This window comes from Podarcis filfolensis (assembly GCF_964270895.1).
Source record: "Podarcis filfolensis genome assembly, chromosome: 6".
Taxonomy (NCBI): domain Eukaryota; kingdom Metazoa; phylum Chordata; class Lepidosauria; order Squamata; family Lacertidae; genus Podarcis; species Podarcis filfolensis.
The window spans coordinates 97,436,923-97,495,318 of record NC_139609.1 but is presented as its reverse complement, the minus strand read 5'-3'; the positions used below and the strand labels follow the sequence as shown (position 1 = coordinate 97,495,318).

General features: G+C 47.3%; 2 protein-coding genes across 3 annotated transcripts; both read right to left on the bottom strand.

Annotated features, from left to right (window-relative positions):
• Positions 1-4,192: 4,192 nt before the first annotated feature.
• On the bottom strand, positions 4,193-27,245 carry LOC310764643 (uncharacterized protein). The gene is made up of 12 exons (XM_083618991.1): positions 27,110-27,245; positions 25,274-25,593; positions 21,318-21,452; positions 18,253-18,763; positions 17,371-17,475; positions 14,729-14,875; positions 12,985-13,048; positions 12,604-12,664; positions 12,369-12,460; positions 11,177-11,219; positions 9,819-9,873; positions 4,193-8,199 (listed from the first exon to the last, which is right to left on the bottom strand). The coding sequence occupies exons 3-11, from the start codon at positions 21,439-21,441 to the stop codon at positions 9,839-9,841; spliced, it is 1,182 nt and encodes a 393-aa protein (XP_083475117.1). The 5' UTR covers positions 21,442-21,452; positions 25,274-25,593; positions 27,110-27,245; the 3' UTR covers positions 4,193-8,199; positions 9,819-9,838.
• A 5,370-nt stretch (positions 27,246-32,615) lies between these two features.
• Positions 32,616-56,842, bottom strand: LOC310764524 (BPI fold-containing family B member 4-like). 2 transcript variants are annotated; one of them, XM_083618690.1, is made up of 16 exons: positions 56,719-56,842; positions 55,092-55,226; positions 52,784-53,324; positions 52,012-52,116; positions 50,120-50,263; positions 48,979-49,039; positions 48,557-48,617; positions 46,877-46,968; positions 43,138-43,350; positions 40,346-40,399; positions 39,461-39,631; positions 37,641-37,708; positions 37,254-37,296; positions 35,851-35,914; positions 33,924-34,000; positions 32,616-32,966 (listed from the first exon to the last, which is right to left on the bottom strand). In XM_083618690.1, exons 2-16 carry the CDS (start codon positions 55,201-55,203, stop codon positions 32,943-32,945), a joined length of 1,830 nt encoding a protein of 609 aa, XP_083474816.1. In that variant the 5' UTR covers positions 55,204-55,226; positions 56,719-56,842; the 3' UTR covers positions 32,616-32,942. The 2 variants fall into 2 exon arrangements, with proteins under 2 accessions (XP_083474816.1, XP_083474815.1); XM_083618689.1 differs by having other exon boundaries at positions 55,092-55,223.
• Between the last annotated feature and the right edge of the window lie 1,554 nt (positions 56,843-58,396).

Below are 58,396 nucleotides of genomic sequence, written 5' to 3'. Positions count from 1 at the left end.
TAATATTTTGTTGAAAGCTGCCCAGAGTGGCTGGGGAAACCTGGTAGGTGGGGTGGGGGTGCACCAGGCCCCTTTTGACAGCAAGCCAGCCGCCTCATGCAAAGAAATGGCACCTGCCAGGAAGGCCAACCAGTGCAAAAAGCTCCAATATCAAACAAGGCCATGACAAATTCATAGCAGAGTTTCCACACAGAACACAGGATGAAATCCACCACGTAAGCGGAAGAAGACACCAGAGGTGCCAACAGGCTCACACCCAGCTTCAAGGATCAAAATGTGTGGCACCTCATCAGGACAGTTGGGTAGGGGGGGCACCATGGTCCCAAGCCAGAATAGGACCATTGCAGAAGGGTCCATTCATGCAAACCATTTTAAAAGGGCGGAGCCTGGCATTGGATGATGATGATGATGATGATGATGATGATGATGATTACTATTACTACTACTACCACCACCACAAGGTCCTTCCATGGCCAGAAGCTTAGATGGTTGATGTGTTGGTGAACCATGAATGGGACTGTTATGTATCCAGTGGTTTGTGTTTGCCTGAGCTTGAGTCTGGGCTAAGGATTCTGAGCTCCTGTGTTCTGATTTGAGACATGATGTGCAGTCACAGAACATTTCAGGATTTGGGCCTCTGCCATTGGCCCTTAATCTCTGAGTCATGATTCGCAGCTTGGAAGTTTAGACAGCCAATCACGTTGGCAGTGGGAGTGGCCCAGACTTTCAGGAATGCATATAAGCAGTTGCTTTGCCCCTGTTTCCCAGTTATGATCCACTGTGATCCATGTGGTGGTCACCTCCAGACTGGATTATTGTAACTCGCTCTATGTGGGGCTGCCCTTGAGACTGACCCAGAAACTCCACCGGGTGCAGAATGCCGCGGCGGGACTCCTTACGGGGTCCTTGCCACAGGATCACATTCATCCAGTGCTTTACCAACTGCACTGCCTCCCGGTGAAGTACAGGTCAGGTTTAAGGTGCTGGTTTTGACCTTTAAAGCCCTATACAGCCTAGGACCCTTATACCCACGGGACCGCCTCTCCTGTTATGCCCCACAGAGGAACTTACAGTCTTCAAACAAAAACATCTTGGAGGTCCCAGGCCACAGGGAGGTTAGGCTGGCCTCAACCAGAGCCAGGGCTTTTTTGGCTGTGGCCCCGATCTGGTGGAACGCTCTGTCACCAGAGACCAGGGCCCTGTGGGACATGACATCTTTCCGCAGGGCCTGCAAGACAGAGCTGTTCCACCAGGCCTTTGGCCAGGGCACAGCCTGACTCCCTCCTTAGCCCAATGGTTGCCATTAATTTGATTTGAATTAATTTTATAATGAAATGATTTTAGAATGTATTATTTTATTGTTGTTAGCCACCCTGAGCCCGGCTTTGGCTGGGGAGGACAGGATATAAATAAAAAATTATTATTATTATTATTATTATTATTATTATTATTATTATTATTTAGTTCAGTAAAGGTTCTGGCTGTGATCGCTGTGTCTTGCCTTGTGAGAAGCCACATACACTTCAGGGACCTCCATGTTCAGGGGCAGAAAATCTGTGAATTCCCCCCCTGCAGACCCTGGGAACTGTTTGCAGCCTCCCTAGATGCATGTGGGGTGAGAGTGTTGGGCTAGACTAAGTTTGGTGTGCGGTCCAGTAGAACCATTCTTCTACTGACCAAGGAGCCCTTATTTCCGCAACGGACAGTTCCATTAACTGATCCTGATAGAAATGTTAGCGTTAAAAGGACCTTTTTGGCACCCCAGCAAAAATTATCTCCTGCTGTCAGACACATCACTGACACTTCCTTCCAAGGACGCAATTGGCTCAGTATCTCTCGGTTCGTCAAATAACCTTCATTGGTTTGTGGTTTTCTTTTCCCCTTTCCCCTCTTTTGTTAATATCTGGCAAGCAGAAGAACATTTTTAAAGTGGCGTGATGGTTGCGCACACTGGCCGCGACCTCCCTTGAACGCTCTTCCCATTGCATAGCCTTTTGTCCTCAATCGTTGACTGAAACTAATCGCAGAGACCAGGAAGAATCTGATATGCCAACAGGGCAAAGGCTGCCCAGGGTGTTTTGCTAAACCAAGGCTGATGCAAACTCTAAGAGTCTCTCTTGGCATGTGGCCCAAAAGGACCCCTGAGCTGTCAGAGAGAGTTGTGGGTCTTGGATCATGTGTCCAAAATGTGATGATGATGATGATGATGATAATTTATTTATACCCCACCCATCTGGCTGAGTTTCCCCAGCCACTCTGGGCGGCTCCCAATCGAGTGTTAAAAACAATACAGCATTAAATATTAAAAGCTTCCCTAAACAGGGCTGCCTTCAGATGTCTTCTAAAAGTCTGGTAGTTGTTGTTCTCTTTGACATCTGCTGGGAGGGCGTTCCACAGGGCGGGTGCCACCACCGAGAAGGCCCTCTGCCTGGTTCCCTGTAACTTGGCTTCTCGCAATGAGGGAGCCGCCAGAAGGCCCTCGGAGCTGGACCTCAGCGTCCGGACTGGACGATGGTGGTGGAGACACTCCTTCATGCTTGGATCATGCTAAGAACATAAGAAGTGCCTCCTGCATCAGGCCCACAGCCTACCTAGACCAGTATCCTCTTCCCCCAGTGGCCACCCAGATGCTCGTGGAAAACTCTCCTGCTAGCAGGACAGCACTCTCCAATCCCACAGTTTTCTGCAATGGTTCTTTAGAAGCACTGCTGCCTCTGACCCTGGAGACAGACAGGGGCAGTCTTTGGTCTTTCACATTTCAGCAGCATCCTGTGTGAGGCCAAAATCTGATGCCCCTCGCTTTCCATTCTGCTCAATTCACCGTGTCATCATTATGACGTCCTGTGGAGCCCCCCTAAAGCCCAGCGCCAACTCTACAATGCTGAGATTCAACTGCAGAAGTTGGGGACTGATTGAACTTCCAGTGTTATGCACTGAGTTGAATAGGATCCAAAATGCAGCAGTCTGATTGGTCCTAGAACAATAGGATTCAGAATGCAGCAGTCTGACGGGTCCTAGAACAATAGGATTCAGAATGCAGCAGTCTGATTGGTCCTAGAACAATAGGATTCAGAATGCAGCAGTCTGATTGGTCCTAGAACAATAGGGTCCAGAATGCAGCAGTCTGATTGGTCCACAAGAGCCACCCAATCCAGCTCCAGGTGGAAGTGAATCCGCAACCTGATTGGCCTACAGGAGAATCCCGGAATTAGCCAATCACGTGGGGCCCATTATGTAAATAATGTATATAAAGCAGATATTCTGGGGGAACATCCATTCCTCATCACCACTATGAGCTGAATAAAGAGCATGAAATCCACTCTCGACTCTGAGTATATTTCATCCAGCATAGCTGTCGACGTTTCCCTTTTTTAAAGGGAAATTCCCTTATTCTGAATAGGATTCCTCGCAAGAAAAGGGAAAAGTTGACAGCTATGACTTCCAGACTCAAAAACACCACTCCATCATTGAGCCACAACAACCACCCCACTAAATGTTTCCGTGTCCCTTCCAGCTCAACAATGTTATGATTCTGTGCAGTGATATGTATCAGTGTCAAGAGCACTGGGGTCTCCATCATGAATGTCTGAAGCTGGCCTCTCTTCAACTCAGAACCTTTCTTCCTTTCTTCTCCACTGAAATGAAATCTGTTTGCTTTTGGTTTTTCTTTATCCTGCGGCCGCCCTAGAGATACTCATCTTTCCCCATAATAGAAGGCTGCGGAGGGTTTTCTCAGAACAACAAATATTTAAAGGCACTAAACCATGACCTTGGCTTTTCTCCTTCAAGCTATGCAAACACAGCGTGGCCCCAAAGACAAAACCATCTCCTTCTGGGAGCGCCGTTTCCCTGCCTTGCGGTCATTAGATAGTGGTCAGGCTCCCAAGACGGTAATGTTTTTGCCCTTTGGAGGTGCCAGGTCCTTCTCACGCCCTTTGCAGATTATCGCCAGCAGTTATTGTCTAGCCACAAAAACGGGTGACTCAATCGGCCCCTTGGCTCGCGTCTCGGTTTACACTGTGACGAGGATACAGTCGTGGCACATCAAGCTGCTGAGAGAGAAGACTCACAAAGGACGCCTCTGGTGGGACACATGCAATTGCATAACTTCATTCAAATTGTAGAAGGAACAAGAAACTGCCTTCTTGAATTGGGGAGACAATTAAGAACATAGGAAACTGCTTATGCCAACTCAGGTCCAGCTTATTTATTTATTTATTATATACATTTAAGACAGTATTTCCCACACTTTTTTGACGACTCTGACCCCTTGTGCCCTCTACCCTACGAAAGGCATTATTCAGAACAGTGGTTTGCATGACCCACTAAGGGGGATAATCGCATGATGACATTCAAAACAGTAGGAATTAATTGTGCATTTATTCCAAATTCCATTTCAAACTATTTAATTAATGCAACAAAAATGATGGATCTAGGGAAATTTTTTTTATATACATTCTTACTAATGAACACATAGTAGGAAATTAATAGCATAAAGTATTTATATATAGCTTCTTACAAAACAAACCTACACCTGTTACAGTTGTACTGCAACTAATTTAAAGGAAAATCAAGACCTATTATGAATAATTGGCTCTCTTGTGACTCATGGCAACACAGAATCGTAAGTAGAAACACGACCAAAGGAAATAGCTTTGAAAGTGATAAGAGCACTAAAACTTTAAACATGAAGCGAGGAAAGTGTTTTGCTCTAGGTTCTAGCCTGATCAATCATATCCTCGAGGCAGTTCACGGAAGATGAAAATAACAAAGAATATAAGAACAAAATAAAACAGCAGAAGCAAAAGGCCACAAAATGACAAAAGGCAGCATAAAACAAGCAGCAAGAACCAACTGCAAACCATAAAGCTTGGGAACATAAAAAAAGAAAACGCCTTAATTTGGCAAGAAAAGGACGATGAAGACGTGTTCTCAGGGGCTGACGGGAGTTGTGATGCAAAACATCTGGAGGGAACCACCTTGGCAAGGGAACCACCAGAAAGGGGTCTTTCGTCTCCCTAACTAGTTATGCCAAAGATCAGATCTGGGAAGTTCTTTGTCCAAAGCAAGTCTTCCGCTGTTCACTCCTTAATGTTGGTTAAGGCTGCAATCCTCTACATATTTCCCCAAGAGCAAGGGCTCATCCAGATTCCTTTTGTGCCACACTTTCCAGACACAGGTCTATGCTTTCCGGGTCTGTAAGGTAAAGGGACCCCTGACCATTAGGTCCAGTCGTGGCCGACTCTGGGGTTGCGGCGCTCATCTCGCTTTATTGGCCGAGGGAGCCGGTGTACAGCTTCCGGGTCATATGGCCAGCAGGACTAAGCCGCTTCTGGCGAACCAGAGCAGCGCACGGAAACGCCGTTTACCTTCCCGCTGGAGCGGTACCTATTTGTCTACTTGCACTTTGATGTGCTTTCGAACTGCTAGGTTGACAGGAGCAGGGACCGAGCAACAGGAGCTCACCCCGTCGCAGGGATTCGAACCACCAACCTTCTGATCAGCAAGTCCTAGGCTCTGTGGTTTAACCCACAGCACCACCCATGTCCCTCAGTTCCAGGTCTGTATCCAAGCATTTTTTTTGTCTTCCAGCTTTCATCCTGGAAAACCTGCTGAATCAGAACAAACGGCAACCCACAGAAAATCCGATTGATGTTCGTTCTGTTTCAGCAGTAAGCAGCCAGTTTTCCTGGGGAAAGTGGTGGTGGAAGATACAGACCTGGAAAACACAGATCTGTGCCTGGGAAGTGCGGTGCAGAAGGAAGTCCGGATCAGCCCCAAGTCTATTGGACATTTAAGTTGTTCAAACTTCCAAGTAGGCATGTGTGTGGGTGTAAGCCACAGTCATGTAGGTCCATGGAAATCAATGGGTGCGACTGATTTCAGTGGTTCTACTCTGAGCATGAGGAACACTGAATAGCACCCATAGTCCAAAGGCACATGATGTAGTGACCATGTTGAAGCTAAGCAGATCAGTGTCTGGGCTCCTTGGAACCCCATGGACAGGACTTGAGCCCCCCAGAGAGAAAGAGAGATATGCAGGCAATGCAGAAAGGGGTAAAGCCTATAGGATTCTGCCTTCTTAGTATTCATCCCCAAAACCCAATATTCAGCTAACTGGAGGACTTCTTAAATTGGATTTTTAAAGTTAGATATTGATGAGTTCAGTGCTTTATATTTTACAAAATTTTTATGCACGGCTGAATTTTAATGATTGCACATTTTTAATTCTTAAATTAGAAAATGCCTGAATACTTGCATGATCAAACGGACAACTGAGCAAGCATTTCTACAGGTCTAGGTTTTTCTGTTCCTCATTCAGGCTACAAATTGATTACCTGTCAACCCTTCCAATCAATTAATTGTTCCGGGTCCCTAAAGCAACGGTTTTCTCTCTCTCTAGGGAGTTCTGGTTTTCGTCTAAGTAGGAGATGTTGTCTCCTCACACCGGCAATTTTTACGCGAGTAATTTGTGTCCCTTGCAGAACTGAATTAATGTTATAATTGTAAGATACCTTATTCACATCCTTGCTCTTATCTGATCTGTTTGTGCTGATAGACCTCAAGGAAATGAAAACAAGTATATGTTTTTATATTGTAAACTGCCCCGTGATTCTCAGATGAAGGGCAGTATAGAAATTCTATTAATAAGAATAATTAGCTGCTGTAGATATTCTTTAAAGTCTGTTTGCCCCCAGCAACTAAGACACCCACCTGATAAGTGGGGCAGAAGTAAAGCTTCACTGGTCCACATCTAGGGAGCTGTCCCATGAGAAAGTTGAAACCCACATCTGAAGAGAGAGTGGCCTTGGGATCATGGCCATCTTGTCCACCTCCCAGGGAAGGCATCCTGGCAGCCCACTGAGATACACGAGGGATGGACTAGAATTCCCTGCAGCGGGAATTCTAGTACATGCTTTGATAGAGCCTACATGTGAAGAGATGTAGAACAAAGAGTTTGTGAAAGGATGCTGTTGGGAGAATCTGCTTGCTGAGACCGTATTATGGAAGTTTGTGCAGGGAAAACTTGGCCTTGAGCTAGCCTCATGTCGCTGAATTGGGCATCAGGCTCTGAGAAGGCAGGCATGCTTTGTCTCAGAGAACATGACTCAATTTTGATGCATGTGTGGAGCTAATGCAAGGCTGTGTAATTGATAGGGTCACAGACTCCATTTTTGTGGGTTCCCCAGCAGCCACTGTTGCTCTGACCAAGTAAAGATCACCATGGTACTGTATGTTTATTTAAGAAACCCACTGGACCCCCTTGGGTCTGATTCAGCAGCCAGGATATTCTGCAACTTTCCAGAATAAGCAACGACGCTTTGCTGGATGTTTGTGACCCCATATCCAAGGGCACGAGCTACTAGTTCACATTTCTTTTGCCTCTGTGTCCGGTTGCCATTCAGGGCAGCCAGCAACACCAGCTGGTCTCCTTCATCCTCACACCAGCCTTGTAGGCTTCAATTCTCCCCATGCTGCAGACTGAATAACTGAGGCCGAGAGCAAGGACTTGCTCAAGACCACACAGAGGGTTTGTGGACAAAGTGGGACCTGTAGCCAAATCTTAGGGCTTTGGATTGGACCTGTACCTCTCACTCTGGGTGTTTGACCAAATCGCTCTGCTCTAGCCAAGTCTTTCTCCACCTGGTGCCCTCAGTATGTTTTGGACTACATAGGAACGTAGGAAACTGCCTTATGCAGACTCAGACCACCAGCCAAGTAGCTCAGTAGCTTTCCAGGATTTCAGGAAGAAGTCTCTTCCAAGCCTGCCTAGAGCTGCTGTCTGGGGTAGACCCTGGAACCTACTGCTTGCAAGGCAGTTGCTGAGCTAAGGACCTCCCTGACTACAATTCCCAGCACACCTGCAAAGGCTGGGACTGAAAGTTGTAAATATCCTAAATATCTTGAGAGCACCAGGTTGGGGAAGGCTGGCCAAGGTATATGCAAGTTCAAGGGAGAATATGGTCTCCTGGCATTTTGGGAGCTGCTCTAGAGAAGTTGAGGAACATCATCCATCAGCAGCATGGAGAAGATGAGGAGAGATGAGTTAAGGATTCACCCCTCAGTTCAGCTCCATCTGCCAAGAAGGGTGCTGTTCACAAACTGGATTTTGTCCAGAGGCACCTTGCGAAGACAATGAAAGGTCTGTGAGGCAGGTCGTGAGCCGAGAAGCCGAAGGAGCTGCTGGCAAGCTTCATCCTAAAGAAAACACAAGATCAAAGGTGCGGCCGAGCATCTGCATGCTTTAAAAGGTAATTAGAAGAGGGAACATTAGCACACCTTTCAGTGAAGTGGCACACCAGGTGAAGTGGCGGGTTTGAATTACAGGGAGGGGACTGAAACCTGAGGAACGTTAATTCATCAGGAATGCGTCCAGCTTTAGGAACTAACAAGAGACTCCTCCACGAAGACCGGGGTTTATTTATTGCTTATTTATGGCACTGAGATCCCACCTTTTTTCTCTCCAAGGGGGCCTATGTGGTTCTCCTCCCCCTCCACATTCAATGCCCACAACAACCCAGTCAGGCAGGTTAGGCTGAGAGGCAGCGACTGATTTCCAAGGTCAGCCAATGCACTTCATGATGAGTGGGGATTTGAACCCTGGTCTCTGTTTTGGGGGGACAGGAGGTGGGCAGGTGTGGAGGACTCCCTGGTCCTGAATGGGGTAACTGTGCCTCTGAAGGACCAGGTGCGCAGCCTGGGAGTCATTTTGGACTCACAGCTGACCATGGAGGCGCAGGTCCATTCTGTGTCCATCTGGTACCGGCTCCATCTGGTACGCAGGGTGAGACCCTACCAGCCCGCAGACTGTCTCATCACAGTGGTGCATGCTCTAGTTATCTCTCGCTTGGACTACTGCAATGTGCTTTATGTGGGGCTACCTTTGAAGATGACCCGGAAACTACAACTAATCCAGAATGCGGCAGGTAGACTGGTGGCTGGGAGCGGTCGCTGAGACCACATAACACCGGTCTTGAAAGACCTACATTGGCTCCCAGTATGTTTCCGAGCACAATTCAAAGTGTTGGTGCTGACCTTTAAAGCCCTAAACGGCCTCGGTCCTGTATCCCTGAAGGAGCGTCTCCACCCCCATCGTTCTGCCTGGACACTGAGGTCCAGCGCCGAGGGCCTTCTGGCAGTTCCCTCATTGTGAGAAGCCAAGTTACAGGGATCCAGGCAGAGGGCCTTCTCGGTAGTGGCACCCGCCCTGTGGAACGCCCTCCCATCAGATGTCAAAGAGATAAACAACTACCAGACTTTTAGAAGACATCTGAAGGTAGCCCTGTTCAGGAAAGTTTTTAATGTGTGACTTTTTGATGTATTTTTAATCTTTGTTGGAAGCCGCCCAGAGTGGCTGGGGAAACCCAGCCAGATGGGCAGGGTACAAATAATAAATTATTATTAGCCCAACCCTCTCACCCCCACTGGCCCGCACTGAATGAACAGCTTTTTCTGCAGAATGGAGATCCATGTTAGGGGTGGGGCCTCCTGTCGCAGGTTCAGCAAGTGCAGGGCCAATTGCATCGTGGGACAGGCTGATGGGACCCCGTTCTGTCCCACCAGCTGTTTTCAGGGGCTGTTGACCCACACTGCCACTTTTGTGGGGGGCTTAAAGGCTGGGAGTGGGTTGCTGGCAGCCCCTGCAGCAAAGGGAAGTCCTTCATTGAGGTTGCGCAGAAATTCCATGCACGGGTGCATGGATGGAAGTGACCATCTATGGTTCCTTGTGAAACCACCATGCAGCCATGAAGCCACAGCAGGGGATGGAAGCTGTGAGAGTTTCAGGAGAGCAGAAGGTCTTGGGGATCTTTACTCACCGGGTGCTTGCAGAAGCCCGTCAGCGAGTCTTGTGTCCACCAAAAGAACGGGCAACTGCAGAGAAGAAAACTGGTTATTGATTCCCAACCGGGCAGCCCAACCATCGCCTTACACTCCCACCCATTTGATCTGGCATGGCTGGGGTGGCCAGATTCCTGGGTCATCAAAGGGTGTGTTGTGTCCATAGGGGATCACCCTTGCAGCCTCAACAGCATCCTTAATATTGGGCGCTCCCTTTATAAAATTAAGGGCAGCACCTACACTTTGGAACTCCCTGCCTGTTGTCATCAGGCGCCTTCGCTTTTGGGGCATGCTAAAAACATTTTTTGTTTGGACGAACCACCCGGATCTTTAGAAAGCCAATGCAAGTTTTAATCTGTTTGCAGTCCGTTGCTATTTTAACTTAAGTCATTCTTGTTTATTCATCCCACTGATGATTTTGTGGTTTTATCTCTTTTGTAAAACGCTTGGAGGTTTTATTTTATAATCAAAGGGTGAACACATTTTTATGAAATAACTAAATAAATGCAGTCAAACTAGCTGCAATGTGGAGCAGCCATGTTTCCTTCCCCTGCAGACGTCCAAAGCCTTTTTTTCTTTTTTAACCTACAAACAGATGCAAAAGTCTTAATGGGTGAGTGGAGAATTACCGTATTTTTCGCCCTATAGGACGCACATTTTCCCCTCCAAAAATGAAGGGGAAATGTGTGTGCGTCCTATGGGGTGAATGCAGGCTTTCGCTGAAGCCTGGAGAGCGAGAGGGGTCGGGGCGCACCGACCCCTCTCGCTCTCCAGGCTTCGCGCACCTCTCCACAAGCCTTGGGAGCCCGGTGCGACTTCCCGCCGGGCTCCCTAGGCTTGCGGATAGCAGCCTGTTCTGGGGGCTGGGGTCGGGGGAAGCTCGGGCTTCCCCCGCCCCAGCCCCGCGCCTGGGGGGGAAATAAATTTTTTTTCTTTATTCCCCCCCAAAAAACTAGGTGCGCCCTATGGGCCGGTGTGCCCTATAGGGTGAAAAATAGGGTACCCTCCTCTCTTCCCTAATGCAGACCCTTTTCTCCCAGCTCAGCTCTGAAACAGGAAGTGCCTGAAGCAGGTATTGGGCACGGCCAGGTAAGGTGGTCCCAAGCAGTGGGTTCAGCCCACCACACCTGTGTGTACACCTTTTGCTGCAAAAATAAGCCTGGACCTCATACCTCGCATGTGAATAAGGCAGACAGGTCCATGAATAAATGGGGTTGCCCCCATCCTGTCTGGGTTGGCCCTTGGTCCAGACAGGCGCCAGAACCCAACAAAAGGAAACATCATGATTCTTAAGAATCACAAACTGTAGGAATGGTGGGAAGGAGGGGAAACTTACAGTCGAGTAGCCACTTGAGGAAGGCTCCCGGAAAAGGCTTGTCCTACAAGAGTGGAAGAAAGAGAGTCAGATAAAACATGACACACTTCTCCAGGGACTGGGAGAGATTGTTCCATGAAGAAAGTTCTGCTTTCTTCATAAGGATGCAAAAATAGCCTGCTGGATCATGGAAGGACCATGTTTGCATGTGTCCCCTGTGCTGCGTGCTTCTCTTTTACAAAATATTTCTGCTTCTGGTCTCAATCTTGTTTTGCCCTCTCCAGCCCCCTTGTACACACTAATTTCAGGAAAGGGGGGGCATCAGCTTAGCCCTGCAAAGCAGTGGCATTGCTTGGGTTCCTGTCAAGACATGTGCTCCCACTTAAAGGTAAAGGGTAAAGGGACCCCTGACCATTAGGTCCAGTCATGGCCGACTCTGGGGTTGCGACGCTCATCTCGCTTTACTGGCCAAGGGAGCCGGCGTACAGCTTCCGGATCATGTGGCCAGCATGACTAAGCCGCTTCTGGCGAACCAGAGCAGCGCATGGAAACACCGTTTACCTTCCCGCCGGAGTGGTACCTATTTATCTACTTGCACTTTGACGTGCTTTCGAACTGCTAGGTTGGCAGGAGCAGGGACTAAGCAATGGGAGCTCACCCCACTGTGGGGATTCAAAGTGCTGACCTTCCGATCGGCAAGTCCTAGGCTCTGTGGTTTAACCCACAGCGCCACCCACGTCCCGTGCTCCCACTTACATGTATGCAAAAAGTGGCGCCAAAAGGGTCTTGGAGGAAGTGGGGAATCTCCACCTACTGTAAGGGATCAAGGCAGCCGTGGACTCAAAAAGGTTGGAAACCACTGGTGTCGACAATATAACTGAGCTAGCTGGGCCAAGTGTGTGACTCACTCTGTTCTTGGGCTGAATCTCATGCATCTCCACACCCCACATGAGGTCACTTTTATAAAAGAGGAGGCAGAGGTGGGAAGACAGGCAAAGACCCCAAGATTGTGGGAAATGCACCCCTGGGTGTCTACGGAAGTGGAATCTGTGATCCATATTTCTCTCCATTTAAGGTTAATCGTAAAAGCTTGAGGTCCCTGGGGAGGGGAGCTTTGTCCAAGAGAAGCTTGGGCGGAAGAAGTCCTTAGAACATGGAAGTACCCCAGGAGGAGCAGGAGGAGCAAGAAAGCCAATGCATGTGGAGAACACACCTTCAGGTCCATTTCAGAAAACTGTCCCGTTGAAATCGGCACGCTGGAGAGAGCTGTCTGGAGTTTCCCAAGGAGCCCGAAGGAGGCGTATTCTGAATAGGGAGGGGAGAGAGGCAGGAGTGAGGGCAGGCGGACCACGAGAGAGTCCATTGGAAGCCGGGATGGGGCAGGATTACGCCATCAGCAGCTCCCCAAAAGCTTGCAAACGAGAGGAAGGTTTAGAAAGGAAACTTACTGTTGAGAGCTTGGAGTTGCATGTTGACAACATTGAACCAGAGTTGGAACACTGGGCACATCTGCAAGGAAGAACAGTGCCAACTTCTGAGATATCACAAGATCAGAGTTCTTCAACCTTGGGTTCCCAGTCATCTTTGCCAATAGGGATGATGGGACGTAGTCCAAGAACATCTGGAGACCCAAGTTTGAAGAACACTGGACTAGATGACCCTTTGGGTCCCTATCATCATCATCATCATCATCATCATTATTAACATGGAAATAATGTCAGGTGCTCTGCCACTGAGCCATGGATCTTCCCCAACTACTTGCTCTCCAGTTTCCATTCTTCCATTTGTCAGCATTTTGCCCCTATACATGTAGACAATTGGCTACTCACCACTGAAGGCAGGAGGGTACGGAGGCCAGAATTGATGACGCCACTCAACAGGTTTGCAAGCAAGCTAAGGAGGAAATAATAATATTAATAATAATAATAAATTTTATTTATATCCCGCCCTCCCCAACACAACATTCTAAAATCAATTCATTTTATAATCAATTCAGAATCAAATTCATGGCAACCACAGGGCTAGAGCTTTGTGAGGATTACCAAAGGAGGGGGTGAGACTGTGCCTTGGCCAAAGGCCTGGTGGAACAGCTCCATCTTGCAGGCCCTGCGGAAAGATGTCAAGTCCCGCAGGGCCCTGGTCTCTGGTGACAAAGCGTTCCACCAAGTCGGGGCCACAGCCGAAAAAGCCCTGGCTCTGGTTGAGGCCAGCCTAACCTCCCTGTGGTCCGGGACCTCCAAGATGTTTTTGTTTGAAGACCGTAAGGTCCTCCGTGGGACATACCAGGAGAGGTGGTCCCGTAGGTACGAGGGTCCTAGGCCATAAGAGACAAGAGAAAGAGACAAAACAACCCCAGTCAGATTTCAGGACTGGATTCCCCAATGCTGTGCTGTGTCTCCTGCTCTTATCACCAAGGAAGGTGACCTTATAGGGATTTGACTTTTGATTATGATGGTTGCTTAGGGCTACTTTGGCCTTGATCCAGGAGTAGGTTGTGCAGTGGACATTATAAAGATGCAGGTGTCTGGTAGCCAATAAGAACCGTAGAATTGTAGAGTTGGAAGGGACCCTGAGGGACATCTAGTCCAACCCCCTGCAATGCAGGAATCTCAACACGTGGTCCCCCATCCAATTTGAACCCCTACTGGACCCTGCCTAGCTTTGCAAATGTACTAGCAGTTTTATTGCTGCACCACTAGGACCGTGCACCACTTTTCCTAACAGTGAGAGGATTTCTCTGCCCTCTTGCATACTGTTAGAATATTGGAACAAACCCTATAATTCTGAACAAGACAAGGAATGAAGGGAGGAAATGGCAGGGATTCAAAATGGAAACAGAATGACGCTAGTCCCACTGAACTCTGGGGACTTATCCACACTTTGCTCAACTCATTCCAGGTAGAGATCTGGATGCACATTGTTTTGTTTTGTTTTGTGTTTTGTTTCTGCCTTGAGCTTTCCCCACAAAAAGCTGAAACGGAATGAACATCGGTTTGGGTTTTCCATGTATTGACATTTGTTCCAATTGAGCTTTAAAGAATAGATTTTTTGCGGCAAAAACTTCATAGCAAAAGAAAAAGAAAAGTTCCTCGGGCACGGAGCGTTAAGTTAAAAACTTTGCCTTGAAAGAGTGGAGGAAAGCAAAGTGTGGATAAGCTTCGAGTGGAAGCAATAAGAGCTGGTTGGCCAATCTGGTTTACATCCAGTCACTGTTTACATTAGCACAAGGACTTCTGCTTCCACAAATGAACCTTCCTCCTTGCTCCTCTGTCCCCACACCTGCCCTAAATCTGATCTGGGGGTTCATCCAACCCTTTGGAGAAGATCTGGGGAAGAGGCAGGGTGTACACAATGGGGAGTTCTACTGTGGAAGCAGAAATACTTGCGCTAATGGAATGAGAGATGCCACCTTTTCAAACACCGCAGTGATTCTCAGAGAGGCAGAGGTAATGAGGTGAAGTCAGAACAGGTAAGGATAGAGGAGAAATTGGGAGATAAAATTTTGATTTATTTACACTTCCCAAAATGATAAGGAAACCACCCAGATAAGCCCCCAAAACCTTTAATGCCCACCTGCTTGGCAGCTTGATGCTGAAGCCAGCGACCATATCCTGGCAGTTCTTAAGGACCAGCTTGAGATCTCCCGGTTTGTCTTGGGTTAACGCCAGGTGAGGGCTGATGTCCATCACCACGGAGGTTCCACTGAGAAAACTGAGCACCCTGGGAGACAAAGTCAGACAGTGGTGCTGGGCTTTGAGTGTTGGGAAGGGACCTGCAGGGGCCAGAGAGTGTTCTGGGATGTGTCATCAGCTCATGTGGGGAATGGTCAGAGGCTGTAGGACCTTGCAGAGGTGCTCAGCACGAACTAAACTGGAAGCGCGACCCAGAACATGCTCAATGCTCTCTGGCAGTTGTGTGTTGCGAAAGAAAAACCGCATTGGCAGGCAAGCCGCCTCTCTTGTCAACCAGCTTTTGAGAAACACCTGGGTCATTGTTTGAAGACCTCTATTCCGTAGCACTAAAACTGATGGGCATTGAATGAAGCTGGATGTTGAAAGATTCAGGATAGATAATTGAAAGTCCTTCTTCATATAGTGCATGGACAAGCTGTTGAACTCGTTCCCACCAGAGGCCACAAACCTGGGTGGCTTTGAAAGAGGATTGGACAAATTCATGGAGGAGGAGAGGGCTATGTATAGAATCATAGAATCATAGAGTTGGAAGAGACCACAAGGGCCATTGAGTCCAACCCCCTGCCAAGCAGGAAACACCATCAGAGCACTCCTGACATATGGTTGTCAAGCCTCTGCTTAAAGACCTCCAAAGAAGGAGACTCCACCACACTCCTTGGCAGCAAATTCCACTGTCAAACAGCTCTTACTGTCAGGAAGTTCTTCCTAATGTTTAGGTGGAATCTTCTTTCTTGTAGTTTGGATCCATTGCTCCGTGTCCGCTTCTCTGGAGCAGCAGAAAACAACCTTTCTCCCTCCTCTATGTGACATCCTTTTATATATTTGAACATGGCTATCATATCACCCCTTAACCTCCTCTTCTCCAGGCTAAACATGCCCAGCTCCCTTAGCCGTTCCTCATAAGGCATCGTTTCCAGGCCTTTGACCATTTTGGTTGCCCTCCTCTGGACACGTTCCAGTTTGTCAGTGTCCTTCTTGAACTGTGGTGACCAGAACTGGACACAGTACTCCAGGTGAGGTCTGACCAGAGCAGAATACAGTGGCACTATTACTACCCTTGATCTAGATGCTATACTCCTATTGATGCAGCCCAGAATTGCATTGGCTTTTTTAGCTGCCGCGTCACACTGTTGGCTCATGTCAAGTTTGTGGTCCACCAAGATTCCTAGATCCAGAATGGCTACTAGCCAGGATGGCTACAATCTCCCTCCACGGTTGGAGGCAGTGATGGTTCTGAATACCAGTTGCTGGAAACCAGTTGCAGGAGGGGAGCGGAACCCTATGCCCAGGTCCTTGCAGGATTCCCAGGGGGCACATCTGGTTGTCCACTATGAGGATAGGATGTGGACCAGATGGGCCAGTGGCCTGATCCAGCAGCCAGCTCTTCCTATATTCTTAGGTTAAGACATTGTGGAGCACACCATGCTCTGGGGATGTCTCTTTGTAGAAAGGCTGGATGAGAATATAGTGTTGCAACTCAGTGCAGGCCACCCACAGCACATAAGGCAGGACCAGCCATGCATGCTTTGACTCTCCTCTGCATCTCCCTCCTGAAGGTTGTCCAGGAGCAAGGGGGAAGTCCCATAAGGGCATCTCAGCCCTTCTGGTGGACATTGGTTTAACTGCAGAGCTTTGTGGCTGCCTAGAGCTTCTTGTGGTGCTGGAGGAGACTCTTGAGAGTCCCATGGACTGCAAGAAGATCCAACCTCTCCATTCTGAAGGAAATCAGCCCTGAGTGCTCACTGGAAGGACAGATCCTGAAGCTGAGGCTCCAAGACTTTGGCCACCTCATGAGAAGAGAAGACTCCCTGGAAAAGACCCTGATGTTGGGAAAGATGGAGGGCACAAGGAGAAGGGGACGACAGAGGACGAGATGGTGGGACAGTGTTCTCGAAGCTACCAGCATGAGTTTGACCAAACTGCGGGAGGCTGTGGAAGACAGGAGTGCCTGATGTGCTCTGGTCCAGGGGGTCATGAAGAGTCGGACACGACTAAATGACTAAACAACAACAAGAGCTGGTTGGGGCAGCTGAGTGGGACAGTGAAGGAGAACCTGGAGGAACTCAGAAGCATCTGTACAAGGAGAGACATTGACCACAGTCAACAAATCATCCTTAAGGTTTTTGTGGTGGGAAGGAGCTACCTTGGAAGAAACCAGGCACCGGCCCATTCTTTTTGGCCACCTCGACTTGGTATGGAAGCATCTCTGCAAAATCTCAGGCAGAGATCCTTCCTAGCCCTCCGGCTTATTGGAATTCCTTCTACTGGAGATGTTAGGGACTAGCCTTCACTGACCTGGTGCTCTCCCTGTCTTTTGCACTATAACTCCCATCAGCACAGATATATAATGCCGGGGCTGATGGGAGATGTAGTCTGGCAACATCTAGGAAAAGAGAAGGTTGGGGAAGGATGCTTAGAGGTGCAAAATATGCCTTCTGCTACTGGAGTTTTGCCCTTTCCTGCTCATGTTAATTTCAGAACAAGCTGAATGTGAAGGAAGCAGCTCTCGCTCTCATGACTCACCCTGGCAAATTAGTAGTGATGGTTGCATGTAGGTTGAGCTGTAGCTCATTTCCACGGATGACCTTCCAGGACCCTCCAATAACCTCAAGGTTCACAGCATTAAACCTGCAAATTGAGCAACATAACAGAAGGGAGAAGATGCATGGAGACCCCAGAGTGGTCGGCACACATTGCAAAGTCATGTATCCATCTCACTCTCTCCTCCCAGTGGCACTGATGTGGTTCAACCCCAACAAGATGATAGATTTTGCCTAATAAGATGCTCTTAGAATCATAGAATTGTAGAGTTGGAAGAGATCCCAATGATCATCTATTCCAACCCCCTGCAATGCAGGAATCTCAACTAAAGCATCCATGACAGATGGCCATTCAATCTCTGCCTAAAAACTTCAAATGAAGGAGAGCCTTCTGAGGGAGTCCATCCCACTGACAAATGGCTGTTACCCTCAGGATGGTCCTCCTAATGTTTAGTCGGAATCTCCTTTCTTGTAACTCGAATCTACTGTTCATGTCCTATCCTCCAGAGCAGGAGAAAACAAGCTTGTTCCCACTTCCATGTGACAGCCCTTTAGGTGTTTGAAGTTGGCTGTCATATCTCTTCTCAGTCTCCTCTTTTCTAGGCTAAACATGCCCAACTCCCTCAACCGTTCCTCACAAGACTTGGTTTCCAGACCCTTGGTCACCTTGGTCGCCCTCCTCTGCACCCCTTCCAGCTTATCAATACCCTTCTTAGTGGTAGAAGGGAAGAGAATGACAGCAGAATTGGCCTGTAGTGCAACCAGGTCCAGAATTAGGGATGGTGATGGACCTACAGCCTCTCATTCTGGATGGGGACGTGGTCTGTCAACTGCAACGGCTGCTCCCTTGCCCACACCAACTCACCATTGGAACGGCTCCTTGGATCCTCCACTGCCGAGGAGACCTCCCAGACCAAGTAGGTTTCCACCAAGAAGGCCGTTCTCTCCACCAAGAAGATCACCACCCAGGAGGCCATTTTTGCCAAGGAGATCGCCGCTCAGGGCACCACCGAGCAGGCCGCCACCTCCAGATTCACCACCACCACCAAGTAGACCTCCGGTGGTGTTGCCAAGAAGGCCTCCTCCACCACCGAGCAGGCCATCTCCTCCAGCAACAGCGCCAAGCAGGCCACCTCCATCGCCACCTCCAACAGCGCCGAGCAGGCCACCTCCATCGCCACCTCCAACAGCGCCGAGCAGGCCACCTCCACCTTCTCCTCCTCCACCACCAACAGCTCCAAGCAAGCCGCCGCCGCCTTTGCTGTCGCCTCCACCACCAACAGCTCCAAGTACTCCATCTACTGCTCCTCCTCCGACAGCACCGAGCAGGCCGCCTCCAAGACCACCAAGGAGACCACCTTTGCCAGAATCACTGCCTGCACCAAGAAGATCCCCGTTATTTATATATTACATTTATAGCCCACCTTCTCTTCCCAAGGAGCTCAAGGTGGCCTACATTGTTCTCCTGCTTATCCTTCAATCCCCAGAACAACCCTGTGGGGTAGGTTGGGCTGAGAGGCAGGGAGTGGAGCCAGGCTACCCAGCAATTCATGGCTGCGTGGGGATTTGAACCCTGGTCTCCCAGGTCCTAAACCTCACCCTATCACCAGCTCTTTCTGGGATAGTGAGAACCATTCCAGGAGACATGGTCGCAGGAGCCCCTTTTCACCAGCAATGTCTGTGTAAAATAGACCTCCTGGGCCAAATATATTGTCAATACAGATGCTATTTAAGTGGAAGAACAGTTCCTGAAGCTGAGGCTCCAAGACTTTGTCCACCTCATGAGAAGAGAAGACTCCCTGGAAAAGACCCTGATGTTGGGAAAGATGGAGGGCACAAGAAGAAGGGGACGACAGAGGACGAGATGGTTGGACAGTGTTCTCGAAGCTACCAGCATGAGTTTGACCAAACTGTGGGAGGCAGTGGAAGACAGGAGTGCCTGGCGTGCTCTGGTCCAGGGGGTCACGAAGAGTCGGACACAACTAAACGACTAAACAACAATCAAAGTGGCTTACAAGAAGAACCTGCTGGATCAGACCAATGGCTCAAGGTCCTGTTCTTGCAGTGACCGGCCAGTTGCCCCAATGGGAATCCTACAAGCAGGATCCAAGCCCAAGAGCCCTCTCTCCTACTGTGGTTTCCAGAAACTGGGATTCAGAAACATCACTGCCTCCAACTTTGGAGACAGAGTAGAGCCATTGTGGCTAGCAGCCATTAATGGCAGCCCTTTTCTCCTCCGCGATTTTGCCAAACCTCTTTGAAAGTCATCCAGGTTGGCGACTGTTGCTGCCTCCTGCAGGAGTGAGTTCCATAGTTTAACTACATAAAGGTAAAGGTAAAGGGACCCCTGACCATGAGGTCCAGTCTGGGGCTGCGGCGCTCATCTCCCTTTACTGGCCGAGGGAGCCGGCGTACAGCTTCCGGGTCATGTGGCCAGCATGACTAAGCCACTTCTGGCGAACTTCTTTACTTTCCCGCCGGAGCGGTACCTATTTATCTACTTGCACTGGCATGCTTTCAAACTGCTAGGTGGGCAGGAGCAGGGACCGAGCAATGGGAGCTCACCCTGTCGCAGGGATTCGAACCACCGACCTTCTGATCAGCAAGTCCTAGGCTCAGTGGTTTAACCCACAGCGCCACCCGCGTCCCTGTACCAGTGGCACAAAACCTTTGCTAAAAGAAAGGAGGCAGAGCAGTCTATCGTCACATGTCTATGTCTCCAGGGAGATCAGGCTCTGCAGTGTATTTCAATGACAAAAAACTAAATAGAGATATTTAGCCACTAACTTGGCGAGCTCCTGATCATTCCCCAGTAATAGAAAATGTATGGCCTCCAACTCTGGTTTCCATTTGGGGATGCAGAGTTGATCTAGAAATTGCTGACGGAGATCAGCATTTAGTTTACAATTAAGAACCATATGTGTGAGGGTTTCCACCAGGTGGTCTTCACCTGGGCAAGTACTTTCTCCTTCCACCCTGCCTGAGAACCTTCCCCAAAGGGGATTTGATGGATTTGAATTAAACCTGGCCAGCGAAAATGCCCTTCTTTCTTGAGGGTTAAGCAGAAATTCAAGGTAATTGTGGTTAATTTCATGTGCCCAAGAAAGTTGAAAGTTAAGAGGGGAGCATGTTTTCTCTGCTGCTACTGTTAGTTCCTGGTGCTCAATATCTCACAACCTAGTTTTTATTATAGCCTTGGCAGATGGTAGGGACATTGATCGCAAAAGTTCCACTGACAGCCTGAGTTGCTGTACCTTCTTGTTAAACTGTTGTAGCCCTGGGGAAAGAAAGGGGTCTAACAAAACTTTGCTGAGGAGACCATCTTTACCAGCATAGAAGAAATCTCGCCCAGGCGACAGTCTCTACCTTGTGTTGACCTCCCTCTAGACACAAGACTGCATAGGGTACACAGCGTAAGACAGTAAAGATCTTGAAGAGGAAAACTGCTTGGAAGAAGAAGAAGAAGAAGAAGAGTTTGGATTTGATATCCCGCTTTATCACTACCCGAAGGAGTCTCAAAGTGGCTCACATTCTCCTTTCCCTTCCTCCCCCACAACAAACACTCTGTGAGGGGAGTGGGGCTGAGAGACTTCAAAGAAGTGTGACTGGCCCAAGGTCACCCAGCAGCTGCATGTGGAGGAGCGGAGACGCGAACCCGGTTCCCCAGATTACAAATCTACCGCTCTTAACCACTACACCACACTGGACTCATTCTACCAACTGGGTAAACCCTGGCAGCCAAACTGGAATACCATAGAGCAGTTGAGCTATAATTTTGGCATTGAAGACCCTAAGGGCAGAGGTTTCTTAGAAATGTGTGTCCCAAGGAATTTCATCTTTGCTTTCAGGTAACCCATGGAAAGTGTGGGAGCTGGGCTGGTGCTGCCTCTTCACCTGCCCCTCGTGTCACCCGTTTGAGGTCCAACTCACCTTTTTCAGTCTTTGCTGAGCTTGAACCAAGAAGACCGCCCAGCCCAAGACTTTGCGACGGAACCAAGGACCTGCAGAAGATGGCGACCAGGCACCACGTCTTCACCACTGTCAAGGTCTTCATCCTCCTTGCATCTGCGAAAGAGAGAGGGGCAAGGCAGCTGGAGCAGGTGGAGGGGCGCTCAGGTGGGAAGGGAACAAACCAGATGTGATAGAAACAGCCACATTTTCTGCTCAAGGTGTGTGGCTTCTGGGTTTTCTTGTGTGTCTTTTTTCTATTGTAAGCCTGCAGTAGAGAGTGTTGTGTTTTGATTGTATGGACGCTGCTCTGGAAGGTTGGTGGTTCGAGGGACACCTATGATTCATGCATTGGAGGGGGTTGGACTAGATGGCCCTCAGGGGTCCCTTCCAACTTTGTGATTCTAAGATTTCTTTGGATGAGATGTTAAAGTGCTGGCATATTTACTAGACCCTCGGCAATGGTATACAGTGGTACTTCGGCTTACAGACACTTCACGTTACAGATGCTTCAGGTTACAGACTCCGCTAACCCAGAAATAATAATAATAATAATAATAATAATAATAATAATAATAATAATTTATTTATACCCCGCCCATCTGGCTGGGTTTCCCCAGCCACTTTGGACGACTTCCAACAAAGTATTAAAATACAGTGGTCCGTTAAACATTTAAAGCTTCCCTAAAGAGGGCTGCCTTCAGATGTCTTCTAAAAGTCTGGTAGTTGTTTTTCTCTTTGACATCTGATGGGAGGGCGTTCCACAGGGCGGGAGCCACTACCAAGAAGGCCCTCTGCCTGGTTCCCTGTAGCTTTGCTTCTCACAGGGAGGGAACCGCCAAAAAGCCCTCGGCGCTGGACCTCAGTGTCCAGGCAGAACGATGGGGGTGGAGACGCTCCTTCAGGTCTACTGGACCGAGGCCGTTTAGGGCTTTCAAGGTCAGCACCAACACTTTGAATTGTGCTCGGAAACGTACTGGGAACTAATGTAGGTCTTTCAAGACCAGTGTTATGTGGTCTCGGCGGCCGCTCCCAGTCACCAGTCTGGCTGCCGCGTTCTGGATTAGTTGTAGTTTCCGGGTCACGTTCAAAGGTAGCCCCACGTAGAGCGCATTGCAGTAGTCCAAGTGGGAGATACCCAGAGCATGCACCACTCTGGCGAGGCAGTCCACGGGCAGGGAGGGTCTCAGCCTGCGTACCAGATGGAGCAAAGTTAAGAACTTTGCCTCAGGATGAGAACAGAAATCGAGTGGTGGAGGTGCGGCGGTGGTGGCAGGAGGCCCCATTAGCTAAAGTGGTGCTTCAGGTTAAGAATAGTTTCAGATTAAGAACGGACCTCCGGAACGAATTAAGGTCTTAACCCGAGGTGCCATTGTACAGTGGTACCTTTAGATATGAACGGGATCCGTTCCGGAGCCCCGTTCGTATCTAGAAGCAAACGTAACTAGGGACGGCACGTCTGTGCACGTGCACGTCACTTTCGCCGCTTCTGCGCATGCGTGTGACGTCATTTTGAGTGTCTGTGCATGAGCAAATGGCGAAACCCGGAAGTAACGCTCTCCGTTACTTCTGGGTTGCCGCGGAGCGCAACTCGAACACGCTCAACCCAAAGCGCATTCAACCTGAGGTATGACTGTACTTTCATTCTCTGAATTACAAGCTGAAGAACAAGGCGAGGCAAACCTAATAATTTCTGCCCTGCCGAACAGCAGAGTTTGGTCTGTCCCATATAACTTCATTATTGTTGAAGATGACCCTCCTTCCTAGCAGTTCCTGGCATCATTAACTGAGATTCTGACTTGCTAGAATGTCTCTCGCGTCCTGCCTTTGATCAGCGCACACGTGTGGACTCATTGCCATGACTACTGAAAGAGAGAGGAAGGCCAGGATTCGGGCAGCAGCCTTTAGCGCAGGATATAATCAAAGGGGTTTGCTGGCATCTCTTTTGCAGACATGCCATGGACCAAAATTGGCTCCTTTGAAATCTTTTAAGCCTGCCTTTTGGGGAGAAAATGTGAAGTTATTCGGTATAAAAATAAGGACTGCTATTTCCCGCTCAATTAAATGTGCCGCTTGTAAGATGCAGGGCTTAAAAGGAAAAAACCCCAAACCTACCTCCATAATAGCTATGGACAAGTGACTGCATGGTCTCCTTGCGGAGCCAGGCTTCTGAGATGACCCAGAAAGGTTACTGTGCTCATTTTTGTTGTTTAGTCTTTTAGTCGTGTCCGACTCTTCGTGACCCCCTGGACCAGAGCACGCCAGGCCCTCCTGTCTTCCACTGCCTCCCGCAGTTTGGTCAAACTCATGCTGGTAGCTTCGAGAACACTGTCCCACCATCTCGTCCTCTGTCGTCCCCTTCTCCTTGTGCCCTCCATCTTTCCCAACATCAGGGTCTTTTCCAGGGAGTCTTCTCTTCCATTTATTCCATTTGGAGTCATGATGGTGGGAATTAACAGAAGTAAAATTAAAAGAAAGAACGTGGTTAAGGTTTATTAATAATATTAACAATTAGGGGACCCATCTCGGACTTTCTGTGAGAAAAGGAAATGAATCTGAGACACCTTAACTTGGAGGAAAGATGGTTTAGCAGAAAGTGGAGTCGCTGGATGCTCACATTGACCAAAGGTGCTAAATTATCTTATCTCCTTCTTTTATGTAAATGGCAGGTGGGAAATTGGAAGTTCCTCTCTTGAAGTTTTTGCTCATGTTTCTCTTCTTTTGCTTTCTTTCTTTTTCTCGTTCCTCTTTTTATCCCTGTTGTCCCTTTCTTTTCTTTTCCTGTTTCTTTTCTTTGTTTTGCATCTTGCGCAGTTGCAATTTTATTGTACCGTGAGGAAATTTCAATAAAAAAATCTTACCAGCGGAAAGAAAAAAAGAGAGAGAGTCCTTTGGGTGTGGAGTGTTCATTCACACGCAAACTGAGCTTTCCAAAATATTAGACATTCCAAAGGGCACTTCCTTGTTATGTGGGATGAAAGGAACCTTTGTTGGTTTCCGTAGAGACGCCACATTGCAGAATCCCACCTTCCCCCCACCCAGGGGATTGAAGTGACACCCCTGGTTTCCCCCCTTCCTTACTTAACCCCCACAGCCCTTTGAGGTATGTTAGGCTGAGAGAGGCAGGGACTCGCCCCCCCCAAATCACCCTGTGATCTTCATGGCCGAGCGGAGGATTTGAACCCAGGTCTCCCAGGTCAAAGCGCTGAAAATTGACCTTCCTTTTTGAAAAAACCCACCATCATGTCAAGAATCACCTTTTCATCTCCCCTCTGCTTGGAATCACCCCTAACTATCTCTCTCTTTTTTTTTACTACTATTGATTTTATTTCATTTCCGCCATTACTCCAATTGCTCGGGACAATTGCTGTTTTTGTGAATTTGATCTCCAGGAGCAGATTGAAAGTACATTTCCAAACCCCTGTACACCATTTGACTGTAAAAACAACAACCTCAAAGTAGTTTACAAAAATATAAAACAATTTTTAAAAATACAGCAGTACTTTAAAAAATAAATAAAAAAAATATTTTTATTATTAAAAGCTACAAAAAGTTAGAATACTAAAAGCTGGGCAGGCTTGTCTAAACAAGACTGTTTTTAGCAGGCGCCACAAAGAGTACCGTGAAGGCTTTTTCTTGACCTCATGTGGCAGGGAGTTCCAAAGTGCAGACACTCAACAATTGAGTTCTTACCAATGCAGAATGGGGGTTATGCAGCAGTGCCAATTCTGTCGATCGAAGTGGCTGAGTGGGCACATTTGGGGTGAGGCGATTTCACAGGCAAAACGTATCCCCTTTAGGCATTCCTATGCAAACTGCCCCCCCCCCCTCAGCTGCTCTTTGGAAACAGAACAAGCCAAGCAAACCCCGCCGTGCCTTGCTTGGGGCAGAAGCGGAAAATGCTGCAGCGAAAGCGTTAGGAGTTTTGTGTCTCTTACCTGGGACGCCTTGACATTTGCAAACAGGTCTCCGGGGCTGCCTTATCTGCTGCCGCTGCTGCTCTGGCACAAGAGCCCTTATATAGCCAAGCCCAGGGCTGGTATAAGGGGAAAAAGAGGGTTCTGGGTTGGCAGCATTTGGAGATGGTATCAAGGCCCTGCACAAAGGATGGATTTCGACACTCAGAAGCAAACAGGAGGCACTTGAAACCGCTCTGGGATGCCTCCTTCAGCACCTGGACTTCTGCTTCCTGGAGATCTTACATAACTTTGTTGTTGTTGTTGTTTAGTCACAACCTCAGATATGCAGATGACACAACCTTGATGGCAGAAAGTGAGGAGGAATTAAAGAACCTTTTAATGAGGGTGAAAGAGGAGAGCGCAAAATATGGTCTGAAGCTCAACATCAAAAAAACGAAGATCATGGCCACTGGTCCCATCACCTCCTGGCAAATAGAAGGGGAGGAAATGGAGGCAGTGAGAGATTTTACTTTCTTGGGCTCCATGGTCACTACAGATGGTGACAGCAGCCATGAAATTAAAAGACACCTGCTTCTTGGGAGGAAAGCAATGACAAACCTAGACAGCATCTTAAGAAGCAGAGACATCACCTTTCCAATAAAGGTCTGTATAGCTAAAACTATGGTTTTCCCAGTAGTAATGTATGGAAGTGAGAGCTGGACTATAAAGAAGGCTGATCGCCGAAGAATGTATGCTTGTGAATTCTGGTGCTGGAAGAGACTCTTGAGAGTCCCATGGACTGCAAGAAGATCCAACCTCTCCATTCTGAAGGAAATCATCCCTGAGTGCTCACTTGAAGGACAGATCCTGAAGCTGAGGCTCCAAGACTTTGGCCACCTCATGAGAAGAGAAGACTCCATGTAAAAGACTCTGGTCCAGCCCTCTGAAATGTAGGAATCACAGCTCAATACAGGAACCACATCTTTGCATTCAGTGTGTCGTTTTATTTTTAAAGGCAAGTAGCATCTGCTTATTGGATGGTGAGTGATCTTTTCTGGGATCTAGAGCAGGGGCAAAATTGTTCCCAGTGTGTTTTTGTCAAGGCAAAGACCCCCCCTCCCTGTTTCCTGTGATCCCAGGGGGTCTTCCTCCCTCTGCTTCTGGACCACGCCAGAACACAAAAGAATGATGGGAATCAGCTGCAACCTCTAAATCAGGGGTCAGAAACCTTTTCAGCAAGGGTCCGGTCCACTGTCCTGCAGACCTTGTGGGGGGCCGGACTATATTTTGGAAAAAACCAAAATGAACGAATTCCTATGCCCCATAAATAACCCAGAGATGCATTTTAAATAAAAGCACACATTCTACTCATGTATTTTTAATTTTTTTATATATAAATTTTTATTAATTTTCCAACATAAATTAAAACACAATACAACTGACAATACACAGACAAACAAACATATAAACACTTATAGTTTCATAACCTCTTTTTCTTAAACCTTATTTCAACGACTTCCCCATACCTCCCTTTTCTGCATCCCTATTTTAAACTTTTTCAGCAACCCCTAATTCCAATTACTTATAATTCACTTTCTTTAATCCTTTTTCTCTTACCCAACACATTCTACTCATGTAAAAACACACTGATTCCCGGACCATCCTTGGGCCAGATTTAGAAGGTGATTGGGCCGGATCTGGCCCCCGGGCCTTAGGTTGCCGACCCATGTTCTAGTCTAGAGAAAGATTGTGGAGTCAAAAACAAAAGCCCGAAGCAGGAATTTCCTGAATCCTGGGAAGACACTCGGATACTGTGACAGAGAGAAAGGGAACATGATGTACAGCCAAATAAAACAGACATGATCCTGTGCTCACCTAAAAGCACAACTTCACCTTCCTCAAGTGGTCTCTCAAGTACCAGAGGGACTAGAAAGTCTTTTTTCTTCTTCTGGAGGGACAAAACTGAAGAGAGTCTGAATTTAGGGCCATTTCCTGATCATTTGCCCTTTCTGCCTTCTTGGAACGTCACGAACAATATTTGCCCGGCATTCGCAATCTTACTTCTTCCCATTAATCTCAGCGATGCAACTTGAGAGAGAAGAGCGACTCTGAGATTGCCAAAAAGGCTTTCATGCTGCATCTGAAGTGTAATTCCTGGGAACCTGCAATAAGTAATAATGGTGCTATTGGCTGCCAACTCCTTAAAGATAGACACGATAATTACCAAAATGATTATGCATTCTTTATCAATCTTCTGAGAAAAATACACAAACTTATGCAAAGCCACAGAGGCTTGCGAACTACCCAACCTACAATGAACTTATAATGTCTGATCTCAATGGATTTTTCAAGTGCTTAACTCAGTCTTTTGTTTTCTTTCTCTTTTTAGGTAAGGACATGAAGATACCAACAAAGGGTAAGTTCGATGTTGTTCACAATACTGAGAGATGCTAGTGAAGTTGTAGATGGATGTTGATGAAGTTGTAGAGACAGGGTGCTGGTGTTTTGCACCAGTTTCGTCCTGGCAGTCCCAGTAAGGCCACTGTTCGCCCCCAATGGGGCCCTTTTTAGAGGGGCTTGCAGGTAGCACACTCCCAAGGTACTGTATTTTTCGCTCTATAAGACGCACCAGACCATAAGATGCACCTAGTTCTTGGAGGAGGAAAACAAACAAAAAAATATTCTGAATCCCAGAAGCCAGAACAGCAAGGGGGGTCTGGCTTCTGGGACAGCCTCTTGCTGTTCTGGCTTCTGGGATAGCCACGTGAAGCCTCTTCAGAGCAGCGGGATGAAGGTTCCCCCAAGAGCCGTGCTCCCTTTAAAGAGCGCGTGGAGTGTGTGTGTGGCTCTTGGGGGCTTTTCCCAAGGAGAGGGAAGGGCAGCCCTTCTCCCTCCTTGGGGAAAAGCCCCCAGGAGCTGCACACACACGCTCCACGCGGCTCTTTAAAGGGAGCGCTGAGCAGAGCCTCCCGCCTGGATTCCCTCCATAAGACGCACACACATCCCCCCTTACTTTTTAGGAGGGGAAAAGTGTGTCTTATGGAGCGAAAAATACGGTAGTTTTCCGGGCTTCTTCAGTGGTCTAATCTCAAAGCCTTGATATGTATATTGATATTCAATTTCATAGAGAATACTATTTCTTGGCTTAAGCTTAAGAGACTGATTCGACAGTGGAATTTGCTGCCAAGGAGTGTGGTGGAGTCTCCTTCTTTGGAGGTCTTTAAGCAGAGGCTTGACAACCAGATGTCAGGAGTGCTCTGATGGTGTTTCCTGCTTGGCAGGGGGTTGGACTCGATGGCACTTGTGGTCTCTTCCAACTCTATGATTCTATGATTCTATGATTTGCTTAGCAGATAGTATTCACTATGAAATTATCTACCTTGAGAGTGTGCTACCTGCAGAGTGAGAGTCTTTTGGTCCAGCACTCTGACAAGAGGATTTGCGCCAGAGCACCAGACCAAGAAAGGGGCATCTGGAATTCAAAACAGAAGTCAGAATTGGCTTCTCTGATCCATGGTGTGGGCGGCCAGATGCCTCAATGGGAAACCTGGAAGCAGGGTCTGAGCACAAAAGCCCGCTCCCTTCCTGTGGCTTCCAGAAACTGGAATTCAGAAGTATTTTTGCCTCTAGCTGTGGAGACAGAGGAGAATCATCCTGGCGAGCAGCCATCAATAGCCCTCTCCTCCTCCATGAGTCTGTCTCATCCCTGTTTAAAGGTTTTAAAGGTTGGTGGCCACCAATCCCTCCTGTGGCAGTGAGTTCCGTAGTTCAACTATGCACTGCGTGAAAAAGTACTTCCATCCAGGTTGGTGGCCATTTGATGATGATGATGATAATGATGATGATGATTGTTGATGCTGGAAAAGGTGGAGGGCACAATGAGAAGGGGACGACAGGGGACGAGATGGTGGGACAGTGTTCTTGAAGCTGCCAGCATGAGTTTGACCAAACTGCGGGAGGCAGTGGAAGACAGGAGGGCCTGGCGTGCTCTGGTCCAGGGGGTCATGAAGAGTCGGACATGACTAAACGACTAAACAACAACAACAACAACAACAACAACAACAACAACAACAACAACTAATAATAATAATAATAATAATAATAATAATAATAATAATAATATTTATTTATACCCCGCCCATCTGGCTGGGTTTCCACAGCCACTCTGGGTGGCTTCCAACAGAACACTAAAATACAATAACCTATTAAACATCAAAAGCTTCCCTAAACATTTTTGGCTCCTGCAGCTGTGAGTTCCATAGTTTGAAGCATTGTGCAAAGAACTACTTTCCTTTATCTGTCTTAACTTTCTGACTTTCGACTTCACTGGGTGTCCACACGTTTTAGTGGTATGAGAGAGGAAAACTTTTCTCTTTCCACTTTCTCCATGAAATGTACAGTTTTATAAACTTCTATCCTGTCGCCTTTTACTCGCATTTTCTCCAAACTAAAAAAATCCCAAACGATGCCCCCTTTCTCCATAGGGGGTTTCACTCCACCCCTTGACCATTTCAGTGGCCCTTATCTGAACCTTTTCCAACTCTGCAATACCCCTCTTGAGGTGAGGTTACCAGAACTGAACACAGTTCTCCAAATGTGGTTGGACCATAAATTTGTACAACTGCATTATGCTATTGGCACTTTTATTTTCAGTCTATTTCCTGACGATCCCTAGCATGGAATTTGCCTTTTTCACGTCCACCGCTTCCTGTAATAAGATCCACTGGACTTTCCCTCTGTTTGCTTCCCCCTCCACACACCAGACCTTTAAACAGAGTCAAAGCTTTTGCCTGAATTAATTGTAACCTTAAGCAAACTACCTCGCTTAATAGAGTCATAACCCAACTTTGCACCAGCAGACAATTAAATTAATTTAACCTATTAAATATGGCACTCTTATCACAGTTCCCAGAAGGCACAAACATCATTTCAAATATTTGAATATTTTTCAAAAACCTCAAATTTAACGCACAGATTTTTATTTTATTTTTAAACCACTAGCCAGCTCAGGATGGCAGAGGGAATTATTAGAGGGTGGGACTGCCCTCTTGTGGCTGGCAGTGGGAATGCCAGTTTTGTATGATACGTCTCTTCAACCTGTTTTTCTCCTATTGGTCAAGGAATAAGATGCTCAAGGAGAGGGTCCTCATGGTTGGCCATCATGCAAGTGAACCCAAGGCTACAGAGAAGAGCTGAAACATTATCTATGGGTCAGGGTGCCCATTTCTGAAATATACCCACCTCTTCAAAAGAAAAGTAAAAAATCCAGACTCAGTCTCAGCCAATCTTTGCAACCTGGTGCTCTCTAGGTGTCCCTGAGCCTTTGAAATTACTTGCCTGAATAAAGATCCATCTTACTCACACGTGAGAGCCTCTGTTTTGTGGTTTTGGGCAGGAGATAGGACTCAGGTTCCCACTATTCCTGCCCCCGTGTTCCCCCCCTCCTGTGCCAGAGCCTGCCAAGCCAAACTCAATCTTGATGTGCTCAGGTTGGGGGAGGTGAGAGTCGCAGCCCATCGCAAGGTAGACAAAGGCTGCAGGAAGGGGAGAGACTCCATCAGACAAGGCCTCCTTCCACCTGCCTTGCCCCACCATGTAGTCTCTGCTTCTCAATTTGTATTGTATTATTTTATGTACTGTGGCTTGCCGTTGTTTTACTGATTATAGTTTAGAAATTATTTATTGTAACTGTTGAGTGGGTTTCTGTTTAACTTTTATATGTTATTATTATTTAATACTATTCTAATGATTGTTGACGTGGGTGGCGCTGTGGGTTAAACCACAGAGCCTAGGACTTGCCGATCAGAAGGTTGGTGGTTCAAATCCCCACGACGGGGTGAGCTCCCGTTGCTCGGTCCCTGCTCCTGCCAACCTAGCAGTTCGAAAGCACATCAAAGTGCAAGTAGATAAATAGGTACCACTCCAGTGGGAAGGTAAACGGCGTTTCTGTGCGCTGCTCTGGTTCACCAGAAGTGGCTTAGTCATGCTGTACGCCGGCTCCCTCGGCCAATAAAGCAAGATGAGCGCCGCAACCCCAGAGTCGGTCACGACTGGACATAATGGTCAGGGGTCCCTTTACCTTTAATGATTGTTGAATGTTACTTTTTGATGTAAAAAGGTAAAGGGACCCCTGACCATTAGGTCCAGTTGTGGCCGACTCTGGGGTTGTGGCGCTCATCTCGCTTTACTGGCCGAGGGAGCCGGCGTACAGCTTCTGGGTCATGTGGCCAGCATGACTAAGCTGCTTCTGGCGAACCAGAGCAGCGCACGGAAACGCCGTTTACCTTCCCACCGGAGCGGGACCTATTTATCTACTTGCACTTTGACGTGCTTTCGAACTGCTAGGTTGGCAGGAGCAGGGACCAAGCAGCGGGAGCTCACCCCGTCGCGGGGATTTGAACCGCCAACCTTCTGATCAGCAAGCCCTAGGCTCTGTGGTTTAACCCACAGCGCCACCTGCATCCCTCATAGTTTAGAAATTATTTATTGTAACTGTTGAGTGGATTTCTGTTTAACTTTTATATGTTATTATTATTTAATACTGTTCTAATGATTGTTGAATGTTACTTTTTGATGCAGGTTGCCTATTTTAAAGTTATGTTTTATTATCACATTTTCATATTGCATTAGATTGTTGTAAGATGTGCTTTTTTTGTTTCTTCAGCTTGTAAACCGCCTTGGGTATTGTAAGAAAGAAAGACGGTATACAAATTAAAAATGATGATGATGATGATGATGATCTAAGCTCACAGCCTATCCAGGCAGGGACTTGCAAGGAGGGACCTAAAACATCCTTGCATGCTTCTGAACACCGAGGGGCTGAGCCCGCTGGTGCCCCTTCCTCCTTTCTCACTGCTTTGTCTACCTGGCATCCAGCACCTGAGCCAGATGTGAGAGGGAGGTGGTGACAAAGGAACATGGGAAGATGCTTTATGCCTGACCATTTGTCCCTCTAGCTCAGGGCCCTCATATCTACAGGACCGCCTCTCCTGGTCTGCCCAGCAGAGGACCCTAAGGTCCATGAATAATAATAGCTTAAGAGTCCCGGGCCCCAAGGAAGTCAGACTATCCTCCACCAGGGACAGGGCCTTTTCAGTGATGGCTCCGACCTGGTGGAATGCTCTGTCTCATAAGACCAGGGCCCTTCAGGATTTAACCTCCTTCCGTTGGGCCTGTAAGGCAGAGCTATTCCGCCTGGCCTTTAATTTGAATTCAGCCTGATCTTTTATTTCCCTTCTCTTCCTTCCCCCTCCCCTTTTATGAAGATTACCCGCTCTGAGACCCCACAGCTAATTCTCCCCAGTGACAATCCATTTGCCCTCATTTCATCGCTGCCAGATGTTTGCTTGGTTGTTGTTGTTTTTTGCAATGAGACTCAAGGTCACTCCAAATGCAGTGGAAAGGAGAAACGTTTTATTAAAACAATGCAGGAAATGCAGTTTGTGTGTTTATGTGTGTGCACCCTCTGGGAAATGGCAAAGCTGAAGGGAACGAAGGAAATGCCACGATCTTGTGAGTGACAGGGTCTTGCTGGAATCTTCCTGTAATCAAAACCCAGTCTGTGTTTTCCTGGAAGGAGCCTGGCCTGATTCAAATGCATTGTACAGTTTGAAAGACGATGTTGTGGGGCAAATTGGTCTGGAACTAGCTGGCCTCTTCTCCGACTGCCCTTGCGCTCCACTGAGTACCTTCTGGTCTCCTCTTCGACTCACGCAGACAACACAAGCAGATCCTGCAAAAAAGGGTGAAACCAAGAGCTTCAGTTCTCATTTCTGGGACCCCCTCAGCTCTGGTCCAACATCCTTGTTAGTGGACTCATAATAATAATATAATAATAATAATAATAATTTATTATTTGTACCCCGCCCATCTGGCTGGGTTTCCCCAGCCACTCTGGGAGACTTCCAACAAAGATTAAAAATACATTAAAGTGTCACACATCAAAAACGTCTTCCCATAAGAAGACAAAAAGAGCCCAGACTCTGGACCAGACCAAAGGCCGACCTAATCCAGGATATAATAATATTTCAAGATATTGTGACCAAATTCTGCATGACGGTTCCTGACATCAAGGATGTCAACTGGATGCTGTTTTGAATCAAGATGGCGGGTTGAACTTTTCCAAACCCCAAATTTAACCAAATTTAAGAAACCATAACCAAAATTTGTGTGACGGTTCCTGAGATCAAGGAGCAGGATTTTCTCCATGTCTTAATACGATTGGGTGCCATTTTGAAGCAAGATAATAATAATAATAATAATAATAATAATAATAATAATAATAATAATTTTTATTTATACCCCGCCCTCCCCAGCCAAGGCCGGGCTCAGGGTGGCTAACAAGCAATAATAAAAACAAGTCAAATGATTACAACTTAAAAACAAAATTAAAATACAATATTAAAATGTAGCCTCATCGCAGGAAGAGAAAGGAAAAGAAAAAAGAAAGAGAGGGAGGGAATCAAATTGGCTCCAAGCCAAAGGACCACACTGATTTTAACCATTGATTTCCAAACTGTACTTTTTGGTTTCTAAGAATTTTCAAAGAACTCCAGGCACTTTCTGCTAGTAAGTCAATTTAAAAGTCTTCAGGCGGCAAATGCTTCTTTGGGAATGAGCTTAAGCCTGTCGTGACAATTAAGCCTTGTGACAGAAAACCGCCAGGAATGATCAGAGTTGGTGCACTTACTTCAATGACATCAATGTCAGCATTGTCAAAGTCTATATTCAGCAACTTGGGGAGCGGAACTCCATTACCTAACACACCTGCAGCCAGAAAGGAGAAAAATATTAGTTTTCTAATACGAAGGAGAAACTGTATGCGATGAGGTTGTCTCATCTTATTTATTTTGTACTTGCTTCACAAATGCAATTTTACTGCTGATTTTCTGCTGTTTGCATCCGTGGTATTTCCCCACAATGTTGGCAGTATAGATGTTTTTTGATAAATATTGTTTTGTTCTGATATCTGCCACAAAATATCACCTGCAGAAAGAGGCAGATTTGATTATTCCCTCCGGGAGAGAAGGAACGAGGGATCCCAAAGGTGTGGGAATGTTCATGGATGCAGGAGAGGATATATTGTTTGATTATAGCTTTTCCAACTTGTGTAAACAAGGTCACAATTTAGCAGAGTAACATTCCCCTTTTTAAACTTGCAGCGGATGCGTTTGCTCAGGCTCGCTAAAGCCTCTATAATAACTGTTCTGGTTTTTCCCCTTATTCCCTCATAAAAGATAAGACACAACACAGTCTTCTATAAAAGTATAAGAAGAGTTTACTCACATATCATTCTGTTCACAATAGGATCCCAGAAGGCAGACTTAGCTTAGAAAAGTAACATACACCTGGAAACTATCTCATAAGGAGACAGTCCCTTTGTCCTCTCCTGGCTGGAGGCCAAGAGGGCATCTTAGGCTAAGCAGATGTTGCTTCTTCGATGCATGTAGTCAAAAAGAGAGAGATGGCTGCCCTGCCCTGTGCTTTTTGTCATTACCTGCACAGGTGAGGCCCCGCCCACCTCTAGTCACATGCAGAGGAAGTCTGTCCCAGCCCAAAAGGAAACAGGAAGTTTACTTGCTGGCTGGACAAACATTCCTCCCCATGTGTAAACATGTTCACTCTAGGAATGTTGTACTTGACTGCTCTTGTGTTTCACATCCCACAAAAGGGAAACGTAACAAGATTTGGGAAGACCAATAGGTCAGCACCTTTGGGGATGGGAGAGCCTTCTTTTCCAGCAGTGATCTAAAGCTTTTGAATTCTGTGGGATCCCTAAAGCAGGTTGTAGGAATGGAGCTGCCTGCCCCTGGTGTCAGATGAGCAGCAAGATTTGTGCAGGCGGCTTCTGCAGAAATTGGGAGTTTCAGATTTCTCCTGAAGAGGAAACCAGAGTCTCCAAAAATGCACTGAGCTGTAGCAAATATGAGCTGGGCCTTCCAAGAACAGATTTCTCTATTTTGCATTCTTTCTGGTTCACACCTGCCCCCTTTTTTAAGGTTACCAGATTTTTTTCAATGAATCTGGGGACACTTTTCAACTTCAGTAGAAATGATAGGATTTTGTATGGGGACTGATTTGTTAATCTGGGGACTGTCCCCAGGAAACAGGGACATCTGGTAACCTTACCCTATTTATAAAAAAGAATAAGAGTGCCAAACATTTCTTGGAAGAAATGTTCCACTTGGGAGTGGAAGACCTTTGCACATTTACGAATGATCCTTGCTGTTTTCTGTCAAAATACTGTCCAGATTGCTATTACACCTGTTGCTAAGTCGGACCCTTTCACGTCTGACCTTCTTTTATGAAACAACCTACATTTTCGCAACATTTTTATTTTGCAACCAATCACCTCTCTATTTATTTCATTTCCCTGAGCTGTGGCTCTTCTCCATCCCTGCAGCAAAGCAATTTTTATCCAGGGATCCAAAATCAAGGCTACCTGCGACATCCCTGCACTCCCATCTCATTTCAGCTCTCTGAGCAAAAGACGTCGCCAAGACTACAGTCTGAACTGCACATGGCTTGGCGCGCAATTAGTTCCGCTCTGAATTTTCATGCAGCGCGAAAGAAAGCTGTCGGAATGTCAAATGACGGTTTTTGTAGAATGTCCTTACCATTCATAGCGGGAAGGAACGCAACTTCAAAAATCTTGCTGACCAGCCCCTCCATGAGGGAGACCTGCGTCAACAAAAGAAGTGATTTCAGTTCAGTTGATAAGTTTATTGTTCTTGTCAAAGAGCATGAGAAACCTGTAGCAATAACATTAATAATAATAATAATAATAATAATAATAATAATAATAATAATAATTTTTATTTATATCCCGCCCTCCCCAGCTGAAGCCTAAAATAGTACAACATTCTAAAATCATTTCATTCTAAAATTAATTCAACTCAAATTGATGGCAACCATTAGGCTAGAGTTCTGTGAAGATTGCCAAAGGAGGGAGTCAGGCTGTGCCCTGACCAAAGGCCTGGTGGAACAGCTCTGTCTTGCAGGCCCTGCGGAAAGATGTCAAGTCCCGCAGGGCCTTAGTCTCTTGTGACAGAGCGTCCCACCAGATTGGGGCCACAGCCGAAAAAGCCCTGGCTCTGGTTGAGGCCAGCCTAACCTCCCTGTGGCCCGGGGCCTTCAAGATGTTTTTATTTGAAGACCACAAGGTCCTCCGTGGGACATACCAGGAGAGGCAGTTCCGTAGGTACAAGGGTCCTAGGCTGTATAGGGCTTTAAAGGTCAAAACCAGCACCTTAAACCTGACCCTGTACTCCACCGGGAGCCAGTGCAGCTGGTATAGCACCGGGTGAATGTGATCCTGTGGCAAGGACCCCATAAGGAGTCTTGCCGCGGCATTCTGCACCCGCTGGAGTTTCTGGGTCAGACTCAAGGGCAATAATATATAATAAAAATAATATATATACAGTCATACCTCGGGCTACAGACGCTTCAGGTTGCGTTTTTTTGGGTTACGGACCCACCAAAACCTGGAAGTACCGGAACGGGTTACTTCTGGGTTTCGGCAGTCGTGCATGCGCAGAAGCGCTAAATTGTGCTTTGCACATGCACAGAAGCACCTAAGCGGGTTGCGAACGTGGCTCCTGCACGGATCATGTTTGCAACCCGAGCATCCACTGTACTGGTTATACTGTTTTTATGTAGTGTCTCCATTTTTATGATACTATTTTATTTATTCATGTTGTATATTTGCACACTGCTTAGGAATTTTAAAATAATAAGTGGAGAGCTGGGAAGCAGAGTTCTCTTCGTCAGCTCGGCAGTGACAGGTCAGCCCCATCAGGAACTACAGCTTAGAAATTGGTGCCTGAGCTTTTAGTTTTCCTCTTCCCTTCCTTTCTCCTTGTGTGTCGTGTTCATTTCTCTCTTTTTTAGACTTTAAGCCTCTGAGTAGGGACCATCTTGTTTTGATTGTACGTAAGCCACTCTGGGAGCCTTTTTTGGCTGAAGAGTGGGGTACAAATGTTCTGAATAAATAAATAGATATAATATAATATATTCTTACATCAAATTTCCCAATGGACGAGGAAGCCACTGAGAGATGTGACCTGCAGAAAAAGAAGAAAATTGAGAGCAGCCATTGGGGATTTAGACAACCTTAGTTGGCTCTAGGGAGGGAAATAGAGATCAGATGCAAAAGGCCTTTCCCATCTCCCCTCTGATATGGAGGAAGCACAATTCAGGGAAGGAATGAGGAGAGAGATCTTCAAGTGTTATTTTTATTAATAAAAACCATTTAAAAACAAAACAGGCTTCTAAGCAGTTTACAAGTCTAAAAACCAATTCCACAAATGTTGAAATATAAACATACCTAATTAAAATGTGTAACAAAATAATCCCAATATAGCACTTAAAATATAAGTGCCCGTAAGTTAAGAAATGCCGCACTTACTTCTCAAGAGCAACGCTGATTTTCAGTTTGTTGTCCTCAACAGAAAACGAGGCCAGCAAAGTTGTGTCCTGCGGTGAAAAATGGGGAAATGGTTCGTTTCTTAACCAAGCCCTTCCTGATTCCTGATGACTGAGCAGAGGAGTTATTCGGCCTGGAGATATGAGACCTTGGATACATCTCTACCATTGGTTGAGGTCTCCAACAGGCATGATGACTTATGACCTTACTGACTGGATAGTTTGTTGGTCAGTGTAGTATTGTGAGAGTGAGAGACATTTGGAGTTTGTTAAGAGAGAGCTAGTTAAGATCCGTATCTGTTCTGTTCTTGTATATAGTAACTTGAAGTCTGCTGTAAATAAGAAACACCTATAAGTAACCAAGTTAGTAGTAGCAGCGTTTTGTTCCTGCTTCGTCCATCCTGCCTGCAACTGATTGCTTTCTGGAACTCTGCGTATGCTCTGCTAAGATCTGGCTAAAGTCCTGCAACAGGTCAAAGTTGCGAAATACCAATATAATCCCCTCGTCCCATGTGTTTTCCATCACCTGGTAGGCATCCCATCATCATCATCATCATCATCATCATCATCATCACAATCATTTATTTATTTATTCCCCACACACCTGGCTGGGTTTTCCCAGCCACTTTGGGCAACTCCCAACAGATCATTAAAAAGGTAAAGGGACCCCTGCCCATTAGGTCCAGTCGTGGCCGTATCTGGGGTTGCGGCGCTCATCTCGCTTTACTGGCCAAGGGAGCCGGCGGTAAGGTTCCAGGTCATGTGGCCAGCAGGACTAAGCCGCTTCTGGAAAACCAGAGCAGCGCACGGAAACGCCGTTTACCTTCCCGCCGGAGCGGTACCTATTTATCTACTTGCACTTTGACGTGCTTTTGAACTGCTAGGTTGGCAGGAGCAGGGACCAAGCAACGGGAGCTCACCCCGTCGTGGGGATTCAAACCGCCGACCTTCTGATCGGCAAGTCTTAGGCTCTGTGGTTTAACCCACAGCGCCACCCGCGTCCCTGATCTGATCTGGTAAGGGACTTATTGTGTCCTTAAGAGGCATAACAGCACTTTATTCTGCCTCTGGGTCCCAAATCATCCAGCCTCCCCTAGCTAGGAAACCTACTCCATACATCAATACGTCACCACTGTCGCTGCATGTCTGCGACGACAGCAGCGCAATATGATATCAGATGATCAGCACTTCGTGAAATTCAGAGCATGGGAAGTCACCCAAAAACAGAAAATTTGGCATTTCTATTTGGCTTTTTTTGTTTGTATTGCAATTTGGAATGTTTTAATGTGGTTTTTATTGGATTATTAAATTGGAAAACTTAATAAATTTTATTTGAAAGAACTACTGGCCCAGAGATGGGAAGAAGATAAAGTCCCAACCAGAGACGAATGACTTGATGAAGATGATGGACTCTGCCAAAATGGCAAAATTGACCGGGAAAATCAGAAACCAGGAAGAGAAGAACTTTTAAGAAGAAATGGGGAAAATTGACACTGTGAAGAACTAAAAACTTTGGCAGGATTTGAGTACCATTTGTAATGTACCAAAAACTAAGGTAAAATTGGATTATTCAAGAAAAACAGAGAAAATAAGGGAAGCAGTGGGAAAAGATTGAAAATGGTAACCATGGAAGGGCGAAGGGGAATCAAATGATTCAGGGAATCCTAAATGATGATGATGATGAATTTAAATTTGCAATGTAAAATGCAATAAAAATATTTAAAAAAAAAAAAAAAGAAAGCCTGTTCCAGAGGGAGGGAGTGAAAGTGGGAAGGTGTGATGCCGTCATTTCTTGATACTCACAATTTGCAGCGTGCAGAGAGATTGATGAGCGTCATTTGGCTTCGACGCCAGTATTTCAGCGCTGGCTATGAGGTGGATCAGGCCCTTGTCTTTCTGCAGCTTCACTGTTGGAACATCAGGGACCGACACCTTCAGAAGGAGGGAGCGCGGCTCTGGGAACATCTGGAAGACCTGCAAACCATGTTCGCTTTATTACTTGCTTGTTGCGTTTTATAGCCCACCTGTGTCTGGAGGGCACCGGGTTGGGGAAGCCTGATGTAAATATCCCTTAAAATATATTGAGACTGAAGGGAAAAAATTTATGTAGGGCTAAAGGTCTAACGGGTGTGTTTGCTTTGTGGTTTTCTTTGAATTTATGATACCTGTACAGGTATTTTTGCAATGGCATCTTAGTGGCAAACAGTCCTTTTGCTCTTGCAGTTATTAGTTATGTTTTATGCAGGAACCAGGCAATGGAGAATCTTGTTGTTTTTAACTGGGTGCCAATGGAATTATTGCAGCGCGCTTTTCACAGCTTTCTCCACCTGAGGCTGCTTGGATTCATGTTATGTACTGAGTTGAATAGGATCCAAAATGCAGCAGTATGATTGGTCCACAGAAGCCACCCAATCCAGCTCCAGGTGGAAGTGAATCCGCAACCTGATTGGCCTACAGGAGAATCCTGGAATTAGCCAATCACGTGGGGCCCATTGTGTAAATAATGTATATAAAGCAAACATTCTGGGGGAACTTCCATTCCTCCTCACCACTATGAGCTGAATAAAGAGCAGGAAATCCACTCTCGACTCCGAGTATATTTCAATTCAAAAGTTCACTTGTGAAGGTAAAACTAAGCTGAAGCAGAGCTCAGATCCAGGTAGCACAGCATCAACTGCATGGACTCACCGAAGGAATCAAGGCCCCGAGAGTCGATGTCGTCAGAGGAGGAAGCTCAGGGAACTGGGGAGAAAGAAGGGGGAAAGAAAATAGGCAAAAGATAACACAGACTCCCTAGCTCTTTGCTAGTTATTTTACTTTTTCATGCAGCGCACCGTTAAACTATGGAACTCCCTGCCACAGGAGGCAGTGGTGGTGACTAAGGTGGACAGCTTCCAATGAGGATTGGACAAATTCACAAAGGAGGAGAGAGCTATCTGGCCACTGTAATCCACGCGACGGTCACCTCCAGGCTTGATTATTGTAACTCGCTCTACACGGGGCTGCCCATGAGGCTGACCCAAAAACTCCAGCAGGTGCAGAATGCCGCGGTGAGGCTCCATACGGGGTCCTTGCTGCGGGGTCACATTCATCCAGTGCTTTACCAACTGCACTGGCTCCCGGTGGAGTACAGGGTCAGGTTTAAGGTGCTGGTTTTGACCTTTCAAGCCCTATGCGGCCTAGGACCCTCGTACCTACGGGACCGCCTCTCCTGGTATGCCCCGCGAAGGACCTTAAGGTCCACAAATGACAACATTTTGGAGGTCCCAGTTCGCAAGGTGGTGAGATTGGTCTCAACTAGGGCCAGGGCCTTTTCGGTACTGGCCCCGACGTGGTGGAACGCTCTGTCACAAGAGACCAGGGCCCTGCGGGACTTGATATCTTTCCGCAGGGCCTGCAAGACAGAGCTGTTCCGCCTGGCCTTTGGTTTGGACTCAGTCTGACCCTTATGTTTCCCTCCCCTTATGGTCTTGATCTATGGGCTACTATTAAAACGAGGCTGCATTTTAAATTGCATTTTAACCTGTATTTTAAATTGTTCCCCCCCATTATATTTTTATTGTAATTTTACTGGTGTTAGCTGCCCTGAGCCAGGCTCTGGCCGGGGAGGGCGGAGTATAAAAATTATTATTATTATTATTATTATTATTATTATTATTATTATTATTAATGAATACTAGCCAAGTTGTCTCTGCTCTGCCCTCCACAGTTGGAGGCAGTGATGCTTCTGAATGCCAGTTGCTGGAAAACCACAGGAGGGGAGAAGGGTCTTGGGTTCGAGTCCTGCTGCTTGTGGGTTCCCATAGAGGCATCTGCTTGGTGAGAACAGGATGCTAGACTAGACGGGCTGTTGGCCTGATTCAGCAGCCAGCTCTTCTTACATTTAGTTATTCCTCAGCCACACAGGGCTCAATGGGGACACAGGCTTGCCAAAATTACCCTCAGGCTCTGGAGTTATTTGCCAGGGAGAAACCTCAATATTCTGCAAAGAGGAGAGGGCTTTTGAACTCACAAAGAGTGCAAGGGATGGACCAATCTGCCATATATAGTTTTGCTTCCATTTTTACCAACTCAGGTTTAGTTCCCCACAGTTCTGCAGGAGTTTGCATTTAAAAGAACGATCGCACAAAAATTTACCAGCGTTTAGTGTATATTTCCATTAATATATGTACATAGCTCTGCATGCAGTTTTGCTTCAGATACACATTTTTTGCAAGCAATTTTATTTAATGCAATGGATTTGAGTGTGATATGTTCACAAGCCTATACCTTTCCATGCACAGCTTCCCCTTAATAGAATGCATCTATATTATTATTATTATTATTATTATTATTATTATTATTATTATTATTATTATTTGTACCTGCACCCCACCTTTTTCTCTGAGGAGCTAAAGACATAATACATGGTTCTCTTCCACCTCCTGTAATCCTCACAAGAGCCAGTGTGGTGTAGAGGTTAAGAGCTGTGGACTCGTAATCTGGGGAACCGGGTTCGATTCCCTGCTCCTCCACATGCAGCTGCTGGGTGACCTTGGGCCAGTCACACTTCTCTGAAGTCTCTCAGCCCCACTCACCTCACAGAGTGTTTGTTGTGGGGGAGGAAGGGAAAGGAGAATGTTAGCCGCTTTGAGACTCCTTCGGGTAGTGATAAAGCGGGATATCAAATCCAAATCCAAATCCAAACTCTCACAACTGCCCAGAGAGGGATGTTAGTCTGAGAGGCAGTGACTGGCTCAAGGTTACACCAATTGGGTTTCATGGCCAAACGAGGATTAGAATTCTGGTCTCCCAGGTACTAGTGTGACACTCTAACCAGTACACAAGACACACTCTTGCTGCACTTTTTGTGCTCCCCAAAATAGGAGCAAAGGTGAATTTCAAAGAATGGTGTGCTCCAGTTCACATACTGTTTTGGGCAGTACAAAGTAGCTTCACGTTAAAATGAGAAGTGAAGTGGATTTCCGCACTGCAGAGTGCCTTGCCTTGCAACTACATAACCAAAAGCAAAGATTTGGCACTTGGGATGAGGCAGGCGAATTTGGAAAACAAGGGTCTAGTTTTCTGACCACCCCCCGCCCCCCGTTATGCACTGGGTTGAATAGGATGGAGCAGTCTGATTGGTCCTAGAACAATAGGATTCAGAATGCAGCAGCCTGATTGGTCCTAGAACAAGAGGATCCGGAATGCAGCAGTCTGATTGGTCTGCAGGAGCCACCCAATCCAACTCCAGGTGGAAGTGAATCCGTGACCTGATTGGCCTGCAGGACAATCTTGGAATTAGCCAATCACGTGGGGCTCATTGTATAAATAATGTATATAAAGCAGATATTCTAGGGGAACTTCCATTCCTCCTCACCACTATGAGCTGAATAAAGAGCATGAAATCCACTCTCGACTCCCAGTATATTTCACCCCCTGTGCCTTCAGCTTCCCGTGCCAAGAAATGCCCCCCCCCCAGCATCCGCTTCCCAACTCACCATCCCATCCGAGATGTCGATGTTCAGGGCCTCTTGCTTCTGCAGAACAGCCACGACGGAGCTGAGGAAGTTCACCGAGAGCCCCAGCTGGGAGTTGGTTGTGTCGGCCATGGGGGGCATGGGGGGCATGGGCACCCTTGGCGGCATGGGGGGAGCTTCCGGCTTGCCCAGCGGGTAGTTGAGGAGGGGTCCGGCCACCTGCCCAACCACAGTCTAGAGGGAAGGAACAAGGTTGTGAGGCAGGCGGTCCCATTTTTCTGCATGCGTGATGGTGATGGAATCCTAGCTCTGAGGAGGTTTTCAAGGTCATCTAAGGAAGGTGGCAGGGACATGGGTGGCACTGTGGGTTAAACCGCAGAGCCTAAAACTTGCCAATCAGAAGGTCAGTGGTTCGAATCCCCACAACGGGGTGAGCTCCCGTTGCTCGGTCCCTGCTCCTGCCAACCTAGCAGTTCAAAAGCACGTCAAAGTGCAAGTAGATAAATAGGTACCACTCCGGCGGGAAGGTAAATGGCATTTCCGTGTGCTGCTCTGGTTCGCCAGAAGTGGCTTAGTCATGCTGGCCACATGAACCGGAAGCAGTATGCCGGTTCCCTCAGCCAGTAAAGCGAGATGAGCGTCGCAACTCCAGAGTCAGCCACGACTGGACCTAATGGACAGGGGTCCCTTTACCTTTTTAAGGAAGGTGGCAGGAAACACTAGTGTAATAATCCTGGCAGCTGAAGGCCTGGATGTGAAATTTCCCAGCCTGGCTCATCTCCACAGTCAACCCAGGCTTTTTGCCCAGAACTGCTAAATTTATTGGGGTGCCAGTGAAGTCTTGCACTGTCTTTGGCTACTAACCACAATGGTTCTGTTCTGCCCTCCACAGTTTAAGGCAGCAATGCTTCTGAACACCACAGGAAAGGAGAAATTTGCTCTTGCCCGTGGGTCCTCCTCATGAGTTTCCCATAATGGGCATCTGGTTGGCTGCTGTGAGAACAGGAACCTGGACTAGATGGGCCATGGGCCTGATCCAGCAGCCAGCTCTCCTTATGTTCTTACTTAAGAGGGACATTATCCTGTTATTCTTTGCAAAAAGGGCAAAAGATAAACAGCTGCCCCTTCTGCATCCCAGGCTGGGACATTCTCTGTCCTCAGGCAATGCAACCGGCCGAGGTGTGACAAATTTCTCCAGAGCCAGCCTGGAAGGAGATCTGTGGCTTGAAGTGCTAATACTTCAGGCTGACCCAGTCAAGGCAAAGAACTGCTTATCACACCCCTTTTCCTAGGGCTCATCCTCACCGCACCTGAACATCCACGTTTTCTGCTTTCGTTTTGTCCTCTGCTGACCTCCACAGGTCCATACCTGACCGCTTTGTGCACAGATAACAAAAGTTTTGAAACCTGGAGTTAGGGCTTCAATGGCTTTATCTTGGTTTTCTTTCCCTCCACCCCTCTGTCTGCTTGTGGACCTGGCCCTACTTTCTTCATCGGTGCCTGTACACACACACACACACACACACACACACACACACACACACACCAAAACACATGCACCATTTGTTATCACTTCTCCCCCCAAAAAAGCATGCTGCAAAACAGGAATAGAGAAGATTTCCACCGGGAAATAGGCAGATGGGTTTAGGGCATCGGGTTCCCAAACCTTGAGGAACTTCGCACTCTGTGAATCCCATTGACTTCCTTCCTTCCCTTCCACCTTTGTGCTTAGATTTCCCTCTCTCCATCCTCAGGGGAGAGAAAGAAAGCTTTGCTCTCTCCTTGGAGGAAGGGAAGGAAGGAAAAAGAGACACAAAGCTTCTCTCTCTCACACACACACACTTGGAAGCGAAAGAAGGAATGGTGTTCCCAAGGACCCTAGGACCTTCCTCTAGGTCCCTAGGACCCTAGGACCCTCATACCTACGGGACCGCCTCTCCTGGTATGTCCCACAGAGGACCTTACGGTCTTCAAACAAAAACATCTTGGAGGTCCCGAGCCACAGGGAGATCAGACAGGCCTCAACCAGAACCAGGGCCTTTTTGGCCGTGGCCCCGATCTGGTGGAACGTTCTGTCATAAGAGACTAGGGCCCTGCGGGACTTGACATCTTTCCGCAGGGCCTGCAAGATGGAGCTGTTCCACCAGGCCTTTGGCCAAGGCACAGTCTGACCCCCTCCTTTGGTAATCCTCACAGAACTCTAGCCCAATGGTTGCCATGAATTTGATTTTGAATTGGTTTTAAAATGAACTGATTTTAGAATGTTGTGTTACTTTTATTGTTGTTAGCCGCTCCGAGCCTGGCTACGGCTGGGGTGGGCGGGATATAAATAAATAAATTATTATTATTATTATTATTATTATTATTATTATTATTATTAGCCACCTGGAAAACTTGTGCATGCCATCGATATCACACACATCTGATTTTTCTGAAAGAGCTAATAGCGTGTCTTTGGGGAAGGTGAACAAAACACAACACTTTGTGGCTCTAAGCAGCTGCCACCACAACCGCCTACCGACCAGAAATGAACAGGGTCGCTCGCAGAAGCGACAATGAGGACTAGAGTCCTACAAAGGAGGTGGAGGCAGAAGGGAGGTGGAACTCAACCAGAGATAGCGGAGGAAGTGTCCACCAGTGTGACCTCACCAGCAGATTCTTAAGATCGCTTTTCGCTTTACTACCAGTTAGCGAAAAGATGGGAAATCAAAATGCCATCCTGGCAGTAGGAATGTCTTTTGTTCTTGCAAAATAATGAGGGAAGAAGTAGGGCATAAAATGAATTAAGTGGAGGTGCAGATGGACCCCTGGACAAACTGGCCCTTGGTCCACGAGTCCCTCCCATACATCAGCAAGGAGCTGTGATTTCTCCTTCCCCAAATAAGACCCAATTTTCATGCCTCTGCCTTTTTTGCCCTGTTTGGAGAGAACCTTTTGATGCTCTTCACAGTCTGAGTTTTCATAATCCAGTATAGCTGGGCATCATCTGCAAATCTTTTCTGACACTTGAAACAACATCTGCAAAATTTTATCTGAGACTCTGAGGAAGAAGGACCTGGTGCCCGCACCTTGCCCTTAAGCCACCATCCATGTTCTGTGCTTCTCCAGGATCAAGGCTCTGAAACATACCCTGGGATTCATGAGAGCTGAGACAGGGTTGTGGCTTTCATTTAGCAAGACTGAAAGTTTGAGACTCTCTGCCTTAGTCTTTGGCTCATGACACCCAAGGCATCCATGTTCCCTGGTGTTCCTATCCATAACCTGATACAGTGGTACCTCTGGTTGCGAACGGGATCCATTCTGGAGGCCTGTTCACAACCTGAACAGAACGAAACCTGCATTTGCGCATGCGCGGGTTGCGATTTGCCGCTTCTGCGCATGCACGCGACATCATTTTGCGCGTCTGCGCATGCGCGAGCAGCAAAACCAGGAAGTAACCCGTTCCGTTACTTCCGGGTCACTGTGGGATGCAACCTGAAAATGCTCAACCTGAAGCAAACGTAACATGAGGTATGACTGTGCTTTGCAAACAGTGACAGAGGAAACTAATAGGACAAAGGACTCATCCCTCTCCCATTGTCATCCTCTCCAGTGAGTTCAATAAAAGCAGAGCAAGGAGAGCCAGATTCAAAGGCCACTCCCATGGCGGAAATTGGCCAAGACCCACAGCCAAGCAAAGCAGGTGACTTTGCGGAGTCCAAGCCAATCCACGCAGGGGCCACCCCACCATCAAGATCCATCTCAGCAAACTTGGACTTACATTCAAATCAATTTCCAGGAAATGTCCCGTCACGAGCGGAAGGCTGGAGACAGTGTACTGGACACTTCCCAATATGCCCAGAGGGACCAGAGCTGGGAGGAAAGAGAAAGGGAAGGAGGAAGAATTTAGGATTTCTCATGCTTTGGATTGTCAATAGCTCCCCAGGCTTCTCATAATCAGGGTATTCTGACTTAACATTAGGAAGAACTTTCTGATGGCAAGAGCCGTTTGACAGTGGAATAGACACCCCTGGGAAGGTGGTGGGCTGCAGGTGGCCGAGAACACAACCCCACAGCAGGTTGCCAGGAAAGGATAAGACGAGGAAAAGTTCTGACCATCTGCTTTCTATTCAATATTTACGGAGAGAGGCTTGGAACACAGCCTCTTGGAATAATGGTGTTGTCCTATACAGCCCTATGCGGCCTAGGACCCACGTACCTACGGGACCGCCTCTCCTGGTATGCCCCGTGGAGGACCTTAAGGTCCACAAATGACAACACTTTGGAGGTCCCAAGCCGCAAGGTGGTTAGATTGGTCTCAACTAGGGCCAGGGCCTTTTCAGCACTGGCCCCGATATGGTGAGAGTTGCCTGCATGCTGAAGTCTGCCCTCGCTGAGCTCAGCGCGTCCAGGCTTCGCGGACCTCTCCGCAAGCAGCGGGAGCCAGCGCTGGGCTCCCACGGCTTGCAGAGAGCTGCCTGTTTGGTGGCTGGGGTCGGTGGAAGCTCAGGCCTCCCCCGCCCCAGCCCCACGCCTGGGGAGGAAATAATTTTTTTCCCTTTATTTCCCCCCAAAAAAACTAGGTGCGCCTTATGGGACGGTGCGTCCTATAGGGCGAAAAATACGGTAAGTGTTTTAAATTTGTTGTTAGCTGCCCTGAGCGTGGTTTTTTTTGAAACGGGAAGGGCGGGGTATAAATAAAAATTTATTATTATTATTACACTACAGTCAGGATGGTTTAATCCTGCACAGTGCTGTTTCTCCACCTGGCTTGGCCAAAGCCCGAATCCCCACAAAAAAAAAAAATGCTGCTTCAGTGCAGGATCCGGCGCCATCAGTTGCGTGGCTCTAGAATTCAGACCAAGGAAATTCTCTCCCTCCAGAAAAACTCAAGGAATTCTGGGAATGCCTTACTCAAAATAGATAGCTCGGTTGCAGTTCAGCCCTCAAATATTATCATCATCATCCCGTGAGCAGGGAAGGAAAATGTTTGGTCAGTCACTTTGGAGAACAGCACTGAGTCTCTTTTGGGGATGGAAGGCAGACCCTCCAAGCGCCCCTATTTTCCAGGGACGTCTCTTATTTAGAGAAGCCGTCCCAGTTTCTGATTTGATCCCAGAATGTCCCGCTTTTCCATAGGACGTCCCTATTTTCATTGGAGAAATGTTGGAGGGTATGAGTTATTCGACTTCTGAGCCGTCTGAAGGCAATCCTGTACAGGGAAGTGGGTTTGTTGTTTTTAATGTTTAATGTTTCATTGTGTCTTTATATATGTTGGAAGCTGCCCAGAGGGGCTGGGGCAACCCAGTCAGATGTGTGGGGTATAAATAGTAAAAATAGCATTAATGGGAATGGGACGTCCCTATTTTCGTTGGAGAAATGTTGGAGGGTATGGGAAGATGCAGTGAGATCATCCATATGAAAGAATGGGAAGACAGAAGGAAGCACAAGAGACACTTACAGTTCACAAGTCCCAGCTGATCGTTCACTAGGCCCAGGGTAATGTCTAGGACTGGACACAGCTGAAAAATTCAATGTTCTAATGAGACATTTGTGGCAAAATGTCAGGAATCAAATGGTAATACATGCAAAGCAATTGTGCTCACAGTTATTTTTTTTCTTCCTCCTTTTAAGTTTCGTCAAAGACTATCTCTTTTTAATTGTTTTTATTTATGCATTTTCCAAAATTTAATACGTGCATCTTACAATTCTCTTTATTCATCTCATTTCTCCGGACATCAAAGACTTATCTCACAAGGACAGAGTTTGGTTCCCAAGCCAGGAACTACATTGAATTTCTACAAGTATATTTCTATCCTAATGCATTTCCTGAGCCAGATCCCATTGCTCATTGGATGATACCTGCCCTGGCTGATCACTTACCAGTTCTGGAAGGAGCTTGTTAAGGACACGTGCCAATAAATTATCTACAATAGGGAGTAGGCTGGGGGGGGGGGAGAGAAAGGAAAAAATTATCCACCAAAAAACCACCCAAACAGTGTAAAAAAAAAAGTAATTAATTAAGTATTGTCTGCAGTCTTAAAAACAAGCAAGATGTGAATGAAAACCAACGAATTTGCTTGATTGATTTTCAGTCCTGAACACAGATGGACATGAAAACTGCAAGAGTGTTACCGAAATTCTCGAATACCCCTAAGCATGGGCAAAGGGAACTTTTTCCTTTGCAAACCAGCTTGAGTTTAAAGCCAGTCTGCAAAGGGGAGTGCTTCATCTGCTACTGTGTCAAAGTGACCGAAATATACTCAGAGTCGAGTGTGGATTTCATGCTCTTTATTCAGCTCATAGTGGTGAGGAAGAATGGAAGTTCCCCCAAAATGTCTGCTTTATATACATTATTTACACAAGGGGCCCCACGTGATTGGCTAATTCAGGGATTCTCCTGTAGGGCAATCAGGTTGTGGATTCCCTTCCACCTGGAGGTGGATTGGGTGGCTCCTGTGGACCAATCAGACTGCTGCATTTTGGATGCTATTGTTGTAGGACCAATCAGACTGTTACATTCTAAATCCTATTGCTCCAGGACCAATCAGACTGCTGCATTCTGGATCCTATTGTTCCAGGACCAATCAGACTGCTGCATTCTGATTCCTATTGTTCCAGGACCAATCAGACTGCTGCATTTTGGATCCTATTGTTCTAGGACCAATCAGACTGCTGCATTCTGAATCCTATTGTTCTAGGGCCAATCAGACTGCTGCATTCAGGGTCCTATTGTTCTAGGACCAATCAGACTGCTGCATTCTGGATCCTATTGTTCTAGGACCAATCAGACTGCTGCATTCTGAATCCTATTGTTCCAGGACCAATCAGACTGCTGCATTCTGATTCCTATTGTTCCAGGACCAATCAGACTGCTGCATTTTGGATCCTCTTCAACTCAGTACATAACACCCACCCAGGGGACATCAGGGGAAATCAGGATCTGGCCCACCAATCTCATCCCTGGAATAAATAAGGGGAGTCGCTCCATCCCTAACCCCATAAGATGTCAGGTGCAGCTCACCCTCTAAGGAGCCTGACTTTAATGCCTCCAAGAAGGGTGTCACAATGGTCGATCACCAGCTTGGGGTAGCCTGTGCCATCCATGGTCAGGCGGACAATGGCCGTGAGGTTCACCTCCACTGCAATGTCAAGGAACCCAAGGAGGCTGCAATGGAACAAAAGAGAGTCTGGTGAAGCTTCTTTGTATGATGCTTTTAATAGCCTTCCCCATCCTGGGGTCCTCCAAAGGTTTTGGATGACATCTCCCACCATCCCCATCATCATACAGCCATGCTGACTGAAGCAGCTGTGGTTCAAAACATCTGGAGGGCACTAGGTCAGGGAAGGCTGCTTTTAAGTTGTTGGGAGGAGGTTGCACTTCCCACATCTGTAAGATGAATGAGCCAGTTGAAGCTTTTTAATTGGAGGGGGGTCTGCTTGGGATGCCACCACTAGGTGAAGCCCAAGGACCAGCGAGCCGGTCAAAGGCCTTTTCTGTTGCATTCCCCTCATAGCGAAACTCTCTGCCTCTGGAGATCCATCAGTCACCACAAATATTGTGGACATATTGTGGCTATTGAGGACATATTTTTCACTCAGCCTTTGAGGTTATTGCCAATTAGGCTGAGGAAAACTGGGTTTGCAGAACAGTCTATATGGAATTGTTCCAACTTGCTGTTTCAAGGTTGAAGATGATCTTTATGTTACATTCTGTTACGTGTTTGACAATTTGATTTGTGAATTGCTTCGGGGGTTTCTAAACTAACCTACTATATATTGCGGAAACCTGTTTGTTGTGCATTCAGACACTTTGTAAGATATCATAACCGAATTTATCATGGTGGTTCCTCAGATCAAGGCGCAGGTTTTCTTCTGTGCTTGAATACAAATGAGTGCCAGCTTGAATCAAGATGGCAGATCAAACCTTTCAAAATTGCACTGATTTTAACCATTGAGGTTTGTTTGTTTTTTCTTATAATTTCCAAGCAACACTGGATACAAGTCTACTAGTAAATACCTAAAGCTCATTGTGTGGAGTGTAAATTGACCCTTTTCTGCACTTCAGCTAACAGAAGAACAGAAGAAGAGCCCAGATGCTGGATCAGGCCATAAGTATATATCTAGAACAGAATCCTGTCTCCCTCATTGGCCAACAACAGATGCATTCAGGAAGCCCACTGCCAGGTCTTCCTGAAAGTACCCACTCCCACAGTTGCTCCCCCCAAACTGCTATATTCAGAGTCATTCTTCCTCCTAGCTCCTGAAAGCGAGTCCAGAATGAAAACCAACACCACTGCTGGAGGCTGGAGGAGTGCAAGTAGCCCAGTGTAAACCTCTGGCCAGCCTAAAGAGCAGCTGGTGTGGTGCGTCTCCTCCTTCCTGAACCATATGGTTAAGAAACTAGGGAGCCTTTCGGCAAACAAAATCCTCTGCAGTAATGGTTAGAAGAATTAGTGTCTCCACCCCCATCGTTCTGCCCGGACACTGAGGTCCAGCGCTGAGGGCCTTCTGGCAGTCCCCTCACTGCGAGAATCAAAGCCACAGAGAACAAGACGGAGGGCCTTCTCGGTGGTGGCCCCCGCCCTGTGGAACACCCTCCCACCAGATGTCAAAGAGATAAACAACTACCTAACATTTAGAAGACATCTGAAGGCAGCCCTGCTCAGGGAAGTTTTCAATGTGTGAGATTTTAATGTATTTTTAATCTTTGTTGGAAGCCACCCAGAGTGGCTGGGGAGACCCAGCCAGATGGGCGGGGTACAAATAATAAATATTATTATTATTATTATTATTATCATCATCATCATCATCATCATCATCATCATCATCATCATCATTATGAACCTCAACCAGAGCTAGGAAGCTGCCAGGAACATGTGCCTTGAGTTGCAGGGGTCAAGTTGCTCTGCTTACCTCTTACCGTTGAGCGCTACCCTGGTATATAAATCCAAGTGGACTCCAATTCCAGGCAAGAGTCTCAGGTTGATCCTGGGAAGAGTCAGCTCCACAATTCGTAGCCTACAAGGAAGAAGCAGGCAGTGAGGTCATCCAGACAAAGCACTCTCTTATGACCCGTGGGAACCACTCTCTAAAAAAATGGAATGTGGACACATTTGGACTGGAGATCAGACTCACATACTGTATTATTATTATTATTATTATTATTATTATTATTATTGCCCAAGGCAACGCAAAGCTACAAACAAACAAAAACAAACCAACAAACCCGCCGCATAGGCTGGATCTACACTCACCTTTTAAACGTTATGAGAACGGTATTAGGAATATCGTTCTAAAAACGTCAAAACAGGAAACATTCTCTTTTGCTTTCTCCCCTCTGCCTCCCTGGTTTCTGGTTGCTCTGCAGTGCCTGGTGTCACATTTTAATAACGTTGAAGAGCAGAACGCCATGTGGCTATATGGTTATCGCAACCATTCCTTAATGTTTTCTTAGCGTTAAAAACCATGAGTGTAGATCCGGCCACAGATACACTAAAACCAGGGGGACAATATACTGCAAACATCCGACCCACTCCTAAAAGGCCACAGATAGTTAAGGGAGGTTTCTGCCTGAGAAGAGCATTCCACAACCAGGGAGCCGCTGCAGAAAAGGCCCTGCTCCCGCGTGGCCACCCTTTATAAGCCGCCGATTAATTGTTACGAGGATTACGACTCTCCTGCTTACCCTGTGAGTCCCTGGACGGTGCTGAGTAAGCCTCCTTCTCCCAGAATGCCGAGCACGCCTCCGCCTCCAAGAAGCCCTCCGTTGCCCAGGAGGCCCCCGTTGCCCAGGAGCCCGCCACCGCCGCCCAGAATCCCTGCAGTGCCAAGCAGACCTCCGCTACCCAGCAGGCCTCCCGGAGCTAGCAGCCCACTAGCACCCGGACCACTACCAGCGCCCCCATTGCCCCCAGGAACCGGAGGGGCAGCATAGGCAGCTTGCATCCCCACAGGGTCACCGCCACCTCCTCCGCCACCAAGCAAGCCTCCGGTGACCCCACCGAGGAGACCTCCACCACCGCCACCACCAAGGACGCCTCCCAGAAGGCCGCCACCGCCACCACCTCCAAGTAAGCCCCCAGTTACACCTCCCAGGAGACCCCCTCCACCGCCGCCACCAAGGACGCCACCCAGCAAGCCACCGTCCCCGCCGCCGCCGCCTCCGACCGGAAGTTCTCTCATGGCTCCTTGGAGGGCGTTGCTCTGCGCCATTGAGCTGGAGACGGCTGTGAAAGCAAGTCAGAAAAAGAGGTCAGCGCAGGCAGAACGGTGGAGCCGGAGGTTCTCTGCTGTGTCTCAAGGGAAGCTTTTCCACAAATGGCACATGCTGGCTGGGTTGCAAAGGGCAGAGCTCAATGGGTTAGATTAGGGGCTCCCAAACTCACCCCACCCCGGTTCCATAAACCCGGCTCCAGGGCCCCCTGCCCTACAAAAACAGCATTATTCAAAATAGTGGCTTGCATGGCATGCTAAGGAAGAGAGAAGCACATTATAATTCAGCAGAGATGGGGTGGGCTCTGCTTCCCTTGACTTGGGGGCGGGGGGGGCAGGGGAGCTTGTTACGATATTCCATTCCACCTTAACAGACGTGTGGAATTGTTGTATGTCACATGCCTGTTTACAGTCCAGCACAGCTTGCTGGGAACTTCCGTTTCGTGTATAGCTTTTGCTTATGCCCTTTTGCTTGGACACGAAGGGGAGAAGACATGTTTTCTTTGTCCTGAAATAAGCTGCTTGTAAATATGCTATACACCGCCTCTATCTGCCCTTCTGTTGCGAAGAGTTTTTTTACTCTGCTGGTTTGCGTGCTCAGCTTCTGAAGGCTTCTGAAGCTCAAATCGCAGTTACATCCAAGGATCGGAGATCTTCTGGCTACCAGCCACTGGGCTGGAGCCACCTAGGGGCCTGCCAGTTGCCCCCGTTCCCTTGGAAGCATCCTAACAGAGCTTCTGGATATGCAGTTTTGGAGCCCATGCTTGAGAACTAGCAACTTATATCCCGACTTGACCACTGAGATCACCAGCAGGAGCATCCCTAGTGAGGCTCATTTGACAACAATGAGAAACCGAGCTTTTAGCGTCATCGGCCCAGGGCTGTGGAACTCTCTGCCACTAGGGATTCAGCAGGTGCCTTCTGTGCCACCTTTTAATTGCCTGCAGACAACTTTTCTGTTCCGCCAGGCCCAGGCAGGCAATTAAGAGTGGATTACTGGTTTTTGTTTTCTTAACTTTGCTGTTTTTAACTTCTTGTGCTTTTATTGTATGGTTTTGTCCTCTTTTTACTGTTTAAAACCTCTTCTATACATTTCTGCAATACAGTGGTACCTCGGGATGTGAACAGGATCCGTTCCGGAGCCCCGTTCGCATCCTGAATAGAACGTAAGACGTGACCTGCGCGTGCGCGGGTCGAGTTTTGCCGCTTCCGCGCATCCGCGTGACGTCATTTTGAGCGTCTGCGCGAGCGGCAAAACCCGGAAGTAACGCGCTCTGTTACTTCCGGGTTGCCACGGAGCGCAACCCAAAAGCGCTCAACCTGAAGCACATTCAATCCGAGGTATGACTGTATAGCAGCATATAAATATTTTTATAAACAAACAAAAACACAGAACACCTCTGTCTTGTCTGCATTCAGTTTTTGGCCCACATTCAGCCAACGCTGTCTCTAGGCCTTTGCTCACTCTTGTCTGAACCCTTTGAGGTTCGTCGTTTTGCAGGCTCCTGTATGCTCTGAATCTGCCACGTGGCTTCACGGCAGCCTGGAAGTCAACCCAGGTGGTGCTCCTTAGAGTGACCGCAAAACTCACCCAAAGTGAAACCTTACACTAAATACTGGCAATTCCGGCTCAGGTAATGCAGCCAAGGAATTTCGGAAACGTTAGTAAGGTCAACACTTTTCTTAGGATATTTGCACACCCTGAATTTCTTAAGGTAGGAGATTAACTATTGGACCTTGGTCTGTGAGGTCCATTCCAATCCTAGCATGGATAGACTTACCGTTATGTAATACGCCCTTATTGACCCGGATGACAGCATCTGTTGGAAGCAGCTGACTCTCTGATCGCATCAGCAGGCAGCTGAAGATGGCAATGCACCAGATGGCTAACATCTTGGCTGAAGCCGCCACACCTGCTGAGATAATTTTATTCTTATCGCTAATGTTATTGTTTTACTTTTCTTGCAACCACTTTGAGGGTTTTCGTTGTTTACTACTACTACTACTACTACTACTACTACTACTAATAATAATAATAATAATAATAATTTATTATTTGTATCCCACCCATCTGGCTGGGTCTCCCCAGCCACTCTGGGCGGCTTCCAACAAATATTAAAAATACATTAAAATGTCACACATTTAAAACCTCCCTGAACAGGGCTGCCTTCAGATGTCTTCTAAAAGTCTGGTAGTTGTTTTTCTCTTTGACATCTGTTGGGAGGGCATTCCACAGGGCGGGTGCCACCACCGAGAAGGCCCTCTGCCTGGTTCCCTGTGACTTGGATTCTCGCAATGAGGGAACCACCAGAAGGCCCTCGGCGGTGGACCTCAGTGTCCGGGCTGAATTATGGGGGTGGAGACGCTCCTTCAGGTATACTGGGCTGAGGCCATTTAGGGCTTTAAAGGTCAGCACCTACACTTTGAATTGTGCTCGGAAACGTACTGGGAGCCAATGTAGGTCTTTCAAGACCGGTGTTATGTGGTCTTGACGGCCACCCTCAGTCACCAGTCTAGCTGCCTTATTCTGGATTAATTGCAGTTTCGAAGTCACCTTCAAAGGTAGCCCCACGTAGAGCGCGTTGCAGTAGTCCAAGCGAGAGATAACCAGAGCATGCACCACTCTGGCGAGACAGTCCACGGGCAGGGAGGGTCTCAGCCTGCGTACCAGGTGGAGCTGGTAGGCTGCTGTCCTGGATACAGAATTGACCTGCACCTCCATGGACAGCTGTGAGTCCAGAATGACTCCCAGGCTGCACACCTGGTCCTTCAGGGGCACAGTTACCCCATTCAGGACCAGGGAGTCCTCCACACCTGCCCACCTCCTATCCCTCAAAAACAGTACTTCTGTCTTGTCAGGATTCAATCTCAATCTGTTAGCCGCCATCCATCCTCCAACCGCCTCCAGGCACTCACACAGGACCTTCACCGCCTTCACTGGTTCTGATTTGAAAGAGAGGTAGAGCTGGGTATCATCCGCATACTGATGAACACCCAGCCCAAACCTCCTGATGATCTCTCCCAGCGGCTGCATGTAGATGTTGAAAAGCATGGGGGAGAGGACAGAACCCTGAGGCACCCCACAAGTGAGAGCCCAGGGGTTTGAACACTCATCCCCCGCCACCACTTTCTGAACACGGCCCAGGAGGAAGGAGCGGAACCACTGTATAACAGTTCCCCCAGCTCCCAGCCCCTCTAGACGGTCTAGAAGGATGTTATGGTCAATGGTTTCAAAAGCCACTGAGAGATCCAGCAGAACTAGGAAACACCTTTGTCCCTAGCCCGCCGGAGTTCATCAACCAGCGTGACTGGTGTATAATTTTTTTTATTTTTTACAAAATAAATTAATTAAAAGGCAAATTGGTTAAACTCTGCAGAGGGTGTTCTTGCAGACCAGATCTGAGTTACCTGAGTGCACCTTTCTGAAACTAAGGGCTAAAGGAGAGAAAGCAGCCCTGCTTCTGCCAATTCTCGATCACGGAGAGTGTTTGGCGCTGCCCATTGCCTCCTTGCTCTTGCCTTCTCCTGGCTCTGAAAAAGCAGAGGTGGCAAAGGCCATTTATACCAGCGTCGAGTGGCGGGGCGGGCATGAAACCAGCGCCAGGGACGTGGAGATAACGGGCTCAGTATGCGGTTTGCCATATTCCAGTAAAAATAATTATTTGCAAATCTGGAACGGGAGTTAAGCAAGAGGGATCAAGTGCCCTACCTCCAGGTTCCAGGATGTCTTTCTTTGTGTTTGGCAGGAACGATGGAGGAGGAACCGTTTCTCAACCCAAAGAGATTCTCGTTTCTGCAATCTCTTTCTGCTTTGAACAGGGCAGGCAAATAGTTATCGCCTTTCAGGGCTTATCTAGATAGATCTCATTGTGGACAGTGGCACATTTGGGTAATTTAAGACTTTGGACTTAATGGTCTTGTTCTTGTCTTTGTAAGGTCAGGAGTTTTATTTCACTTACTTTGGAATTTGGTAAGTCAACTCTGCTGTGTTTGGGGCCTCCTACTCATCTCCAGGCGGGGACCTGGACTTCTGCGCCCAATTTATGCCCTGATGGCACTGCGGATTATGGAGATTAGGAAGAAAGTTCCGGTGCCCCAAGTCTCATAGAATCATTGAAGTAGAGTTGGAAGGGACCCAAGAGTCATCTAGTCCAGCCCTCACACCGCTTTATATTCAGAGTACAGTCGTACCTTGGAAGTCGAACAGAATCATTTCCGGAAGTCCGTTCGACTTCCAAAATGGTCAGAAACCAAAGCACAGCTTCTGATTGGCTGCAGGAAGCTCCTACAGCCAATTGGAAGCCGTGGAAGCCCTGTTGGACGTTCGGCTTCCAAAAATATTTCCCAAACTGGAACAGTCACTTCTGGGTTTGCAACATTCAGGAGCCAAAATGTTTGAGAACTAAGCTGTTTGAAAACCAAGGTATGACTGTATTGGCTCTCCATAACAAACCACATAGTGATGGAAGGACCCATTATTCGCATAGTTTGCTAGTTAAAGGTTTTTGCTTTCCCCAGAGAGCTGCTTGCTGAATATCATTGAATGTGATTACAAAAAAAAAAAAAAAAAAAAAGATGGAAAATTCAGGACTGATAAAAGAAAGAGCTTTTGAACTAGGGAACTCATTCCCACAGAATTGGTGGCCACCAGTCTTTAAAAACCTTTAAACAGGGATGAGACAAATTCATGGAGGAGGAGAGGGCTAATAATAATAATAATAATAATAATAATAATAATAATAATTTTTATTTATAACCTGCCCTCCCTGGCCAGAGCCAGGCTCAGGATGGCTAACACCAGTAAAATTACAATAAAAACATAATAGGGGAAAGAAAGAAAAAAAACCAATTTAAAATACAGGTTAAAATGCAATTTAAAATGCAGCCTTCTTTTAAAAGTAGCTGATAAATCAAGACCATAAGGGGAGGGAAACATAAGGGTCAGACCGAATCCAAACCAAAGGCCAGGAGGAACAGCTCTGTCTTGCAGGCTCTGTGGAAAGATGTCAAGTCTCGCAGGGCCCTAGTCTCTTGGGACAGAGCGTTCCACCAAGTAGGGGCCAGTGCTGAAAAGGCCCTGGCCCTA

What these genes read in the sequence shown, in the direction of transcription:
- LOC310764643 (XM_083618991.1), bottom strand. Translation starts at nt 21,441, where the DNA reads ATGAAGACCTTGACAGTGGTGAAGACGTGGTGCCTGGTCGCCATCTTC. An exon ending in CTCAGCAAAGACTGAAAAAG is followed by an intron (nt 18,764 to 21,317) that starts GTGAGTTGGACC and finishes TTCTTGGTGCAG; the next exon opens with GCAGTGATTCTGGCAAAGGT. An exon ending in AGCATCAAGCTGCCAAGCAG is followed by an intron (nt 13,049 to 14,728) that starts GTGGGCATTAAA and finishes TTTCCTCCTTAG; the next exon opens with CTTGCTTGCAAACCTGTTGA.
- LOC310764524 (XM_083618690.1), bottom strand. Translation starts at nt 55,203, where the DNA reads ATGTTAGCCATCTGGTGCATTGCCATCTTCAGCTGCCTGCTGATGCGA. An exon ending in TCCTGGAAATTGATTTGAAT is followed by an intron (nt 43,351 to 46,876) that starts GTAAGTCCAAGT and finishes CCTTCCCTCTAG; the next exon opens with ACTGTGGTTGGGCAGGTGGC. An exon ending in CTCTCTGCACGCTGCAAATT is followed by an intron (nt 37,709 to 39,460) that starts GTGAGTATCAAG and finishes TTTTCACCGCAG; the next exon opens with GACACAACTTTGCTGGCCTC.